We start from the raw sequence: 71,889 nt of genomic DNA, 5'->3' as shown, positions 1-71,889 counted from the left end.
TTAGCAGCCCCCACTGCAAACACCCCTCTCAAGGCCTAAACTCCTTCCTTCTTTCAGGATTCAGATGTCTGGGGCCTCTGGGTGCCAGAAGTACACCTCCCTGTTACTTTGTACTGCACCTGAGCAGAGCAAGTACCCAGTAAATACTGCTGCAAGAATGAAATACCAAAAAGTTGTGCATGGTTTTCTGATTTCTTGCTGCCTGTGGGCCTGGGGTCTAGAGAGCAACGGAGTTGGGTTTAACTTGGTTGAACTTCTGATGAAGACTTCCTTGATATGACGCAGTGACACGTGCAGATGCGGAAGAACCAGCCCAGCCCAGAAGTACTGGGAAGGGTATGAACCAAGGTGGTCCCAGGACTCAGAGGCCATGGCAAAGAGGATGTACAGTGACCCAACAGCAGGGAAGCAGATATAAAGACCTGGGCCACACCTACCTGCCCAGTGGCTCTCAATCTGTGGAGGATCTTAAGCAATGCTGGCACCGCAGAGATTATCCTTCAGCAATCTGAGTAGCAGACTCAGCAGTGGTCTGCGAGACATCTTGCTGGGAGAGTGAAGGAGGCCATGTGGTCTTCCTCTCGTGTTTTGTGAGCCAAGGTTCCCTCAGCCCATCTCCCTTTCTGTACCCCACTCCTCAGGCTGCCTTTCCCAGCAAGAGGGATACAGGCAGTGCCAGTCTGAGTCTGACCGGGCTCCACAGGTCTCAAGTGTGTCCTTGAGGTGACCCACTGCTAGGAAGAGGGGAACTTTGGGAGTCAGCTCCTGGGACAGGTGTCTAACCCAGTGATGAGTGTGGAAGAATTCTGTGTGGGGCACTTTCAGAACTCTGGTCAATTTCCTGTCCTTCTATTCACACATGGCTGTGGAAGTTATAGAAAGTTTTTCCCATGTAAAGTAACATCCTGAGAAGAAAGTCCAGTTGTCCCCAGCTCACAGCTGTCCCGGAGTCACACAGTGGTGGGGGAACTGATATTCACCCTGGCGCCTGGGCACTGTGCTTCTGCCCTTCCAACCTTCTGAGGTTGAGTTTGAAAATGGGAGCTGCTGTAAGGGATCCAGGCAGCCTCGCAGCTGAGCCTGACAGTGGGGTGGCTGGGTGGACCAGGAGGGCGGGGAAGTGAGCAGAAGGTGCTAGAATGGAAAAGGGGGTGAAGGCCAGCACAGGTTGGGGAAGACCCTGCAAACTACATTGGGGGTACTTCTTACATTTCCTGGCTCTTCATTTTATTGTTTACTTGCTTATTTATATGAAGTGAGGACTGATACACCGAATACAGAACAATGAAAACTAAGTTTCTTCTAATTCCTCTCTTACCCCTGTTGTTTTGATTCAAAATCAATTTCCATTCACCACAAGCAATCCAAACAATGCCAAGTGCAGAGCCTTAGCTTCCCTGTCCTTCTTGAAATTGGATGTGTCCTCAGACCCTTTCTGTGCCCATGACATAAATACACATGACTTGCACCTTTTTTTTTTTTTTCACTGCACACACATCATAGACATCTTCCTTGGGCTTAGCAGGCATCAGCAGCATGCAGGTTCTCCACTCTCTTGAACAGCTTGCACAGCAGTCTCCTACAGGCGGCAAGTAATTTAGACACTCTGCTGCTGATGGATACTCAAGTTAATTTCCCATTTTAGCTGTTACAAACAATATTGCACTTCTTTTTTGCCTAAATGTTCTCTCTGAAAGTCCTCTTCAAAACTATGAAAATGAAACTTAACAAGGAAAAGATGCATTTTTTTAAAATGACCAGTGAATCCTGCTTCCATATCCCCATCCCAGTGCCGAACTATCTTAAGGTCCTGGTGTTGTTAATGGCCTGAGCTTCATGCTCATACCAACATACTACATGCCTTCATGTCTGGAAGGGGAGAGGTTGGTTCTTTTGTTATTATGTGTAAGGCCTTGGAATTTGTCATTTTCCTCCTTACAAGAAAAAGGTGGACAAACTGAAAATCCATGATTTTCTTGACCTGTCAAAGAATGAGATCACAGAGCAAATAATCTCTCTGAAGCCTGGAGACACAGGTACATCCAGAGAATGAGGCAATTGAGACCTGGAGCAGAAGCTTCAAGATTATGAAGAACTGGTAGGAGCATTTAGGGAGTAATTTTGATAAACTGCTATGACTCAGGAGGCAGGTATAAGGGGTTTGGCAGTAAATGGGGTGCCCATACATTCATGGCTTTCTTCCAGAGACCATTTTATATTTTCAGGGTGGGGACAAACGTCCCCTCATGGGCCTGGCAAAGAGAGAATAGCCATTGTGAAACCTTCCATATCCTTCTCCCTAACAGGCCTATGTAAAGGGGGGATATCTCCCCCTAGGGGGAATATTTTGAAGCCTTTTCCAAGCTGAAAGAAGGGAATTCTACCCAATCCCAGACATTTCCAGCCTTTCTGTCTCACTTAAGAAAAACATAGACAGATAGAAAGACAGAAAAAAAGGGATAGTTAACCAGAAGAGGATTCCAAAATAAAAACCAGAAATGGTGAGCCAGAAGGAACTAACGTTTCAGAAGGCTTTACCCCACCCTGGCATCACAGGTCTACAAAAGATTGAGACTGATTAGAAGCTCAGAAGATAAGGGCACATTCTCCCACTTCCAACTAAACCTATCTCCACACTAAAAAGCCTCAGTAATAAGAACTGTGGATGAAAACTAAAAGAGCTATGAGGCAAAGACTCACTAAAGATCAGAAGAAAGGGGAGCCACAGAGAAACAGAGCGAGGGAAAATAAGCCCATTACAGTAATACAAAGCCTCTGGTGCTTATATAAGAAATAAGGAAATAGTCCGCCTCTTAGTCAGATTAACATAAACCCACACACTAAAAACCTATTTACTTCACTACCTGTTACCCTATACAATCTCTGACTTTCAGGCGAAAACTATTTGCTAAAGGCAAAAGGAGACAATGTCTGAGGAACAAAATATTGCCAGAACTAGTCACAGGTATTGGAATTATCACATTAAAGATTATAAAATGAGTGATTAATATCCTGAGAGTTCTAATGAAAAAAGTAGACAAAATGCATCTATCAGAAACGAATCATGAAGAAATTAAAAATCTGAGGAGAATAGATCTATAACTAGCAAAGAGACTGAGTCAGTAATTTTTAAAAAACCTCTCAATAACAAAAGGCTCAGGACAAGATGACTTAACTGGTGAATGCCATCAAATGTTCAAGGAAGATTTAACATCAATCACCCTGAAACTCTTACAAACCTTTGAAGAGATGGGAACAGTTTGTAACTCATTCCATGAGGCCAACACTGTCCTGATACCAAAGCCAGACAAAGACACTACAAGAAAACTACTATTTCTTATGAATATATGATACAAAAATTCTCAACAGAATAGTGGCAAACTGAACTCAACAGCACAGTAAAAGGATTACACACATCAAGACCAGGTGAGTTTTGTTCCTAAAGTACAAGGATGGTTCAATATATGAAAAACAAAATATGTAATACTATGCCATTAATAAGCTGAAGGAAAAGCGCATGTGATCATCTCAACTCAAGCAGAAAAAACATTTGATAACACCCAGAAGCCTTTCGGAGAAGGCAATGGCACCCCATTCCAGTACTCTTGCCTGGAAAATCCCATGGACGGAGGAGCCGGGTGGGCTGCAGTCCATGGGGTCGCTGGGCAGACAAAATGATTTTAAAAATAAAAAATTCTGAAGACCCACAAAAAAAAACTGCTAGAGCTAATAAATTAATTCAGCAAAGTTGAAGGATTAAAAAATCAACAAATATAAGTTGAAATTTTGGAAATTTTGAAAATACACTAAAAATGAACAATCCAAACAGGAAATTAATGAAACAATTTTTAGCATAAAAGTAAAATACTTTGGAATAAATATAACCAAGGAGGCAAAACAATCATACATTGAAATAATATTTCAATAATATTTCAGCAATAAAATATTGCTGAAAAAATTTTAAGACACAAATAAGTAGAAAGATAACTTATGTTCATGGACTGGAAGATTTATTAATTTAATTTTAGGAATTGAATTGAATCTGTCTTTATTATGAAAAGTATTGCTATTTGAACAATATAAAGTGTTCAAATATTTAAACACAAGCTGTTTTCTACTTATTTAGGTTCTCTTTAATTTATGTTTTATAGTTTTCATAGTAGAAGGCTTTCACTTTCTTGATTAATTTTGAAATATTTTATGTGATTTAAAAATTTTTATTGGAGTATAGTTGATGTACAATGCTGTATTAGTTTCAGGCATACAGCAAAGTGAATAAATTATACATATGCATAAATTCACTCTGTTTTAGATTCTTTTCCCATATAGGTTAATATGGAATATAGAGTAGAGTTCCCTGTGCTGGGCTATCTGTGTTATATAGAAGCTTCCCACTAGTTATTTATTTTACGCATGGTAGTATATATGTCAATGCTACTTTCTCCATTCATTATCCTCTCTCTTGCTCCTGCTGTGTCTACAAGTTCCTTCTGTACATCTGTGTCTCCATTTATTCCCTCTAAATAGGCTCACCAGTATCATTTTTCTAGATTCCATATATATGCATTAATATATGATATTTGCTTTTCTAACTTACTTCACTCTGTATAACAGACTGAAATTTGTTCATTTTATGGCTTGAGTAATATTCCATTTGGGGCTTCCTTGGTGGTTCAGTGGTAGAGATTCTGACTGCCAGTGGAGGAAACGCAGGTTCAATCCCTGGGTCAAGGAGATCCTCTGGAGAAACAGATGGCAACCCACTCTTGTATTTTTGCCTGGGAAATCCTCCGGACCGAGGAGCCTGGCAGGCTATAGTCCATGGGGCTGCAAGAGTCAGATGCTACTTTGTAACCAAACAACAAAAACAATATTCCATAATATGTATGTACCACAACTTCTTTATCCATTCATCAGTGGACATCTAGGTTGCTTCCATGACCTGGCTAATGGAAATAGTGCTGTAATGAACACTGGGGTCCATGTGTCTTTTTGAATTGTGGTTTTCTCAGGGTATATGCCCAGAAAGTGGGATTTCTGGGTCATATAATAGATTTATTCCTAGTTTTCTAAAGAATCTCTATACTATTCTCTATAGTGGCTATATCAATTTACATTCCCACCAACAGTGTAAGAGGGTTCCTTTTCCTTCACATCTTCTCCAGCATTTATTGTTTGTAGATTTTTTTTGATGAAGGCCACTCTGATTGGTGTGAGGTGAAACCTCATTGTCGTTTTGATTTGCATTTCTCTAATAATGAGCAACGTTGAACATCTTTTCATGAGTTTGTTAGCCATCTGTATATCTTCTTTGGAGTAATATCTGTTTAGGTCTTTTTCCTACTTTTTGATTGGGTTGTTCATTTATTTGATTTGAGCTACATGAGCTGGTTATGTATTTTGGAGATGAATCCTTTGTCAGTTGCTTCATTTGCAATTATTTTCTCCCATTCTGAGGGCTGTTGCTTTATCTTGGTTATAGTTTCATTTTCTGTGCAAAAGCCTTTAAGTTTAATTAGGCCCCATTTATTTATTTTGTTTTTATTTCTATTACTCTGGGAGGTGGGTTCAAAGAGGTTCTTGCTATGTATCTTCTGCAGTGGTCTGCCTATATTTTTCTCTAAGGGTTTTATAGTTTCTGGCCCTACATTTAAGTCTTTAATCCATTTTGAATTTGCTTTTGTGTATGGTGTTAGGAAGTGTTCTACTTTCATTCTTTTACATGTAGCTGTCCAGTTTTCCAGGCACCAATTATTGAAGAGGCTGTCTTTTTTCCTTTGTATATTCTTGCCTCTTATGTCAGGGGTAAGATCCCCATAAGTGCAAAAGCTTATCTCTCAAGTTTCTATCTTATTCTATTAGTCTATATTCTTTTTTAAAAAAAATTATTTATTTTTTATTAAGGATAATTGCTTTACAGAATTTTGCTGTTTTCTGTCAAACCTCAACATGAATTAGCCATAGGTATACATATATCCCCTTCCTTTTGAAACTCCCTCCCATTTCTCTCCCCATCCCACCCCTCTAGGTTGATACAGAGCCCCTGTTTGAGTTTCCTGAGACATACAGCAAATTCCCATTGGCTATCTATTTTACATATGGTAACTTAAGTTTCCACGTTTCTCTTTCCATATAGCTCACCCTCTCCCCACATCCATAAGTCTAATCCTTATGTCTGTTTTTTTCCATTTTTGCCCTGTAAATAAAATCTTCAGTACCATTTTTCTAGATTCCATATATATGTGTTAGAATACAATGTTTATCTTTCTCTTTCTGACCCACTTCACTCTGCATAAAATAGGCTCTGGGTTCATCCACCTCATCAAAACTGACTCAAATGCGTTCCTTTTTATGACTGAGTAATATTCCATTGTGTATATGTACCACAACTTCTTTATCCATTCATCTGTCAGTGGACATCTAGGTTGCTTAGCTATTGTAAATAGTGCTGCAATGAACAATGGATACATGTGTCTCTTTCAATTTTGGTTTCTTCAGGGTATATGCCTAGGAGTGGGATTGCTGGGTCATATGGTCGTTTTATTCCTAGTTTTTCAAGGAATCTCCATGCCATCTTCCATAGTGGCTGTATTAGTTTACATTCCCATCAACAGTGCAAGAGCATTCCTGTTTCTCAACACCTTCTCCAGCATTTATTGTTTGTAGACTTTTTGATGATGGCCATTCTGAGCAGTGTGAAGTCATTGTAGTTTTGATTTGCATTTCTCTACTAATGAGTGATGTTGAGCATCTTTTCATGTGTTTGTTAGCCATCTGTATGTCTTCTCTGGAGAAATGTCAGTTTAGGTCTTTTCCGCACTTTTTAATTGGGTTGTTTGTTTTTCTGGTATTGAGTTGTATGAGCTGCTTGTATATTTTAGAAATTAATCCTTTGTCAGTTGTTTCATTTGCTATTATTTTCTCCCATTCTGAGGGTTGTCTTTTCACCTTGCTTATACTTTGCTGTGCAAAAGCTTTTGAGTTTAATCAGGTCCCATTGTTTACTCTTGTTTTAATTTCTATTACTCCAGGAGGTGGGTCATAGAGCATTTTGCTTGATTTATATCAAGTGTTCTGCCTATTGGTCTATATTTCTGTTGTTGTACCACTACCATATTGTTTTTATGACTGTAGCTTGTAGTATAGTCTGAAGTTAGGTAGGTTAATTCCTCCAGGTCCATTTTTGTTTCTCAAGATTGCTTTGGTTATTCAGGGTCTTTGTTTTTCCATAGAAATTGTAAAATTTTTTGTTGTGGTTTTATGAAAAATGCTGTTGATTTAATATATATTGCATTGAATCTAAGGATTGCATTGGGTACTATTATTTTCACAATATTGATTGTTCCAATCCAAGAACATCATGTATGTCTCCATCTGTTTGTGTTGTCTTTGATTTCTTCACCAATATTTTATAGTTTTCTGCATACAGGTCTTTTGTCTCTTTAGGTAGATATATTCCTAGGTATTTTATTCTTTTTGTTGAAATGGTGAATGGGAATATTTCCTTAATTTCTTTTTTCTGATTTTTCATTGTTAGTGTATAGGAATGCAAGTGATTTCTGTGTATTAATTTTGTATCCTGTGACTTTATTCATTGATTAGCTCTAGTGATTTTCTCATGGCATTTTTAGGGTTTTCTATGTATAGTACCCTGTCATCTGCAAACAGAGTTTTAATTCTTCTATTATAATCTGTGTTCCTTTTATTTCTCTTTCTTCACTGATTGCTATGGTTATGAGTTCCAAAACTATACTGAGTAACAGTGGTGACAGTGAGCATCCTTATCTTGTTCCTGATTTAAAAGGAAATTCTTTCAGTTTTTCATCATTGAGAATAAGGTTTGCTGTGGGTTTTCCATATATGGCCTATATTATGTTGAGGTAGTTTCCTTCTATGCCCTTTTTCTGGAGAGTATTTTATCATAAAAAGGTGTTGAATTTTGTCAAAAGGTTTCTCTGAACTTATTGAGATGGTCATATTGTTTTTAAGTTTCAATTTGTTAATATGTATCATCACATTGATTGATTTGTGTATACTGAAGAATCCTTGCATCCCTAGGATGAACCTCACTTGATCATATTATATGTGTTCTGCTTGATAGGATTTTGTTGAGCATTTTTTCATCTATGTTCTTCAGTGATGTTGGCCTGTAATTTTCTTTGTGTGCATGTGTGTGTGTGTGATATCTTTGTATGGTTCTGTTATCAGGGTGATAGTGACCTCATGAGTTTGAGAGTTTTCCTTCATCTAAAATTTTTTGGAAGAGTTTGAGCAGGATAGATGTGAGCTCGTCTCTAAAAATATGATAGAAACCACCTGTGAAGCCATCTGGCCCTAGGCTTTTGGAAGACTTTTGATCACAGTTTTTATTTCAGTGCTTGTGATTGATTGGTTCATTTTTTCTATTTCTTTCTTGTTCAGTCTTGGAAGTTTATACTTTTCTAAAAATTTGTCCATTGCTTCAATGTTGTCCATTTTATTGGCATTTAGTTGCACATAATACTCTAATGATCTTTTGCATTTCTGCATCATCTACTATAACTTATTTTTCATTTATAATTTTAATGATTTGAGTTTTATCCTTTTTTTTTGATGAGTCTGGTTAATAGTTTCTCAAATTTGTTTATCTTCTCAAAGAATTAGTTTTTGGTTTTATTAATCTTTCCTATTGTTTTCTTTTTTATTTATTTCTGCTTTGATCTTTATATTTCTTTCCTTTTACTACCTTTGGGAATTTTGTTTTTCTTTTTCTAGTTGCTCTAGGTGTAAGGTTAGATTGTTTATTTGATATTTTTCTCATTTCTTAAGGTAGATTTCTATTGCTAGGAACTTCCCTCCAACACTGCTTCTGCTGTGTCCCATAGGTTTTGGGTATTTGTTTTTTCATTGTAATTTGTTCAAGATATTTTTTATTTCCTTTTTAATTTCTTCAGTGACCTCTTGGTATTTTAGAAGTGTATTGTTTAGCCTCCATTTGTTTGTGTTTTTAACAAAATTTCTCCTAGAACTGATATACAGTCACATAGCATTTGTGGTACAAAAAACTGCCTGATACCATTTCAATTTTCTTAAATTTACCAAGCCTTGACTTGTGACACCAAATGTGATCTGTCTTAGAGAATGTTCCATGTACACTTGAGATAAAGTGCATCCTACTTCTTTTGGGTGGAATGCCTTGTAGATATTGATTAGGTTCATCTGGTCCAATGTATCATTTAAGGCTTGCATTTCCTTATTTTCTCTCTGAATGATCTGTCCTTTGGTATGAGTGAGGTATTAAAGTTCCCACTATTCTTATGTTACTGTCAGTTTCCCCTTTTACAGTTGTTAGTATTTGCCTTATATTTTGATGTACTCTTTTGTCGGGTGCATGTATGTTTATAATTGTTATATCTACATCTTGGATTGGTCTTTGATCATTATGTAGTATCCTTCCCTGTGTTTCTCAATGGTATTTATTGTAAAGTCTATTTTATCTGATATGAGTATTGCTACTCATGCTTTCTTTGGATTTCCATTTGCATGGAATATCTTTTTTCCAGTCACTCATTTCGAGTCTGTATGTGTCCCTAGGTCTGAAGTGGGTGCCTTGTAAACAGCACATATATGAGTCTTATTTTAGTATCCATTCAGCCAGTCTGTGTCTTTTGGTTGGAATATTTTATCCATTTACATTTAAAGTAATTATTTATATGTATGATGTTTTTAGTTGCTCAGTCATGTATGATCATATAAACATTTACTTTATTGTTTGGGTTTTTAAAAAAAGTCTTTTCTTTATCTTGTGTTTCTGCTGTGTTTCCTGTCTAGAAAAGTTCCTTTAGCCTTTGTTGTAAACCTTGTTTTGTGGCATTGAATTCTCTTAACTTTTGCTTGTATGTAAAGGTTTGATTGCTCCTTCCAATCTGAATGAGATCCTTGTTGGGTAGAGTAATCTTGGGTGTAGTTTTTTTTTCCTTTCATCACTTTCAGTATATCCTATCACTTCTTTCTGGCCTGCAGAATTTCTGCTAAAAGCTCAGCTGTCAACCTTATGAGGATTCCCTTTTATGTTATTTGTTGCTTTTTCCTTGCTACTTTTAACATTTGTTCTTTGTGTTTAATTTTTGTTAGTTTGCTTAATATGTGTCTTCGTGTGTGTCTCTTTGGGTTTATCCTGTAAACCTCTCTGGGCTTCCTCAACTCTAGTGGCTTTACCATGTTATGGAAATTTTTCACTAAAATCTTAAGTATTTTCTCATATTCTTTCTGTTTCTCTTCTTCTGGGACCCTTATGATTTGAATATTGGTGCACTTAATGTTGTCCCAGGTGTCTCTGAGACTCATTACTTTTCATTCTTTTTTTCTTTATTCCGCTCTGCTTCTGTTATTTCCACCATTTTATCTTCCAACTGGCTTATCTATTCATCTGCCTCAGTTACTCTGCTATTGGTTCCCTCTAGAGTATTTTTAATTTCAGTTATTGTGTGGTTTATTGCTGATTGTATATTCTTTACTTCTTCTTTGTCCTTGTTAAATATCCTCTGAATTCGTGCCTTCATTCTATTTATCTGTGCCTCCATTTCATTTCTGAGATTTTACATCATCTTTACTATCATTACTCTGGATTCTTTTTCAGGTATACTGTCTCTGTCCTCTTTATTTGTTTGGTCTTGTGGGTTTTCACCATTTTCCTTCATCTGCTGCATGTTTCTCTTTCTCATTTTGTTTAATTTATTGTGTTTGTGGTCTCTTTTCTGCAGACTGCAAGGCCACAGTTCCCTTTACTTGTAGAGTCTACCGTAAGTGTGTGGGGTTGGCCTCGTGTCTTGTGAAGGCTTCCTGATGAAGGGGGACTGGTGTCTGTGTTCTGATGGGTAGAGCTGGATCTTGTCTCTCTTAGGGCAGTGCTATGTGCAGCGGTGTGTTTTGGGGTGTTTGTGAGTTTAGTATTGCTTTGGGAAGCTTGTCTAATGGGTGAGTTTGTGCTCCTGTTTTGCTAGTTATTTGGTGTGAGGCATCTAGCACTGTAGCTTGCTGGACTTTGAGTGGAGCCAGGTCTTGATGTTGAGATGGAGGCCTCTGAGAGAGCTCTTGCCAATGAATATTCCATGAAGTTGGGAGTGATCTAATGATCAAATCCTGGACTCAGGTCTTCCACCTCAGAGGTTCAGGTACAACACTTGGCTGGAGCACGAAGACTCCACAAGCCAAATAGTATGGAAGAGAAAGAGGAAGAAAGAAGAAGAAAAAAAATTGAACAAACATACAAACCAAAAAGGACAGATAAAACCCCAAGACAAATAGTAAAAGCAAAGCTAAACAAACAAAAACACACAGAGAAACCCACGAACATACGTTCACAAAAAGAAAAGAGAAAAAAAAAAAAGAATAAAAAGAAGAACCAAAGAAGAGGAGAGCAATCAAACCAATGAACAAACCCATAAATGAAAACAAACACTAGAAAGTTGAATAGCAAAAATACAAAATCTAAAACATGTGCAAGATGCAATGTAATGAAAAAGTACTTAATAAATAGGAAAAAATAAAATAAGTAAATTTATTTAGAATTAAAAGCACAAAAAAGTAAGTAAAATAATAAATATTAAAGGAATAATTATAAAAGATTTTTGATCACAGTTTCAATTTCCATGCTTGTGATGGATCTGTTAAGATTTTCTATTTCTTCCTGGTCTAGTTTTGGAAAGTTGTACTTTTCTAAGAATTTGTCCATTTCTTCCACGTTGTCCATTTTATTGGCATATAATTGTTGATAGTAGTCTCTTATGATCCTTTGTATTTCTGTGTTGTCTGTTGTGATCTCTCCATTTTCGTTTCTAATTTTGTTGATTTGATTTTTCTCCCTTTGTTTCTTGATGAGTCTGGCTAATGGTTTGTCAATTTTATTTATCCTTTCAAAGAACCAGCTTTTGGCTTTGTTGATTTTTGCTATGGTCTCTTTTGTTTCTTTTGCATTTATTTCTGCTCTAATTTTTAAGATTTCTTTCCTTCTACTAACCCTGGGGTTCTTCATTTCTTCCTTTTCTAGTTGCTTTAGGTGTAGAGTTAGGTTATTTATTTGACTTTTTTCTTGTTTCTTGAGGTGTGCCTGTATTGCTATGAACTTTCCCCTTAGGACTGCTTTTACCGTGTCCCACAGGTTTTGGGTTGTTGTGTTTTCATTTTCATTCGTTTCTATGCAAATTTTGATTTCTTTTTTGATTTCTTCTGTGATTTGTTGGTTATTCAGCAGCGTGTTGTTCAGCCTCCATATGTTATAAAAGAGAAACAATAGAATGAAACAAAAAAGAAAAATGACAAAAATACACATATAAAGAGTGATAGTAAGAGCATTTTCCTCAGCTGTCAGTACCCTCACCCAACTGTGAGCATCAGCCAATCTACTTACTCAGGAAGTCCTTCAATATTTCTATTAACAGGAAGGTCTCTGGACCTACTGTGGGCACTGTGGGTTCAGCTCAGACTCACTTTGGTTTTGCCTTATTCCAACTTATCGATCTAATCACATGGACCACAGCCTTGTCTAACTCAGTGAAACTATGAGCCATGCCCTGTTGGACCACCCAAGATGGATGGGTCATGGTGGAGAGTTCTAACAAAACGTGGTCCACTGGAGAAGGGAATGGCAAATCACTTCAGTATTCTTGCCTTGAGAACCCCATGAACAGTATGAAAAGGCAAAAAGATAAGACAGTGAAAGAGGAACTCCCGAGGTTGGTAGGTGCCCAATATGCTACTGGAGATCAGTGGAGAAATAACTCCAAAAAGAATGAAGAGGTGGAGCCAAAGCAAAAACAACACCCAGTTGTGGATGTGACTGGTGATAGAAGCAAGGTCTGATGCTGTAAAGAGCAATATTGCATAGGAACCTGAAATGTCAGGTCCATGAATCATGGCAAATTGGAATGGACAAACAGAAGATGGCAAGAGTGAAGGTCGATATTTTAGGAATCAGCGAACTAAAATGGACTGGAATGGGAGATGACCAATATACCTATTATTGTAGGCAAGAATCCCTTAGAAGAAGTGGAGTAGCCATCATAGTCAACAAAAGAGTCCGAAATGCAGTCCTTGGATGCAATCTCAAAAACGACAGAATGATCTCTGTTTCCAAGGCAAACCATTCAATATCACACTAATCCAAGTCTATGCCCCAATCAGTAATGCTGAAGAAACTGAAGTTTAACAGTTTTTTGAAGATCTACAAGACCTTCTAGAACTCAAAACAAAAAAAGATGTTCTTTTCATTATAGGGGGCTGTAATGCAAAAGTTGGAAGTCAAGAAACACCTGGAGTAACAGGCAAATTTGGCCTTGGAGTACAGAATGAAGCAGGGCAAAGGCTAATAGAGTTGCCAAGAGAATGCACTGGTCATAGCAAACACCCTCTTCCTGCAACACAAGAGAAGACTACACATGGACACCACCAGATAGATGGTCAAGATGGAAATCAGATTGATTATATTCTTTGCAGCCAAAGATGGAGAAGCTCTATACAGTCAACAAAAACAAGACCAGGAGCTGACTGTGGCTCAGATCATAAACTCCTTATTGCCAAATTCAGACTTAAATTGAACAAAGTAGTGAAAATCACTAGACCATTCAGATATGAGCTAAATCAAATCCCTAACGATTATACAGTGGAAGTGAGAAATAGATTTAAGGGACTAGATACGGTAGACAGAGTGCCTGATGAACTATGCATGGAGGTTCCTGACATTGTACAGGAGACAGGAAGCGGGACCATCCCCAAGAAAAGCAAATGCAAGAAAGCAAAATGGCTGTCTGAGGAGGCCTTACAAATAGCTGTGAAAAGAAGAGAAGCAAAAGACAAAGGAGAAAAGAAAAGATATACCCATTTGAATGCAGAGTTCCAAAGAACAGGAAAGAGAGACAAGGAAACCTTCCTCAGTGATTAGTGCAAAGAAATAGAAAAACAACAGAATGGGAAAGACTAGAGATCTTTTCAAGAAAATTAGAGATATCAAGGGAACATTTCATGCAAAGATGGGCACAATAAAGGACAGAAATGGTATGGACCTGACAGAAGCAGAAGATATTAAGAAGAGGTGGCAAGAATACACAGAAGAACTGTACAAAAAAGATCTTCATGACCCAGATAATCACGATGGTGTGACCACTCACCTAAAGCCAGACATCCTGGAATGTGAAGTCATGTGGACCTTAGGAAGCTTCACTAAGAACAAAGCTAGTGGAGGTGATGGAATTCCAGTTAAGCTATTTCAAGCCTAAAAGATGATGCTGTGAAAATGCTGCACTCAGTATGCCAGAAAATTTGGAAAACTCAGCCGTGGCCACAGGCCTGGAAAGGGTCAACCCACTCCAATATTCTTGCCTGGAGAAACTTGTGGACAGAGGAGCCTGGTGGGCTGCTGTCCATAGGGTCGCACAGAGTTGGACACGACTGAAGCAACTTAGCATGCATGCATGCCTTGGAGAAAGAAATGGCAGCCCACTCCATTGTTTTTGCCCAGAGAATCCCAGGGACAGAGGAGCCTGGTGGGCTGCCATCTATGGGGTCGCAGAGTTGGACACGACTGAAGTTGACTTAGCAGCAGAGATGAATAATACACTAGAAGGAATCAATAGCAGAATAACTGAGCCTGAAGAATGGATAAATGACGTGGAGGACAGAATGGTAGAAATCACTAACATAGAACAGAATATAGAAAACAGAATAAGAAGAAATAAAGACAGTCTAATAGACCTCTGGGTCAACTTTAAACATACCAACATTCACATTATAGGTGTCCCAGAAGGAGAAGAGAGAGAGAAAGGACCTGAGAAAATATTTGAAGAGATAATAGCTGAAAACTTCCCTAACATGGGAAAGGAAATAGTCAACCAAGTCCAGGAAGCACAGAGAATCCCAGGGAGGATAAACTCAAGTAGGAACACACCAAGACACATAGTAATCAAACTGACAAAAATTAAAGACAGATGAGAAAATATTATAAGCAACAAGGGAAAAATGACAAATAACATAAAAGGGAACTCCTATCAGGCTATCAACTGATTTCTCAACAGAAACTCTACAAGCCAGAAGGGAATGGCATGATATATTTAAAGTGATGAAAGGGAAGAACCTACAACCAAGAATACTCTACCCAGCAAGACTCTCCTTCAGGTTTGATGGAGAAATCAAAAGCTTTCCAGACAAACAAAAGTTAAGAGAATTCAGCACCACCAAACCAGCTTTAAAACAAATGCTAAAGGAATTTCTCTAGGCAGGAAACACAAGAGGAGGAAAAACCTATAGAAAATAAACCCAAAATAATTAAGAAAACACTAATAGAATCATACATTTTAATCATTACCTTAAACATAAATGGATTAAGTGCACCCACCAAAGACATAGATTGGCTGGGTGGACGAAAACATGTGCACGTATGCACTTCCAGTTACCACATCACTCTGCTTGACCTCCCAATTATATGTAATTATTTTATATTGTTAAGTTAATCATTCTATCCCATTGTGTCTTGCAATTGTAATTATCTTTCTTTTTTTGGTCTGGCTATTGATTGTGAAAATCGATAAACATTTTTTACTATCGTGATTATGTAATATTACTCACTTAATACCATTGTATCATGATTGGTCAACAGAAAAATAGTAGAACTCTATATTACCAAAGCTAGGAACTAATAGAAAAACCTGTAATCACTTTGCAAAATCCAGATGCATATCAAAATTATCTTGAAAATTTTTTGAAAAATATAAAAATTCAGATATTGGTTTTTTTCCTCCAGAGCTCCAAACATATTTATAATGAGCAGTCATGTTTATAAACAACTGGACTATATGATGATCTTTTACTTTTACTTAGTTTCACTTTTTAAATTTCATATTCAGTGCTCCCATTTCATTTAGTTTATGTTCTCCAATTTCTCCATCTCTTTTTTAATGTTCTTTCCCAAGCCTTTATCAAGTGTAGTAGAAAAGAAATAGATATAATAAAACTTATGAATTTTTGCCTAACTAAAAAATTATGACATTTTTATTTCATTTGTTTAACTTAGTATTAATAGAATGCTAGATTTCTAATTAAAAAATAGATATGCAATAAGCAACAAAGGTTTACTGTATAGCATAGGGAACTATAGTCAATATCTTATAGTAACCTCTGATGGAAAATAATTTAAAAAATAATATATGTGCACTTGTATAACCGAATCATGTTGCTGTGCGCCTGAAATATTGTAAGTCAACTATACTTCAATAAAATATATATATATATTTTTAAAAACTTATTTGCATGAAAGGAAACAGTCAACAGAGTGAATGTGCAACCTGCAAATGGGATAAAATATTTGAAACTTATGTATCTTATATTTATATATAAAGAACTGTACAACTCGATAGCAAAAACAATCTGCTTTTAAAATGGATACAGGAATGGAATAAACATTTTTCCAAAAGAAATATACAGATGACAAACAGGTATATGAGAAAGTGGTTGAAATATAATCATTGGGAGAATGCAAATCAAAACCCCAATATGATATTACCTTACATCCATGGTCATTTTTTAAAAAGAAGATAATGAGAACATTGGTGAAGATATGGAGAAATTGGAATTCTTGTACACTGTTGATGAGAATTTTAATGGTGCAGCCAATTTGGAAAGCAGTATGGAAGTTACACAAAAAACTAAAAATAGAATTATCAAATGATCCAATAAACTTCCTTATGGGTATTTATCTAAAAGAATTGAAAGCAAATATCTCTAACAGATATTTGCACAACCATATTCATTGGCTCAGTGTAAAGAATCTGCCTGCAATGCTGGAGCCACAGGAAATGCAGGCTTGATCCTTGGGTTGGGAAGATCCCCTGGAGGAGGGCATGGCAACCCGCTCCAGTATTCTTGCCTAGAGAACCCCATGGGAAAAGAAGCCTGGAGGGGTCGCAAAGAGTTGGACACAACTGAAGCAACTTAGCTCTCAAGCACTCAAATTCACTGCACAGCATTGTTCACCATAGCCAAGAGGTAGAAGCAACTCAATGTCATTTTACAGATAAATGAATGAAGAAAGTGTATTCATATATATATATATATATATATATATATATATCACTGATTCTGTTCACAGTGCCAATTGTCTCTCTGTTCACACTATTCACACTGATCACTGAAACCAGGGTAGGCAAGGCACGAGCTAAGAGGCTGGAAGGAGACTTGAGGAGCTGCAGGAACTGCAGACACATTTATTCTCTCCTAGCTGATGCAGCAGCCATGGCAGTAGCCATAGCATAACCCAGCACAATACAAACTCTTTCCTGGCTGGCACAGTGGCCATAACAGTACTTTCTCCAGGCTGATGCAGCAGCTGTAGCAGTAGACATGCTATATTCTCTCCTCTTGTGGCTAACCCAACAGACACAGCCTTGATGCAGCAGTAATCAGGGCCTTCATGGTGAAGCTCTTACAGACATACTGTAGGAAGTAACCCATGACCAAGCGAGCACCTCGTGATACACATGCGCAGTGGTATAAACGATCTCAGCTGTTACAGTCATTATTTAGAAAATGTGGGGAGAGAGAGAGCCTGAACATGACATCTTGGCCAATTCGCTCTCTCCCCACACTCCACCCCCCTTCAGGGTCTCTCGCCTCACATCCTACGTGCAGTCCATCTTCTGTGATATTGCCCTGGTGAGTAACACTGACCCTTGGATTTACATCTTGCAACAGCAGTACCTACAGCAACAAATAGTTACATCCCCAATACATAACAAAACCCAACGCTGGGTATCACCTGGAACTCATGTTGCAGTCCTTGCCCTCATGGGGCTAGAAGAGCCAATCACCACACGTGGAGTGCCTTTATCTTCCATGGCCAAGTCCAGTCCACTGTTTGTCCTTAGAAATCACAGGAAAGCCTCCACAGAGGCAGGTCCACCCATGAGGCTTTTTTATTAAGGATCCACAAAACCCCCTACAGGCACTGGGCCCATCCCTTCAAGGAGGGGATATTTGTGGCATTCACAGCCAACCCACAAAATTCCAAATGCTTTCACACTGTTCTAAATCTGCAAGAGTCCGAGGGTAGTAGCACATCACAGGACACAGCCTGTCTTCGTACAAATCAGCCCACGGTTGCATCTGCCTAATCCAGATGGGACCAACATCTATTCGGATTATTTGGACACCCCTGCCAGCTCAGGTCCCCCTCCAGGGTCTTCACACTTTCAAAATGACATCTCACATGCATCCCTCTACTTCTCTCAGTAAGGACCCGCAAAACCCCCATAGGTGCCAGGCCCACCCGTGTCCCAGAGTCACAGAAGCCAAGTTGCCAAGGTTTCCCCTTATCGTCACTTACCACCTCACTGTCAGAGATGTTGGGTTCTTCATGGCCACGGGGATCTTGATCTAATGCTGATATACTTTGCTCTAGTTCTTCCAAGTGTCTCTGCATACTGTGTACCAGTGTACCATTGTGTAGGGCACTATACATATTTGCCTTCAAGGCAGTCAGGAAAATCCATGGTGCCAGCAGCAGTCAGTGCCACCTTGTTCAGCAAAGCACCTGTAACATCTTTTCAATGCTCCCTGGCTAACCATCCACTGCCTCCCAGTCTTCCAGCAGAGTCCATGCTGAGAGGATTACAGCCACACGGTACCACACGCTATCTGGTGGCTTCCTCCATTCAGTAGAGCCTCAGGCTCCTCTACCTGATGGGTATCCTGCCAACTGCATTAATTGTATCACTGATCCTGTTCACAGTACCAATTGTCTTACTGTTCACACTGTTTGCACTGTTTGTTGAATTCGGGGTAGGCAAGGCACGAGCTAAGAGGCTAGAAGAAGACTTGAGGAGCCATAGGAACTGCAGACACATTTATTCTCTCCTGGCTGATGCAGCAGCTGTGGCAGCAGCCATAGCATAACCCAGCACAATGCAAACTCTCTCCTGGATGGCACAGTGGCCATAATAGTACTTTCTCCTGGCTGAAGCAGCAGCTGCAGCAGTAGACATGCTATATTCTCTCGTCTTGTGGCTGACCCAACAGACACAGCCATGATGCAGCAGTAATCAGGGCCTTCATGGTGGGGCTCCTACAGGCGAACCACACAAAGTAACCTGTGACTAAGCGAGCACCTCATGACATGTATGCACAGTGCTATAAGTGATATCAATGTTACAGTTACTATTTATGAAACATGGAGCAAGAGAGCCTGAACATGCCATCTTGGCTAATTTCCTCTCACCCCACAATGTGTATATTACATTATGGGCATCCCTGGTGGCTCAGATGGTGAAGAATCTGCCTGCAATCCAGGATACCTGAGTTTGATCCCTGGGTCAGGAAGATTCCCCAGAGAAGGGAATGGCTACCCACTCCAGTATTCTTGCCTGGAGAATTCCAATGGACAGAGGTGCCTGGCCATGGAGTTGCAAAGAGTTGGACACAACTGAGCTACTAACACACACACACACACATTCCATTATATATTAATATATACTAATTCAACCTTTAAAAAGAAGGAAATTTTGGATTAAGGGAGAAGTGTACAAGATTACAGTATAGAAGAACATAAGCTCATCTCTTCTTCTGAAAACATCAAAAATAAAACTACAGTTAAGTCCTCTATATACCAACCTTCAAGTTGTGAAGTTTCAAAGATGTGAACATGTTCAGAGAAAGGATGAAAAGAGACAAGAGGAAGAAGTAACTGAAAAACTGAAGAGATTCATGATGTAGGAAATAGCAAGGAGATTATGTAGGAGGCACTGTTAGCTTGTGAGACATAGGACCTGAACCGAGAACAGGACAGGAAGCTTGCAGTAGCCATTGAGAATGCAATCCAGTGCTACTGTGTCATCAATGACAAGAAAGAAAGCTTCTACCCAGACATCACTGGATCATTTTTTAAAGAGTGTAGATAGAACTTAATCCATCAAGGAACCAGAACTTGGCCATCAATGTCAAGCATGAGCAAAACTGTAGTTTGCTCTCTGTTTCCTATTGCTTAAGATCTTCATTTCTACCATCTCCTGCCCCCTTTTCCTCCTCCAGTCAGTAACTCTTGTTGCCTGTTCACTTGATGCCAGTCCCTGAATACCAGCTGTTGTAATGTACTACTGTACTTTTTAAGGTATTGTACTGTAAGATTAAAAGTGTTTTCTTTAATTTTTGTGTTTGTTTTTTATGTATTATTTGTGTGAAAAGTATTATAAACCTATTACAGCATTTATGTACTATATGGCTGTGTTAGTTGGGGGCTTATGCTAACTTTCTTAAACTTATGAACAAATTGGACTTATGAACACATTCTCAAAACAGAGCTCATTTGTATGTAGGGGACTTACTGTAACTACTGAACAATCACTGAAAGAAAACACTGAAACCTACCAGGAAAGATACTGTACATCCAGAGATAAAGAAGAAACCTCAGCAAGATGGTAGGAGGGGTACAGTCATGACAAAATCAAATCCCATACTCACTGAGTAGACAACACACAAACTGGGAAAAAATTACACCACAGACATTCTCCCGTAGGAGTGAGAGTTCTGAGCTGCCCCACATGAGAATCCCCAGCCTGGGGTCTGGAAAAAGAGGTGGAGCTCCCAGGAAACATGGCTAAAAAGGCCAGCAGGGCTTGACTGTAGGTATTCCACAAGACTGGAACATCAGAAACTCCACTCTTTGAGGTCATGTGTAAAGTCTGTGCACTATGACACAGAGTAAAGAGCAGTGACCTCACAAAAGAGAGGGCCAGACCTACCTGCTAGTACTGGAGGGGATCCTGCAGAGGTGGTGTGTGGCTCTGGCTTGCTGGTGACAAAGACAGTGGTGGTGCTAGCTCTGGGTAGTACTCACTGCTGTGAGCCTCCTGGAGGCTGCCATTTCCTTGCCAGGAAGGAAGGAAACAACAACAACTCTAGCTGTCCTAGAGTGCTAGAACAACTCAAGCCAAGCAGCTCACGGGGCATGAACGCTGCCTCACCCACCAACAAGTGGGCTGCTTTGTCTCCCTGAGCATACACCTGTCTGCTAAACACATGTCTTAACATGACTCTGCTCATCAGAAGGACAAGATCCACCTGCATCCACCAGTGGGCAGGCTCCAGTCATTCCCACCAGGAAGCCTGCACAAGCCTCTTAAACAGCCTCATCCGCCAGAGGGCAGACTTTGAAGCAAGAAAAACTATACAACTCAGCAGCCTGCAGAATAGAGACTGCAATCACAGAAAGGTAAACAAAATATGACAGCAGAGAAATATATTCCAGATGAAGGATCAAGATATAACCCCAGAAGAAAAACTAACTGAAAGGGAAATAGGCAATCCACTAGAAAAAGAGTTCAGAGTAATAATAGTGAAGATGATCCAAGATCTCAGAAAATGAATACGGGCATAGATCCAGAACATAAAAAATAGCTTAACAAAGATCTAGAAGAATTAAAGAACAAGCAAACAGAGATGGAATACAAAAGAATACAAAAACCGAAATAAAAAATACGTTAGAAGGAATCAATAGCAGAATAACTGAGGCAGAAAAACAGATAAGTGGCCTGGAAGATAAAATGGTGGAAATCACTACTGCAGAACATAATAAAGAAAAAAAGAACAAAAGGTAATGAAGACAGTCTAAGAGACCTCAGGGACAACAAATAAACAGCGACATTCATACTACAGGGGTCCCAGAAGAACAGAAAGAGATAGGACCTGAGAAAATATTTAGGAGATAATTGTTGAAAGCTTCCCTAACCTAGGAAAGGAAGCAGTAACCCAACTCCAGGAAGCACAGAGAGTCTCAGGTAGGATAAACACAGAAAGGAATGTACCAAGAGAATAATAATCAAATTAACAAAAAATAAAGATAAAGAAAAATATTGAAAGCAATAGCAAAAATAAAAAGAAAATATATAAGGGAATTCCCATAAGGTTTGCTGTTGATGTTCAGTCACTAAGTCACGTCCAGCTCTGTAACTCCATGAACAAAAGCACACCAGGCTCTTCTGTCCTCCACTATCTCCTTGAGTTTACTCAAATTCCTGTCCACTGAGTCAGTGAAGCTATCTAAACATCTTATCCCCTGTCATCCCCTTCTCCTATTGCCTTCAATCTTGCCTACATCAGGGGCTTTTCCATTGTGTAGGCTCTTCGCATCAGGTGGCCAAAGTATTGGAGCTTCAGCTTCAGCATCAGTCCTTTCAATAAATATTCAGGATTGATTTCCTTTAGGATTGACTGGTTTGATCTCCTTGCAGTCCAGGGGATTCTCAAGAATCTTCTCCAGCACCACAATTCAAAATCATCAATTCTTTGGTGCTAAGCCTCCTTTATGGTCTATTTCTCACATCCATACATGACTACTGGAAAAATCATAGCTTTGACTACATGGACATTCGTTGACAAACTGATGTCTCTGCTTTTTTAATATGCTGTCTAGTTTTGTCCTAGCTTTCTTTCCAAGGAGCAAGTGTCTTTTAATTTCATGACTGCAGTCACCATCCATAGTGATTTTGGGTCTCAAGAAAATATAATCTGTCACTGTTCCCACTTTTTCCCCTAGTATTCATCATGAAGTTATGGGACTGGATGCCATGATCTTAGTTTTTTAGTGTTAAGTTTCAAATCAGCTTTTTCATTCTCCTCTTTCACCCTCAACAAGAGTCTCTTTAGTTCCTCTTCACTTTCTGCATTAGAGTGATATCATCTGCATATCCGAAGTTGTTGATATTTCTCCAGGCAATCTTGATTCCAGCTTGTGATTCATCCAGCCCAGCATTTCACATGATATACTCTGCATAGAAGTTAAATAAGTAAGGTGACAAGATATAACCTTGTCATATTTCTCTCCCAATTTTGAGCCAGTCAGTTGTTCCACATCTGGTTCTAACTATTGCTTCTAGAACTATCAGGAAGGTAAGATAGTCTCTATTCCCATCTCTTTAATAATTTTCCACAGTTTGTTGTGATCCACATAGTCAAAGGCTTTAGTATAGTCAACAAAGCAGAAATAGATGTTTTTATGGAACTCCTTTGGTTCCTTCATGATCCAATGAATGTGAATGTTGGCAATTTGATTTCTTGTTCCTCTGCCTCTTTGAAACCCAGTTTGTACTTTTGGAAATTCTTGATTCTTGTACATCTGAAGCCTAGCTTGAAGAATTTTGAGTATAACCTTGCTAGCATGTGAAATGAGTGCAACTGCATAGTAGTTGAACATTCTTTGGCATTGCCCTTCTTCAGGATTGGAATGAAAGCTGACCTTTTCCAGTGCTGTAGCCACTGCTGAGTTTTCCAAATTTGCTGACATACTGAACATAGCACTTTAACAGCATCAACTATTAGGATTTTAAATAGCTCAAATGGAATTCTATTATCTCCACTGACTTTGTGCATAGTAATGTTTCCTAAGGCCCACTTGACTTCACACTCCAGGATATCCAGCTGTAGGAGAGTGACCACACCATCATAGTTAACCAGGTCATTAAAAACTTCTGTGTTTTTCTTGCCACCTCTTCTTAATCTCTTCTGTTCTGTTAGGTCCTTATGGTTTCTGTATTTTATTGTGCTCATCCTTGCATGAAATGTGCCCTTGATATCTCCAGTTCTCTTGAAGAGATCTCTAGTCTTCCCATTCTATTGTTTTTCTCTATTTCTTTGCATTGTTCATTGAAGAAGCCTTCTTATCCCTCCTTGCTATTCTCTGGAACTCTGCATTCAGTTGAGTATATCCTTCCCTTTCCCCCTTGCCTTTTGCTTCCCTTCTTTCCTCAGCCATTTGTAAAGCTTCCTCAGACAATCATTTTGACTTCTTGAATTTCTTTTCTTTAGGATGGTTTTGGTCCCTGCCTCCTGTACTATGTTATGAACTTGTATCCATAGCTCTTCAAGCACTCTGTCTACCAGATCTAATTTCTTGAATCTATTCATCACATCCACTTGATTTAGGTCACACCTGAATGGTCTAGTGGTTATCCTTTCTTTCTTCAATTTAAGACTGAATTTTTTTTTACTTTATTATTTTTAATTGAAGGATAATTGCTTTACAGTATTGTGTTGGTTTCTGCCAAACATCAACATGAATCAGCCATAGGTGTACAAATGTCCCCTCCGTCTTGAACCTCCCTCCCACCTCCCTCCCCATCCCACCCCTTTAGGTTGTTACAGAGCCCCAGTCTGAGTTTCCTGAGTCATACAGCAAATTCCCACCAGCTATCTATTTTACATATGGTAATGTGTGTTTCCATGTTATTCTCTCCATACATCCCACCCTGTCCTTCCTCCCGCTACCACGGCCATAAGTCTGTTCCCTATGTCTGTGTCTCCACTGCTGTTCTACAAATAATTTCATTAGAATCATCTTTCTAGATTCCATATATATGCATTAGTATAATATTTGTTTTTCTCTTTCTGACTTACTTCATTCTGTATAATAGGCTCTAGGTTCATCTACCTCATTAGAACTGACTCAAATATACAAGCAGCTCATACAAGTCAATACCATAAAAAAAAAAGCAACCCAATTAAAGGGTGGGAAAAAGACCTAAACAGACATTTCTGCAAAGAAGACATACAGATGGCTAACAAACACATGAAAGATTCTCAACATTGCTTATTATTACAGAAATGCAAATCAAAACTACAATGAGATATCACCTCACACTGGTCAGAATGACCATCATCAAAAGTCTACAAACATAAATACTCAGGAGAGTGTGGAGAGAAAGGAATACTCCTACACTGTTGGTGGGAATGTAAATTGCTGCAGGCACTGTAGAGAATAGTATGAAAGTTCTGTAAAAAAGTAAAAGTAAAACTATCTTATGATCCAGTAATCCTGCTCCTGGGCATATATCAGAGGAAAATCTAGATTCAAAAGGATAAATGCACTCAAATGTTCATAGCAGTGCTGTTTACAATAGAGAAGACACAGAAGCAACCTAAATGTCCATTGACAGATGGATGGATAAGATGAGCGTATATACACAGTGGAATGTTACTCAGCCATTAAAAAGAATGAAATAATTCCATTTTCAGTAACATGAATGGATCTAGAGGCTGTCATACTAAATGAAGTAAGTCAGGCAAAGAAACAAATATCATATAATATAAAAAATGGAACAATGGATTGGTTCAAAATTGGGAAAGGAGTACACCAAGGCTGTACACTGTCACTCTGTTTATTTAACTTATATGCAGAGTACATCATAAGAAATGCTGGGCTGGATGAAGCACAAGCTGGAATCAAGATTGCCGGGAACTATATCAGTAGCCTCAGATATGCAGATGACACCACCCTTATGGCAGAAAGTGAAAAGGAACTAAAGGGCCTCTTGATGAAGGTGAATGAGGAGAGTGAAAAACCTGGCTTAAAACTCAACATTCAGAAAACTTTAAGATCATGGCATCTCGTCCCATCACTTCATGGTAAATAGATGGGGAAACAACGGAAACAGTGAAAGACTTGATTTTCTTGGGCTCCAAAATCACTGCAGCTGTGAAATTAAAAGACTCTTGCTTCTTGGAAGAAAAGCTATGATAAACCTAGGCAGCGTATTAAAAAGCAGAGATGTTACATCGCTGACAAAGGTCCATACAGTCAAAGCTATGGTTTTTCCAGTAGTTGTGTATGGATGTGAGAGTTGGACTATAAATCTGATGAAACTGGCTGACCTGGAAAGATAGGGCTGGAAAGTTAACAATCCTGTTTGGGATTTAGCATCACAGCTCCCAGTGCTGCTGATCCATGGACCACCCTTTGTATAGCAAGGTGTTAAGCTGGTGTCCTGGAAGAGGGTCCATGTGCCATGCTTGCTGTTGCATTAGGAGGAGGTATAAGAAAGTCAGGATGCAGGATTGTGTGGCCAACTTCTTGTAGCCCTTGATAAGCCTCTTTTTTCCTCCAAAAAAGAGGCATGCTTAGCCTCACACTGGCTTGTGTGAAAACAGAGAAAGAACAAAACACATTTCTGTTAAGAGAGGTTCTTGTTGCCTGTGAGTTACAGTTTTTAAAAATGGCTGAAATGTACTTTTCACAATTGCCAAGATATGGAAACAACCTAAATTCTCATCAACAGATAAATGGATGAAGATGGTGATGATGATGATCACATATATACACACACACAAAATGGCATACTACTCAGCCATAAAAAAAAGAATGAAGGAATGCCATTAGCAGCAACATGGATGGGCCTAGAGATGATCATACTAAGTGAAGTAAGTCAGACAGACAAAGACAAATACCATACGAAATCACTTACGTGTGGAATCTGCAGTATAACACAAATGAACTAATCTGCGGTTCACAGATTCATAGATGTAGAGAACAGATTTGTGGTTGCCTGAAGGACAGAGCTTGGTGAGGGAAGGCTGGATTGGGAGTTTGGGATTAGTAGATGCAAAGTACTACATGTGGAATAGATAAACAACAAGGTCCTACTGTATAGCCCACGGAATTATATTCAATATCCTGTGATAAATCATAATGGAAAAGAATATGTAAAAGAATGTATATATATATATATATATATATATATATATATAATTGACTCACTTTGCTGTACAGCAGAAATCAATACAACATTGTAAATCAACTATACTTCAATAAAATTTTTTTAATTTAAAAAAAAAAAAAGAAAGCTGAGCACTGAAGAACTGATGCTTTTGAACTGTGGTGTTGGATAAGATTCTTGAGAATCCTTTGGACTGCAAGATCAAACCAGTCAGTCCTAAAGGAAATCAACTTGAAAATTCATTGGAAGGACTGATGCTGGAACTGAAGCTCCAATACTTTGGCCACCTGATGCAAAGAGCTGACTCATTGGAAAAGACCCTGATACTGGGAAAAATTGAAGGCAGATGGAGAAGGGGAGGATAGAGGACAAGATGATTAGATGGCATCACCAATTCAATGGACATGAGTTTGAGCAAACTCCAGGAGATGGTGAAGGACAGGGCAGCCTGGCATGCTGCAGTCCATGGAGTCAGAAAGAGTTAGACATGACTAAGCAACAGCAAAAACAAAACAAAAACAACAACAAAGCCACACACATAAAAAATGTGTCAGTACAAATGAACTGACTTACAAAATGGAAATAGACTTAGAGAACAAACTTATGGTTACCAGGGAGAAGGTTTGGGGGAGAGGTAGATTGGGAGTTTGGGATTTACATGTACACACTATTATTTTTAAAATAGAAATCCAACAAGGACCTACTTTATAGCACAGTGAACTCTTAGTATTCTATAATAATGTAAGTGGGAAAAAATTGGAAAAAGGATAAACACATGTGTGTGTATAACTGAATCACTTTGTTGCACACCTAAAACTAACACATTGTTAATTAATTATACTTCACTATAAAATTTAAAAAAAGTTTTACAGACTAAAGAAAAATTTTATTTTAAAAAAGAAAAATTTGTCAACCTTTGTCATCCATGGCTGAGTCATGTCAATGTATGACAAAAACCACAACAATATTGTAAAGTAACTATCCTCCAATTATAATAAATAAATTAATTTTTTAAAAAAGGAAGGAAATTTCGTCACACACAACAACATGGATGACCTTTGAGGACATTTTGCTAAGTGAAATAATCCAGTCACTAAAAGATAAATACTGTATGAATATATGAGGCCCCTAGAGTAGTTAAACTCATAGAAAGTAGAATAATGGTGGCCAGGAGCTGGGAGGAGGGGGAAATGAGGAGTTGTTGTTCAATGGGTATAGAGTTTTAGTTTTGCAAGTTGAAAAACTTCTAGAAATTAGTTGCACAATATGATATAGATAACACTAACTATATGCTTAAAAATGGTTGAGATGATAATTTTAATGGGGATTTTTGTTAACCACAACTTAACATTTTTTTTAAAGACCACATATTATATGATCCATACATGAAATGTCCAGAATAGGGAAATCCAAAGAGACAGAAAGTAGATTGGTTGTTCCTAGGACTGAGGAGTGGGGTGGGCATTTGGAGAAACACTAAAGACTATGGTGTTCTGGAGAGTGGGAAGGAAAGAAAATGTAGAATTAGACTATGGTGACAGTTGCACAATTCTAAGATGAATTATGTGGTTTGTCCATTATATCTCAATAAAGTTGTTTACAAGGTGTAGGGTGTAATAGTGAGATCAGGAAATGGGTGCCATTGGAATGAGGAGGAGATGGGAAGAGGACAGCTGTGAAGAGAGAGAGGAGCTAGGCATAATGTGGTAAGTGCCAGAGAGAGTGGAATATATTAAAAGCGATGTTCACAAATTTTGCTTTTCATGTGTGGTATAATCTAATGTTCACTTATAAAAACTTCAGTAAAATCTACATTATTTGCATGTGCTTTAGGAATTGCATCTGCATGTGTGTTTTGGATGTAACGACTGCTGACTGTGACCCCAAGGAGACCCAGTGATCTTTGTACCTCCCCCCGACTTAGTACAGCATTTGGCTTGTTGTAGGTACTCAATACTATTAGTTAATTTGAAGAATGAATAAGTGAATGAGTGAAAAAATGAAGTCTCTTAAATTCTCTATGTTGTTCAGAGTCTGCTTGGAGGACAGCAGGCTTCCTCTAGCAAGATTAGAACAGAGAATTTGTAGCCTCCCCTCTGCCATGGTACTTTCCTTGCCTGTTTTTCACAAATTATCTTCTGCTGATTTCCAACAAAGGACTGATGTTACCTTTCTCAGGAGCCCGGCATTCTACTGGGAAGGAATGCCTCTTCATCAAGCACCTACCTGTGCTAAACACCTTGCTAGATGTGTCATCTATTTCTCTCATTTAATACAGCAATAAACTACACCAAATGAAAATTACTAGGATCTCAATTTAGTGTAAGTGAGTTCCCCAAGGTCACACGTGAGTAAGTGGAATATCCAGACATGAACCCGGATCTCTCTGCTCCAGAGCTTTCCCCACCCCTTTAATTTAATGAAAACCTCACATCCTCCAAGGTTCAACGTATTAAAGTCTTTAACTGAAGAATTCTAGACCCTGCTGGGTGATGGTAGTGCAGGGAGACTCTTTGTGGCAGTCTTTCTCCTACATGAACCACATCCCATCATGAGTTTCACAGTGAAGACCAGCAGAAGTACTAAGAGCATTCTTTGAATCTGAAAAGTGGGTAGAAGAAAAGATCTGATGTTTGAAGAGGACAGGTCTAGTCAGGCTCTGGGGGAAGGAGCTGAGAGGCAGAGCATGAGGTCAGGTCTTAGCTATATCCTGACACACCCAACCTCCACCAGCATAAGCTCACTGCCAAGGAGAGGATGTGACTGACAATGGTGGTGGAAGCTGACCACACCCAGACAGGGCCAGTAATGAGGGAGAGTGCCTCATGGCACCTCCCTGGCCCTTGAACCTGGGATTTGGACTCCCTTGGTTGATGCACAGGAAGTCTCCTTTTCCCCCTCCCTTCAAAGCCCCCAGGCTCACTCCCACACCTTGAGAAACCCTACCCCTTCCACCCACATACACATGAGCCATTGTGAAAGAACATTCTGTCACATCCATGTTTATGCATGTAACAAACTTGCACTCATCTGCCCACCTGGAGACTCACACACAGAGATGGCTACTGTTTTAGGCATGGATTCATAACTGCAAATAACAAACATCAACTCAGACCATTGGAAGAAAAGTAAAAGTCTGATGGAGCTTGAACATGATGGCACCTGACAGACAATGCCTCGTTGGCAGAAGTCCCTGCTTGTGAGGGCAATGCCACTATAACATGCTTGGGTTAGGCTGGAACCTGAGAAGGAGGAGGAGGGCAGAGAGAGAAGCAGAAGGCTGAGGTAGAGGGCAGCACCAAGCAGACTTCTCCATGTCGTCCCCAAGAGAGAGGAGGTCTGGGTGTTTCTGTGAAGAATCTCAAGTCCCACTGTAATTCTCCACTAGATAGGAGAACACCACTCAAGCAAGTGGGGACAGTCCTCCAGTAGAACTTTCTCAACTGCTGCCCCCTCACACACACCCACGTGGACACACCCACTTCTCTGCTTTCAGATGACGTACTGCAAGCCACACTGAGACTCCATTTCCAATGGGAGTGCATGGGTTCAAAGAAAGATCGAGAGCAATGGATTAGAATCATAACCCCAAATTCCTAGCCATTTTCTTAAAGATTTGGAACATGTTTCTCCCTGGTGTCTCTCAGCTCTCAGGTTTGTTTTGCCTCAAGGGTTTACTCTGATAGCCCTTTTTCCAAGACCTTAACTTGCTCCTAGTCCCCACTACTCTTATTCCTGCTGGGGGCCCTCCTGAAGTTGGAAACCGTAGCAGAGCTCCATTCAGAGCAAACCTGCTCCCTGTGGATCATGTCCAGAGAAGATGCTGGGCAGTTCCTGAAAATAGTAAACACAGACCTACCATTTGGCCAGCAGTTTTACTCCTGGAGCTATACCCAAGGAAAATGAAAACATATCCTCACAGAAACTTGTACCCAAATGTTCACAGCAGCGTTAGTCAACATTGCCAAAGGATGGAAATGAGCCAACATCCATGAGCCGATGAGCACATCAGGAAACACGGTGTGTCCAAACACTGGAGAACCACCAGAAATAGAAAGGGACGGCGCTGAGGCAAGCTACAAAATAGACACATCCTGAAAACATTATCTAAGTGGAAGAAGCCGGTTAGTCACACAAGACAATACACTGCAGGATTCCATTTATGTGAAGTACTCAGAACTTTCATGCATTGGAGAAGGAAATGGCAACCCACTCCAGTGTTCTTGCCTGGAGAATCCTAGGGATGGGGGAGCCTGGTGGGCTGCCGTCTATGGGGTCGCACAGAGTTGGACACGACTGAAGCGACTTAGCAACAGCAGCAGCAGCAGAACTGGCTGCTGAAATCTAGAGAGATAGATAGACAAATCAATGCCAGGAACTGCGGAGAGAAGAAAGAAGTGGTTCATTTGGGGAAGTTGAAAATTAGAGGGTGATGACAATTGCACAACTTTGTGAATATACCAGAAATACTGACTTGTGCACTTTAAAAAGGCACATTATATGGATGTGGATTGTATCTCAGTGAAACTCAGTAAACTCAGTGCTACGTATGCACACATAGAATAATACATATAAATACATATACATGTGTGTGTCTCTGTTGGGATCATAGATATTACAAGGCCTTTGGTCTTCTCCCTACATAGATTTCCTTTACTCCATATATTTAATTTTAGTTAATAATATATTTCTCCAATAAATGAAATATTTATTTCACTTTTTGGAAAAATATATGGAAAATAAATATATGGAGTAAATAAATACTATGTGAAATAGACAATATCTTCAAAGCACAAATTTGTAATGTCAGTAACTGAGGAATATAACTAAATGAAATTACTCTACTAGTGCATTGAATCTCTTTGACACTCACCAAATCTGTTTTTGTAAATCTACAAACTTTTACTGGATGGAAGAAGCACAAGCTGGAATCAAGATTGCCGGAGAAATATCAATAACCTCAGATATGCAATGACACCACCCTTATGGCAGAAAGTGAAGAGGAACTAAAAAGCCTCTTGATGAAAGTGAAAGTGGAGAGTGAAAAAGTTGGCTTAAAGCTCAACATTCAGAAAACGAGGATCATGGCATCTGGTCCCATCACTTCATGGGAAATAGATGGGGAAACAGTGGAAACAGTGTCAGACTTTATTTTTGGGGGCTCCAAAATCACTGCAGATGGTGATTGCAGCCATGAAATTAAAAGACACTTACTCCTTGGAAGAAAAGTTATGACCAACCTAGATAACATATTCAAAAGCAGAGACACTACTTTGCCAACAAAGGTCCGTCTAGTCAAGGCTATGATTTTTCCTGTGGTCATGTATGGATGTGAGAGTTGGACTGTGAAGAAAGCTGAGTGCTGAAGAATTGATGCTTTTGAACTGTGCTGCTGGAGAAGACTCTTGAGAGTCCCTTGGACTGCAAGGACATCCAACCAGTCCATTCTAAAGGAGACCAGTCCTGGGTGTTCATTGGAAGGACTGATGCTGAGGCTGAAACTCCAGTACTTTGGCCACCTCATGAGAAGAACTGACTCATTGGAAAAGACCCTGATGCTGGGAGGGTTTGGGGGCAGTTAGGAGAAGTGGACAACAGAGGATGAGATGGTTGGATGGCATCACCGACTCGATGCACATGAGTTTGGGTGAACTCTGGGAGCTGGGGATGGACAGGGAGGCCTTGCATGCTGCGATTCATGGGGTCACAAAGAGTCGGATATGACTGAGCGACTGAACTGAACTGAAAGAGAACATATTTTAAATATATGCTATCAGTTGCCTACAAACTGAGGGAAGGAGAGTAAGTATTCAAGGGAAAGGGACAAATAACTTAAAATAATTTCTAATAATTTAAAATAAATAAGAGAAGGTTCTTACCATACTGGTGGCACTCTGTGTACCACAAGTTGAGAAGTAAGGATGACTCAGTTCCCTGTATCTAAACTGACCAAGAGCAACAAGATGAACCAGGGACAGAAAAAAACAGCTGAAAATTAAATTGCTGTGAGAGAAAAGACTTAAGATACAGAGGAAAAAGAGAACGACAACAAAAAGACTTTCCAAACTAATATAACAGAGAGGCAAGAAAATGGAAATTACAGAAGATGATACAATAAGAAGGTAGGATGAACATTTTACTGGACTAGCAGAAAGAAAGAGGGGGAGATGGGACAGAAGCAATATTCGAAGAAATAAAGGCAGAATTTACCAAAATTCATTAATAATGTGAATCATATTCAGGAAGTTTAATCAGTATGAAGCAGGATAAACAAAAAGAAAATCATATACACATCATAGAGAAACTTAAGAAAACCAAGCAGAGAACAGACATTAAAAGAAAGCAGAAAAAAATACATCGATGACCTTCAGGAATTAAAGTGACAGATTTCTCAACAGCAGTAGTGAACACGGGAAGACAGTAGAGTGTACTGAAAGAATATAAGTGTCAACTTGGAATTCTATGCCAGTTAAAAGCATTCTTTTAAGAATGGTAGTGAAATAAAGACATCATCAGATACACAAAAATAAAAATTCTCCTCTAGCAAGCATACACTATAGGAAATTCAGAAATTGCTATCTGACAGGAAAAAAATCACCCCAAGTAGAGATGCAGAAAGGAATGAAAGGCAGTGGGAAGGGCACGAGTGCGTCTACATGAATACGAACTACATAAAACAAGAATAGTATGGTCTGAGGCATTTAAAACACTGAAGAATTCACACCCGTGACAATGATAGATACTGTTGGCAGAAGAGTAAATGGAGTTTAAGTTCTAAGATCCTTCATTATCTAGGAGGAGAGTAATGTTATCAGTTAACATTATGTTTTGATGATTTTAAAAGGTATGTTATAATTTTCAGGGTAACAACTAAAAATAAGAATATATATAACAGAAGAAAGAACGTAATTTATTACATTAAATGCAAATGGATTAAATGTTCCAGTTAAAAGACACTAGATTTTTAAAAAGAGAAAACCACTGTATGCTGCTTATAAGAGATACACCTAAAACCTACCCCAGGGGTTTAAAAAGTTGAAAGTAAGATGGCAGAGGGTACACACACCTTGTATTCCTGTTCCAAACCTTGTCTTGTGTGGCATGCAGGAGTCAGAGGCACTTTGTTAAGACTGGACAGGAGGTCACTTTATGAAGCAGGATCAGGAGCCTCCCAGATCAGCATCAGAACTTTCTAGTGGGAGTCGATGATCATGGCCCTGGTTCCATGTCTGTGATCTGCCCCTGGCTGGGCTCTGCTGCCTCCTCCTTGGGCCTCCAGGGTTGCTGCTGCCTTTTCAGTGACCTGAATGCTAAGTCAGTGCCAGAACAAGGTTGCTTCTAGGCCTTGCCCTTCATTCCCCTCAGGAAAGCTGGAAAATTCCACAGTGTTTGATCTAGGGCTCAGGGAACTAAACACAGCCTCACATACTCAGAATCAGAATCCATTGATGTGAATGTCTTCGTTATTCTGTAAACATTTTTGGTGACTCCCTGTTCCATGCAAGCCCCTCATCTCCTATACTGTCCTGGGCAGCAGTCCTCATCACAGACATGCAGAATATTGAATGCAAAGAGCCTTATTAGAAGCTGTCCTAGGCTTCCTATGTGGAGAACACTGGGGTTGGTTTTGTAGAAGGAAAGAATGAATCCCTCTGGGGCAGCAGTAGCAGACCACCTTTGGGCAGTGAAAGGAAAGAGCTCTGCTACTCCTTTGCCTTCTTCTGACACACAACACTCCATGCCAGTCATCCAATGTGTGGGATTTTCTAACCAACCACCAATTCTCTGTAGCTCCAGCTGAGTGTCTACAATTTAATTCAATTCTGATATCATCTACCTGCAGTTAGTGAGGACTCTATGCAGGTCAAGGGCTCAGTCCCATAAGACTTTCTGCTGCTTCAGACCTCAGTCGTAAGTCTGGCTGTTACCTGTGACTCTGACCAAACATTTGTAAATCAAAGGTTTCTAAGACCTTCTCCTCAAGTTCAACCATTTGCTAGAGTGTCTTCAAGAACTCAGGAAAACAATACTTACTAGAAACCAGTTTATTATAAAAGGAGACAGCTCAGGAGCAGCCAGGTGGGGGGTGCACACGATGCAGATGGGAAGGAGGAGGGTGGTCCCTTGGCCTCTCTGGGCGCAGAGCCCCAGATGGTTCACCAAACCAGAAACTCTGAACCTCATCCTTCAGTGATTTGTTTTTTGGAAACTTCATGCAGTTCAGGTCAGTCGCTCAGTCGTGCCTGACTCTGCGACCCCATGAATCGCAGCACACCAGGCCTCCCTATCCATCACCAACTCGCAGGGCTCACTCAGACCCACATCCATCGAGTCAATGATGCCATCCAGCCATCTCATCCTCTGTCGTCCCCTTCTCCTCTTGCCCCCAATCCCTCCCAGCATCAGAGTCTTTTCCAATGAGTCAACTCTTCTCATGAGGTGGCCAAAGTACTGGAGTTTCAGCTTTAGCATCATTCCTTCCAAAGAAATCCCAGGGCTGATCTCCTTTAGAATGGACTGGTTGGATCTCCTTGCAGTCCAAGGGACTCTCAAGAGTCTTCTCCAGCACCACAGTTCAAAAGCATCAATTCTTTGGCACTCAGCCTTCTTCACAGTCCAACTCTCACATCCATACATGACCACAGGAAAAACCATAGCCTTCTTACATAGGCATAATTGATAATGTCTCTGGTCATTGATGATTAATTCAACTTCCGGCCCCTTTCTCCTCCCCGGAGGTCACACAGGTGTTGAACAAATCAATGCACACACTCAACACCATCTTTTCCCATGCACCTCCCAACTGTTTGTGACTGATATGCTGTCCCTGTTTGAAAATGCAGCAAGTGCAAAGTAGGGGGCTGGGACTCCAGGCCAGGGCTGTGTAGCTCTACCAGGTTCTTCTGAGGGACTTTGAGGTCGGGGCCAAGGGTTGAGATGCCTGGTGGTCAGGGTCCAAGGATAGCCCCAGCTATTCTCTGCCAGTCCTGGAGACACCCAGCCCAGCTCAGGGTGGAGCCACATGTGCTGGGAAAGCCCACGAAACAGGCATCTATTCCAAGTCGAAAGCCCCCTGAGCTGTGTTTATTAGCAAGAACTCAGACTTAAGCAGGGTCCAGAGAAAGGAGGCATCCCTTCCAGCTGCCACCCTGTCCCTCACCAGTCCCTGCCCATGTGGCAGACCCAGACAAGTGCTAGCGTGAATGTCTAGGGGCCCAGGAGTACAGTCAGGTGACTTTGGTACTTCCTGACACCTACCCCTGCTGGAACTGCCTGATTAGAGGGCCTGTGGTCACCTGTGGGGTCTGGGCAGAGCAGGCTGGAAATGAGCCCCCAACCCGCAGGCCATCTGATCACCTCTGCTTTGCCGCTGGGTGACTTTGCCCAACACCTCAGGCTGCTGGTATTTTTTTTTTTTTTGCCAAAAGCGCCTTCAGTTTCTTAACATGTTTAGAAAAGTTTCTAATCACAGTTAGACTAGGGAAGTAAAGTCATTATGGCTCTTTTCCTCCTCTGCTCAACAGCTGGAAGGCCTGTGCACTCACTGAAAAGCATGCACAATTTGGAAAAGGCAATGTTCTTGCTGGGAGCTGCAGAATGAACAGACCATACTGTGGGCAAAAGAAAACACCCCCCAGCTGGCTGTCAACTCTCCTTACAGAAAGAGGAAGCTGGTCCGGGGCCATTGCTCGTAAGGACAAATTTTCTGCCAGAGCCATAAGAGAGCGCCTTCAGCCTGGAGCTTCAGCTTGAATTCCCAGACTCTCAGGAGGCATTTGCCTCTGTGAGTCAGAAAAGGAACTCTCCAAGAGACAGCAGACACTGGAAACAGAGGCCCCTCCACACAGGCTTTTCAACCTGGGTCAGTTACCAACTCCAGGCCCTACTGGGGTCTTAGGAGAAGACTGTTACATCAGGTAAAGGTAAGGAATAGTTTGCATGTGTGCTAAGTTGCTTCAGTTGTGTCCAACTCTGCAACCCTATGGACTGATTTTACAGGCAAGAAGACTGGAGAGGCTTGTCATGCCCTTTTCTAGGGGATCTTCCCAACCCAGGGATTGAACCCGTGTCTCTTCTGTCTCCTGCACTGGTAGGCTGGTTCTTTACCACTAGCGCCACCTGGGAAGCCCAAGTAATTATGTAGCTAACACATATGGAACATTTCCTTTAGATCCATTGTCTATCTTAATTCTCACAATTGCCCTATAAGGGGAGTGTTACTATTATCCCTGTTTCACAGGGAACTGAAATACAGAGAGGGTTAGCAACTTGCTCCAGGTTGCACAGTAATTATGTGTCTGAGCTGCACTTATCAGGCAGCCTCTCACTTCAGGGCTTAGGACTTCAGGCACACTGGAGTCTGCTGGGGCTTTGTGGCAGGTGGAGGGAGGGGCAGACAGTGACCAGAACCACTTGAGGGGATCAGGGCTGATTTTAGGTGTGTGATCCTGCCTGGTTGAAGCTGGGTGATCAGCATTTGTAAGGCTCGTGTCTGTGCCCCTCGAGTGGAAGCCTACAGTCAGTGGGTAGGGAGGAAATGGGTGTGCAGGGGGGAAGCAAGGGGAGCAGGAATCCACTGGAATTTCTGGGACCAGCTGGAACCCAAAGCTCCAATGTGTATGATTGGCATCCTGTGGGCAAAACTGGTGCCCTTCTCTGGGGGAGAACCCTCTGGCCCAAAGTTAGTGAGGGTCTGGCAGGAGCTGCTGCCCACAGCCTGGTGAGCCAGAGGGGACGCCAGCATTTGTGAGAACTTGCACCCTTCTGTGAGTGTGAAAAGGGCATGGCATTGCTTTGCTTCCACACCCCAAATTGCACACTGTCTCTGGTGACTGTCAAAACACAGATGGCTCCTGTGGTCCATTCACCCTTTGAAGGCCTTGCTGCATGGGACCATGGCCAGTGGGCATGGTTTTACCTCCATGTCTGTGTCTCTTTACCCTAACCTGGGCCTCCTAAACTTGGGTCTCCCCAAGCCCATCTGGGTCACCCCATCTCCCTCGGCCAAAGCCAGAACTTGAGCCTTGCTCCCCAGAGAGCTGAAACCCCTCCCCATCTTTTCTCACTGATCTCCTCTCTCCCCAGGCATTACCACCATAGAGCCACAATCCAGAGGCTCTATGCATCTCAACTCCTGGAAATCCTAGACAGAAGAAGCCAGCCTCTGCCCCAAGTGGTTGCCCCTCTCCACCTGCAGGGCCAGTCTTGGCACCTGGGAGGATGTTCCAGGGTGGCTGAGTCTGCCCCAGCAGCAGCTCCTGAGATGAGAGCTCAGTTCAGGAGGAAAAGCAAGCCCTGTGCTTCTGAAGGACACACTGGCTGGGGCGTGGGAGCCCACATGCAGGCTGGAGGCCCATGGTGGAGGCTGCAGTGGCATGGGGTCAAGATCATCTGTGTGGGGCAGATGCAGCTGATCAGGCCACGTCCACCTCAGCCTCTTCCCCACCTTGACTGGTGTGGCAAAAGGGACCGATGTACCAGCCTCAGAGGCTGTGGGTGGGGGCAGACAAAGGTGAGCAAGAGCAGCCAGCCTGGTTCTCGTGGGATGCCCACTCCTGAGGTGAGGATGGGGAGCTGTGGAGGACACAGCTGAGTAATATATGGATTGGACCCTGCTCCTTGTTCCTGAGATGGAGCTCCTAAATCCCTTGGAATTTCCTGAGTGATAGGAGAGATTTGTCTTCTAATGAAGTGAATCTGAGTGGGCTCCAAGACTGTGCTGCTTATACCAGAAAAACCAAGCCATGATTAAAAGCTTGGAAGTTTTGGCCCTATCCTCTATTCTCCCGAGGAGAGAGGGACTGGAAATGGAATTAATATTCAGTCACACCTCCATAAAAATCCCAGAAGTATGGGATTCAGCTTGCATTCCTTGAGTTCTGCCAGCCTTCTGGCAAATCATCCAACCCAAGGAAGGAGTTGTGGGCACGTCAATTTGTAGGCAGTGTGTCAGCACCATGGGGACAGTCTGGTCTTGCAACTGTCCTCTGAAGAGGGAGGGGCAGTTCAGTGAGACTGAGCCCCTGCCTAGTGGAATGGAATGATGGGTAGATAGTGTCAGAACTTTATTTTTTGGGGCTCCAAAATCACTGCAGATGATGACTACAGCCTTGAAATTAAAAGATGCTTACTCCTTGGAAGAAAAGTTATGACCAACCTAGACAGCATATTAAAAAACAAAGACATTACTTTTCCAACAAAGATCCATCTAGTCAAGGCTATAGTTTTTCCAATAGTCATGTATGGATGTGAGAGTTGGACTATAAAGACAGCTGAGAGCTGAAGAATTGATGCTTTTGAATTGTGGTGTTGGAGAAGACTCTTGAAGTCCCTTGGACAGCAAGGAGATTCAACCAGTCCATCCTTAAGGAAATCAGTCCTGAATATTCATTGGAAGGACCGATGTTGAAGCTGAAACTCTAATATGTTGGCCACCTGATATGAAGAACTGACTCATTTGAAAAGACCCTGATGCTTGGAAAGATTGAAGGTGGGAGGAGAAGGGGACGACAGGATGAGATGGTTGGATGGCATCACTGACTCAATGGACATGAGTTTGAGTAAACTCTGGCAGTTGGTGATGGACAGGGAGGCCTGGTGTGCTGCAGTCCATGGGATTGCAAAGAGTCGGACATGACTGAGTGACTGAACTGAACTGAACTGAACTGAGTGTCTGGACTGAATTAAACTGGGACACCACCTGGTTTTGCAGAGACTTGCTTGGTATGTGAACACTTACATGCATGGTTCAAAAATATTTTGACTGTGTGAGTAAAGTTAACACTGGAGCAGTTTTCCTAGACCACACTCTGGAATGTGCCCTTGGCCACCTGATAAGAAACCCAAGAAACTCAACAACTACAGTAAGTATTTGTTCACATCTGGTTCCAGGGACACTCTCCACACCTGGGAGCAGTTGCTGTGGTGAGGGAAGGGTGGGAGGAGTGTAGGGGAAGAATGTAACCAGGGTAAGAGGCTGCCCACTGATGAAAGCCACTTGAGCTTCTGATGGGCAGGCTCCTGGGCCATCCTGCCCCCAAAGAAGTCTGGGGTCTGGCTGTTGAGGGACCAAGGAAACATCCTCACTGGACCTTCCCTGGGCTGTTCCTGTGCAGGACTTACAGTAGTCCTGAGGATGGAGCCCCTGCTGTCACCTCGTGGCCAGACAGTGGCTGCCTGTGGGTCCGCCCATGGCCTCCATGCTGTGTGGTGTATGCCTGCCTCACCAGGCAAAGCTGTGTGGACTGTGCTGATCAGCCAGTCTCCCGGGATGACTGCCTGGGCACAGTGTCAGGGCAGTGACTGGTCAAGCACCCAGGGGCCCTATTTCATGTCTGTTCCCTCATACACTCATTCAGGCCCCCCTCCACCTACAGGTCCCTGGTGAGAAACCTGATCCCACAGAGGCTGGAATCTTCCTGAGGCCACAAGAGACTTGGGGTTGAAGCACACACTGACCCCAGCCCTGACATCCCTTCTGTTCTATCTGGCAGCCTTTCCAGTGGTGAGGGGAGAGGACCTGCCCTGGGCCTTTTTTCTGGCAGCACATGCATGCTGAGGCCCTGCCATGCCCCTTGACTTGACTGCATCCCCAGGGAAGCCCCCTCTTCATGAGCTGAGCCCAGTAGGTTCACAATACAACCCTCATCCTCTATTCATGCAGTAGAAAGTCAGTCTTACCTGGGATGAAATATTAAGCCTATCACTCCTACAACAGAGGGGATGATTTTTACTTCTGAGCCTCTGTTTCCTCATCTGTGAAATGGGCTACTGACGCAGGTCAAGTGCAGCTTGGTATGGGTCTGGGCGCTGGGGAGAGTGGCTGGTAGAAGGCCAATAGGGCTGGCCCTAATCCTGTCTGTGTGGACATGGACAGGTCCCCAGGGCCATGAGCCAGGGACCATCACACACCCACACAGACAGGAACAGCATGACCCTCCATGTTATTTCTTCACCTGAATCTAAAGGTTCTTGTGAACACAGTGTCAACTGTTGCTAAATTGCTGGCATTTTTGAAAATTATGTTTTCTGAGTGAGAGAATTGATTCACAAAGGCCCAAAAGCATGCTGGGCAGAACCTTCTAGATTCCGTCTCAGTTTCCTGCTTTGTACAGGAGGATGAGTCACCAGGACTTTCAAGTGCACACCTCTGTGGTGAATGGGGTGGGTGGGTCCTCATTCAGTCTTTTTGTTCTGCTTGAGCTCCCGTCTTATGTACAGGCAGGAATGAGTCACGCACACACATGCACACACACACGCACACACACACGCACACACTGCCCCTCTGTAAAGCTATCTCACACAAGTGCATAGCCATGGTGGCTGGCAGCCAGGCACAGCCTGAATTATGAGCAGATTTTCCCTGTGTGCCCTGTTGCTAAGAGCAGCCTTGGCCTGGATCCCAGGTGTAGGGACCCAAGTGTGACCTACTGCTGGCCCTGGGCCATGGGGATGGGGAGGGGGAGGGTGTTGAGGGGCCCACCATGTGGTAAGGGTGTGAGGAGAGAGCATTGCTGTGGACTAGCCCTGGCTCGGCTACCTGCCCCACCCATCCCCTGCCCATGGACCCCAGGCTGGCCTCCAGGGCAGGTGGGCTGCTCAGCTCAAGATTAGCTTCCTGGCCTGGCCCATAAGGACTGGGTTCTGCCACAGAGAGCAGTAGAATGCAGGCCCTTTGCTCCCCAGCAGCACGGTCTTCCTCAAAGGAGGACCCAGTCTCACTCTGTCCACCTATTGTGCCAGGAGTCACTCCTATGCACCTGATGCTTCCCTCAGGGCCAGGATTGCTCCCAGGACAGGAGACAGAGTTTATAACCTGGGCAGACCCACTGTGGGAGGTAAGGCTGCAGCTCAGAGGACCTGGGCTTCTCATCCTGACTTATTCTTCCTCCAGTTGAACCTGGGAGCCCTCTTGGTCCCCCTGGAGGAGGCAGAAAGCCCTGTCATGGGGACAAGGCCAATCAGCCTGCAAATGTGGCCACAGCCCTGCTGCACCCCTGAATCAACACAGGCTGAGCCTTCTCCACCCTGAATTGGGTGCTTCTCTCAGACCCCAGAATCCTAGCCAGGACCGTATTCAGAGCACGCAGCCCCTGGTCTTCTGAGCCTGAAATAAAAGCCACTTGTTTCCTAGTGGGTATGAGGTGGGCAACTTCATCATGTCTCATGGCCTCTTTCTCTCATGCATCTCATGCATCATCTCCTCCCCCCAGCCCTCTCTCCCCATCAGGCCTGGGAACAACCCCCGCCCCAATCCCCCGCATCTGCTGCACACAAAAGCCCATTCTGGACTCTCTCTTTGAGACCAGGCAGCAGTGGCATCTCCCTGGAGACTGGCGCCTTCTGGTCCAACTCCTCCATGCCCTCCTCTGCCCAGTCCAGTCTGACTGCTGGCCCAACTCAGTCCCAAGTAAGCTCCCAGGCCACAGGAGCCCTGCCTGTGGTCCTCAGTCCAGCTGCTATGGGTCCTCTCCTGTGAAGCTTGGAATCTGATGTGTCTCCTGGTCCCTCCAGGGGCCCTGCTGGCCCCAGATCAGGGTCATTTCCTTTGCTGACGTTACTCTGCACTTGCCTTCAGCCCTGTGCTTGGTCCCCTCTCCAGTGCTTCCAGGCCTCTAGCTCAGCCCCCTCCCCACAATGTTACTCAGGAGCTGCTCCAAAAACTTACTCCCTCTTCTCAAGCCACAGCCTGCACTACATGCCAGGGTACATGGTCACAGACGCATGTGGCACCACTTCTTTGAGGATCATGACACATACTGGTAGTAACATAATTCTGTAATACATGCAGACACAGTAACACAGGAGCTGGACATACTGGAGTGGCTGGTTCACCCGGCTTTGCATAGTGACTCAGGCCTCAACAATAGGAGGCAGTAAGCACCCCAAAATGTAGGGGTATAATGCAATCTTTTATTATTACCTTTCCCAGTTCTGGGGGCTGACAGGAACCAGCTAGAGGTTCTTGGTGAGGAAGAAGGAGTGGGGAGGCCAGGCCCAGTGAACTGAGCTGCTCAGGGGAGGGCCTGCCTTGCACACTAAAGATCCCACTTCTCACTGGTGTCGTTTATTACCAAAGCAAAAATAAGATGAATCAAAACATACAAGTGTATTTAAACGGAAGAGCCTGGCCCCAGAGGTAACCACTCCTAACAGGTGGGTATCAGAGCTGACTCTGTCTGTCTTCCCTTCTTTTATCAATACCCACTCTTTTTGCCAGGTCCTGGGAGGGGATTCCCAGCTGAGTGGAATGCACTTACCTCACCCAAGGCTCAAGGCTTATGCTGACACCTCCACATACATCCACAGCAGCCCTTGGAGGCAGATGTAATGATGGTCCCATTTTACAGATGAGGAAGCAGAGGCACAGAACAGTCAAGTAACCTGCCTCAACGGCTTCCCTGGTGGTGCAGTGGTAAAGAATCTGCCTGCAAAGGCAGGAGATGTGAGTTTGATCCTTTGGTTGGGAAGATCCCCTGGAAAAGGAAATGGCAACCCATTTCAGCAAATTTGGAAAACTCAGCAGTGGCCACAGGACCATAAAAGGTCAGTTTTCATATCAATCCCAAAGAAAGGCAATGCCAAAGAATGTTCAAACTACTGCACAGTTCAGTTCAATTCAGTCGCTCAGTCGTGTCCGACTCTGAGACTTCATGAAACGCAGCACGCCAGGCCTCCCTGTCCATCACCAACTACTGGAGTTCACTGAGACTCACGTCCATCAAGTCAGTGATGCCATCCAGCCATCTCATCCTCTGTCATCCCCTTCTCCTCCTGCCCCCAATCCCTCCCAGCATCAGAGTCTTTTCCAATGAGTCAACTCTTCGCATGAGGTGGCCAAAGTACTGGAGTTTCAGCTTTAGCATCATTCCTTCCAAAGAAATCCCAGGGCTGATCTCCTTCAGAATGGACTGGTTGGATCTCCTTCCACTCCAGGGGACTCTCAAGAGTCTTCTCCAACACCACAGTTCAAAAGCATCAATTCTTTGGCACTCAGCCTTCTTCACAGTCCAACTCTCACATCCATACACGACCACAGGAAAAACCATAGCCTTGACTAGACGGACCTTTGTTGGCAAAGTAATGTCTCTGCTTTTGAATATGCTATCTAGGTTGGTCATAACTTTTCTTCCAAAGAGTAAGCGTCTTTTAATTTCATGGCTGCAGGCACCATCTGCAGTGATTTTGGAGCCCAGAAAAATAAAGTCAGACACTGTTTCCACTGTTTCCCCATCTATTTCCCATGAAGTGATGGGACCGGATGCCATGATCCTAGTTTTCTGAATGTTGAGCTTTAAGCCAACTTTTTCACTCTCCCCTTTCACTTTCATCAAGAGGCTTTTTAGTTCCTCTTCACTTTCTGCCATAAGGGTGGTGTCATTGCATATCTGAGGTTATTGATATTTCTCCCGGCAATCTTGATTCCAGCTTGTGCTTCTTCCAGCCCAGCGTTTCTCATGATGTACTCTGCATATAAGTTAAATAAGCAGGGTGACAATATACAGCCTTGACATACTCCTTTCCCTATTTGGAACCAGTCTGTTGTTCCATGTCCAGTTCTAACTGTTGCTTCCTGACCTGCATACAGATTTCTCAAGATGCAGGTCAGGTGGTCTGGTATTCCCATCTCTTTCAGAATTTTCCACAGTTTACTGTGATCCACACAGTTAAAGGCTTTGGCATAGTCAATAAAACAGAAATAGATGTTTTCTGGAACTCTCTTGCTTTTTCCATGATCCAGCGGATGTTGGCAATTTGATCTCTGGTTCCTCTGCCTTTTCTAAAACCAGCTTGAACATCAGGAAGTTCACGGTTCACGTATTGCTGAAGCCTGCTTGGAGAATTTTGAGCATTACTTTACTAGCATGTGAGAGGAGTGCAATTGTGCAGTAGTTTGAGCATTCTTTGGCATTGCCTTTCTTTGGGATTGGAATGAAAACTGATCTTTTCCAGTCCTGTGTCCACTGCTGAGTTTTCCAAATTTTCTGGCATACTGAGTGCAGCACTTTCACAGCATCATCTTTCAGGATTTTAAGTAGCTCAACTGGAATTCCATCACCTCCACTAGCTTTGTTCGTAGCTATGCTTTCTAAGGCCCACTTGACTTCACATGGCACTCATCTCACCCATGAACAAAGTAATGCTCAGAATTCTCCAAGCTAGGCTTCAACAGTACATGAACCAAGAACTTCCAGATGTTCAAGTTGGATTCAGAAAAGGCAGAGGAACCAGAGATCAAATTGCCATCTGTTGAGTCATAGAAAAAGCAAGAGAGTTTCAGAAAAACATCTGCTTCTGCTTCATTGACTATGCTAAAGCCTTTGACTGTGTGGATCACAACACACTAGAAATTCTTCAAGAGATAGGAATACCAGACCACCTTACCTGCCTCCTGAGAAATCTGTATGCAGGTCAAGAAGCAACAGTTAGAACTGGACATGGAACAAAGGACTTGTTCCAAATTGGGAAAGGAGTACATCAAGGCTGTATATTGTCACTCTGCTTATTTAACTTTTATGCAGAGTATATCATGAGAAATGCTGGGCTGGATGAAGCACAAGCTGGAATCAAGATTGTTGGGAGAAATATCAATAAATTCAGATGTGCAGATGACACCACCCTTATGGCAGAAAGTGAAAAGGAACTAAAGAGCCTCCTGAAAGTGAAAGAGGAGAAAAAGCTGGATTAAAACTCAACATTCAAAAAACTAAGGTCATGGCATCCCGTCTTGTCACTTCATGGCAAATAGATGGGGAAACAGTGACAGACTTTATTTTCTTGAGCTCCAAAATCACTGTGGATGGTGACTACAGCTGTGAAATGCTTGCTTTTTGGAAGAAAAGCTATGACAAGCCTAGATAGCATATTAAAAGGCAGAGACATTACTTTGCCGACAAAGGTCCATATAGTCAAATTTATGGTTTTTCCAGTAGTCATGTATGGATGTGAGAGCTGCACCATAAAGAAAGCTGAGAGCCTAAGAATTGATGCTTTTGAACTGTGGTGTTGGAGAAGACTCTTGAGAGCCCCTTGGACTGCAAGGAGATCCAACCAGTCAATCCTAAAGGAAATAAGTCCTGAATATTCATTGGAAGGACTGATGCTGAAGTTGAAGCTCCAATACTTTGTCCACCTGATGTGAAGAGCTGACTCATTGGAGAAGACCCTGGTGCTGGGAAAGATTGACAATAGGAAGAGAAGGGGACGACATAGGATGAGATATGTGGATGGTATCATCAACTTAATGGACATGAGTTTGAGAAAGCTCTGAGTATTGGTGATGGACAGGGAGGCCTGGCATGCTGCAGTCCATGGGGTTGCAAAGAGTCAGACATAACTGAGCGACTGAACTGAACTGAACCCACTTCAGTATTCTTACCTGGGAAATGGACAGAGAAGCCTGGTGGGTTACAGTCTATGGGGTCACAAAAGAGTCAGACATGACTTAGCACCTCAACATCACCAATAGCAACAACCTGCCTCCAGCCTCACAGCCAGTCTTGGCTGAACCCAAAACCACGCCCCCAGCAGGTCTCCAGGCTGCCTCTGACACAGCACTCAGGGTAGCCGGTGCCCTTGGGGGGCCCGATACCTGAGGAACGCCGCCACAGAGCATCACCAATCAGGATTTGCCTCAGAATCCTGGAGTCATGGCTCTGTGTCACAGGCAGACCTTGGCTACCAGGCATACCTTCTGATGATCCTTCTCACACGCCCACCCTCACTCTGTCCACTGTCAGTGGTAGTCCTCTCCCTGCTAAAATCAGCTGTGACCGTGAATTGAGGAAAGTAATGCCCAGAGGTGGCACAGGTATCCCACAGCAGTGGTGCACACCAGCCCTGCTCCAGAAATGCAGGGGTTGGATGAGGGGAGGTGGTCCAAGACAATGACAAGACAGTCCATCCTAGCACGTGAGGGATGATCGAAGTGCCAGACACAAAGAAGAGAAGGGGCAGGGTTACGGGAGGAGGGGTTGTGGGCCAGGGCATCCATCCTGCTTCTGAGGCTCCTGCATGTCCAGGTCCAACACATCCCTATCTGCCTTTCATCCCAGCTCAACTGCTCGAAGGCTTTCCTCAGCCTTGACCAGCCCCATGAGCCCCTCTCCACCCAGGGTCAAGTTGTCTTGTGACCCTTAGTAATTTCCCTGAGGATTTGGGGGGTGTCGAGAGGGGGGTCCCTGAGACACATCCACCCTGCTCCCGGCTTCAGGGCTCCACCAGCAAAGACAGAAAGAGAAGGCTGCTGTTGTTCCCAAATAAAGACTCTGTGTGCTCCTCCTTCCCACTTTTCCCCTTTGTGTTTCTTTTTCTTCTCCCTCACTTTGTAATAAACCATCCACAGTGTCAGCCAAAGACTGCACGGACATATTTCTTTGCTGTTCACAAGTCGTGACTTCAGGGAGCTGCACAGAGGCTCGCTGAGGGTGTTGAAGGCTTGGGGGAGAGATGGGGGAGGGCAGCAAGTTGGTCATACTCTTGCCAAATTCTCTAGCTGTCCGGGTTCAGAATGCCCCAACTTCACCTGCACTGCATTCAGCCCTGTCCTAGCTCCTGGTGGTGGGGAGTTGGAGGCAGACAGCATCCTGCCAGAGGTGCCCTGAGCCCTGGTCTGCACCTAAGTTATTTCCCCAGAGATTTACCTCCCAGCTTTGCAGAAAGCATGGTGCAGTCCTGCAGTAGGGCCCGGGCCGGCTCTTCCTGAGACACCAGTGACATTCTGCATGAGATATGACACAGCTGGTCCCCTCCCTGAAGGGCTCTCCTGAAGGAAGGCCCCTGAGCCAAGCACCAAGCCCTGTCCCTTCTCTCTGAAGAGCAGCCTCCTCCCCAGGAAGGGACACACACGAGCTCCCGGAGGCCCCGGGGCGGTGTGGACTGTTTGTAGGGCAAAGAGAAGCCACTGAGTGGGGCACAGAAGGACTCAGCTTCTGAGGCCACTTTGGGGGCCTCAGTAGGGAAAATGGTTGGAGCAGGGCTGAAGGAGTTGGGGTAGCTGGGAGGGGTAGGACTGAGGTGCATTCGGGAGTGCAGCCCACAGAAGTGCTGGTAAAGTGAGTTGCTGGGGTTTGGGAAAGGGAGGAAACTGAGTTTTTGCTGATTAAGTAGAGGAGTAAAAGTGTTACTCAGTGACACAGGAGGAGCCCTAGGGAAGGTGCCATTTGGGTGGTATGGGGAACAAGGATTCAGTTTTGAATGTGTGAAGTTTGGGGTCCAGTCCCAAGGGACTCAGAGGGTCAGACAGCGGGGTTCCTGCCCTCTTGAAGCTCACACCTGGGGGAGACAGGGGATCACAGAGCAGGGATGGTGTGTGTAGGGTCTAATCAGAGCAGGTCTGATGGGAGACCTGAGTTGCGGGGTCCTGCGAGTGCTCACCTGTGTCCACGCCCTAACCCAGGGAACAGCAGGATGGCACAGACATCCTCCCAATCTCAGGGTGCTTGAGGTCCTGTCCTTGCCGACGCAAGCCCTTGCACAACCCGGCTTCAGGTGTGTGCCCCATCCACTTACCTTCTCACAGTGCTTACTCCTGTTGGGGTACCTCATATCTGGCTGTGTGCTCGCTGCTTCCAGAGTGTCCCGGCCTTACGTACTCCCAGCTGCCCTGGGTCACAGCAAGCCCCTTCTCCACACGAAGGCTCACCTTTCAGCAGGAAACAGGCCCTTCGGCTATGGTCCACCAGAGCCTGGGTGTCCCTGCCCAGAGATAACTGCACTTCCCCCAGCAGGACGGGGCCTCCTGGGTGCAGAGGTATTGAAGCCCCAGGCCCATGGCACAGGTCCCCACTCCCAAGGCCCCCTGGAAAATGCTGATCTCAGTAAGGGAGTGTGGGGAGGATTCGTTGCTCCTAGAATTGGCAGTCTTGTCTTTCATGTGGCCCCAATCTGCCACCTGAGGGGTGCTCAGTGCCTGAAGGGCCTCAGAAGCCTTATTTAGACAGAGCAGGTCCTCCGTGGCAAAGGGAAGGCTGGTGCTCAGGAGGAGGAAGGTGCCATGATAGAGAAGTACCCGAAGCCTGTTCTTCCATGAGGCTTTCACATCCAGTAGCTGCATGGGCCCCTCAATCCCAGGACAGTTGGGAGCACAGAGGCTGGAGCAGCTGCACTCGATGCTCGGCCAGCCCCTGCTTGGATCCAGTGCCCAGGGCACCTGACTACTGGATGGGCAGAGCAGTCCACAGCACCAGCTTCCTGGAGGAGTCCTCAGGCACTGTCCTCACACCGAGCCTCCCCCGTCACCTCCCACCCCTCTCCTACCTGCTCCTTGAGGTACAGATGCTTGGGCTCCTTTGCATGCACCCCCTCTTTAAGGCCCTCTTTTCCTGGACCTTTCTGTGACCAGCTTCTGCTCCAGCATCCAGAGAGGTCTTTCTGAGCTTCTTTTCCTCCCCAACCCCTGCACCTTTTACCTCAACGGTCCTTAGTCCAATATGTAATTTTCTATGTGTTGATTTGTTTGCAAGGATCCTCTCATTGTGGCACAGCAGACTATTTCCAATGACTGAATCATGCATGCACACACCAGGTACTCAATAAATATTTCTGGAATGCACTCATTTTACTAGGTTGATCTGAAGTGACTATGAACTGTAGACACGAGTACAGGGAGACCTAGTTCCCCCTGTGAGATGTCTGCAGCCTGGCTGGGGCTTTCAGCAGCCACACAAAGGTGCCGCATGGGAACTGGGGCAGAATCCCTACCGCTTCCATCCAGCCACATTCACCCCCTCACAGCCACCTTGGAAGGGGTGGGTCAGTCTTCCACACGGGTCAATAAAAAATCCACTGACTTCAGGGCTAAGGGGGTTGAGCCATCACGACTAGAAGTCAAGGCAGTGAGGACAACAGCCTTGCAAGCTGGGGCTACCATCACCCCCATTTCAGGGATGAGAACACTGAGGCACACGGGCTTGGGTGAGCTGCTCAAGCACACACTGGCTGCAGAGCCAGGCTCTTGGATCCCAGGGCTTCCACTTTCACTTTCCCTGCCTTCTCAAACAGGGAAGAAGGAAGTTAGCTGGTGCTGATCTGGGGTGGGGTCCACTCTCAGCCATTGCTTCAGAAAAGTGGCCCATGATGGGGAGCCCTGAGTTCTCGGCTCTGGGCTTGAATCTTGCCTCCATTTTCACTAGGTGTGTGAACCGGGGAAGAAACAGGGACACCTGAATCTCAGTGGGGCTGTCCTGCCTGGCTCTTACTCTCTGTGTCTCTGTGCCCCTTCCAAGCAGTTGTCCCAGAACAGCTCTCAGCCTTGGAAACAGGCTCAAAAGGGCCACTTTCTCTGAGACCAAACCCTCATGGGAATCCTTATGGAATGTTCTTCACAGCTCTGCTGCCCTCAGGGCCATGCCAGGCCAATGTCCAGCAGGGAGCTCTGTGGACACCCTAGCCCAGCTCCCCTGCCCGGAAGCACCTCCTGCCTGAATCTCTAGCCCCTTTCAAAGTTCCTTCTGGGAAGTTTCCCAGAAACCTCAGCTCCATGGTTCACTCCTGCTTTGCTTGGCCACACGGACCCTGGCTGTACCCCAGGCTCCACTCTGGGAGCATCTGTCCCTGACCATCAGATTCCAGCTATTCTCAATGCTACTGGGGACCACACTCCACCTGTCTCCCTTTGTACCATCACCCAGGAGCTTTATCTCTGAGAAGCTGGATTTCCTCACCTGGTAATATAGAAGTGCAGATGAATCTCCTCTTCGGCATGCCTTTCCATCTACTCTGTGTGAACATCTTCTGTTCATTGCCAAGGAGTTGCGCCCACCTTCCCCTGAAGGTTGCTTCCATTGTCTCCCAGGTACCTCCTCAGTGCAAAGGCACCCAGGAAGTGAGTGTGCCTGGGCACGCCTCTGCCTTTCATGGGGGATAGATGTGAAGAAAGGGATGAGGGGAGTTACAGGGGTCTTAGAGAGACAGGGGGACAGCAAGTTGGGGCAAGAAGCTCTCTGATGGGAGTGGAGTGGTGTGGATTAGGATGCCGTGGTGCCCCAGGCAACAGACAAGATGCATCCTGTCTCTGGGATGATGCTTGTTCTCTTCAAGCAGAGGTGGTGAGATCAGGTGTGTGAGCTGCCTGGAATGGAGGAGCCCCTTGTCCTGCAGCTGTGGCCCCTGTGCTTGGGGAAAGGCAGGAAGGAATGGGAATGGTGAGGACAGGACAAATCCTTTGCTCAGCCTCCAGGCTCCCATATCCTCCTTTATGCAAAACAGTTCTCCTGGAACCGTGGAAGCGCAAGGACCCTTCCAGGGGCTTCGCTGAGTTCCTCACAGGTGTGTCAGGCTCTGCCCGGCTCTGCACGCTCGGCCAGGTGTTCTCCATCTGTGCTCATTGGGAAGTTCTGACATCAAGGTCCACCCTGGCCTTAAGCACTCAGCAGGGTGCACCTGCTTCCTTCTCCTGATGGCCCTTGAGGGAAGCTGGAGCGGGCTCCCCTGGGCCTTCTCCAAGGGGAAGAGAGGCTTTACTGTCCCCACCACATTGGCCCTCCCATGCACCAACTTTAGAATCTTAATTCAGTCTGGGCCCCCTGCAGAGCATTTGACATGGTCCCTTGACCCCAGGAAAATCTGATTTGCAGAGTTGGGTGTGAGAGGGGCAAGGTGTTGGGGGCAGGAGAGCCTCTGTCCCCAGCACTGCCTTCCAGGCTAGCCAAGAGAGAACACTGGAGCCACATCTGCCTGTGGCTCACCCCTAACAGTTGTGCCTCCCTGGCTATCTGAGCTGGCCCTTTGCAGATGTGTACTTATGTTAAGGACCATTTGGTTTCGATTCCGGCCAAAGCATGGAGTCATTTGTTGTCACCCACTCTCCAGCCTTCAGGAGCTCTCTTAAATTCTGTTTCCAGTATACTCATAATTTGCCCCACATTTGGTGGCAACAGTGCAGGCAGGCCAGCTTCCTACCAAGGCTCACTGAAGCTTCCTGAAGGTTTATTCTCTCCTCATCCTCAGTTCCCTAGAGCAGGCACATTATGGGAGACTCAGGCAATTCTGGACTTTACACCCTGGGAGCTGATGGAGGCCCAGGGGCCTAAAGGCAGAGGCAAGGGCAGGCCAGAGGCTAGGAGAAAATTGCAAGCGGGGCTGCAGCACATTCAGGGAGGGCATTCAGGCACCAGGATCAGCCTCTCCAAATGCATAGTTTCTCTTGAATCTTAAGCACACCTGCTGAGGCTGCCTCTCCTGGCATCCGCCTGTTCCCTGGGTCAGCACCCCTCCACCTGCCTGTGAATCTGTGACCTACTCCATATTTCTCCTAACACCCCTGTCCTGTCAGACTAGCTGGAGGGAGCAGTTTGTGTCCTTTGTGATCCAGACCCTGGCTGGGGCACAGGCCCATCTCTACGTGCACCTGGGGACGGAGGAATAAACAGAGTGAGGCAGGGCACACCAAGGGATGCACAGGCTGATCCCCAACTGTCTGCCCAAGCCCGTTCTCGTCCCTTACCACAGTGCCTCGGCATCTAGTGCAATGTTTTCTCTTTGACCACTCAGTTCACTCCCCAAATTGCTGAACCTGCAGTGTGTGATAGTCTTGAAATTGGAATCAGAGAATTTAAACATGGTGAGCTTGGCTAATTAGAAACCTGCTGTGCACATCCCTCTGCAAACCTAATTGTCCTACCTTTAAAAAACAAAACAAAACAGCACTATTTTCAGAGCTGTTTTAGATTCACAGCAAAATTGAGAGCAAGGTACAGAGACCTCCCACACACCCCACCCCTACACGGGTTCAGTTCAGTCGCTCAGTCGTGTCTGACTCCTTGCGACCCCAGGGATGGCAGCACACCAGGCTTCCCTATCCATCACCAATTCCCGGAGCTTACACGTGTAGCCTTCCTCTTTAGCAACATCCACCACTACAGTGGCACAATTATCATGACTGATGTATTTACACTGACACATCATTATCATCTGAAGTTCAGAGTTCACATTAATCAGGGTTCACTCTTGGTGTTTTACATTCTATGGGTTTTGACTAATGTATAACGACATACACCGGCCACTAGAGCATCACACAGAGTATTTTCACCATCCTAAAAATCCTCTGTGCTCCACCTATTCATCCCTCCTTTGTTCTAAACCCCTGGCAACCACTGATCCTTAAACTTTTTGTCTTTTAATAACAAAGGAGCGAGCATACCCTTTAACTCCATAATGCAGTCAAGTACTCCTAAAACTTGTTCTCCAGTGAAAAACTCAGATATGGACGTGAGTCTGAGCAAACTCCAGGAGACAGTGGACAGGGAGGCCCAGCATGCTGCAGCCCATGAGGTCACAAAGAGTTGGACAAGACCGAGCAACTGAACAGCAACAAATGACTATATTTGACTTATTTCCCCTTGGACTGCTGTGGGATTAAATGGCACAAACTATGGCAGGGACCTATTCCGAGACTGAGGCATGGTAAAAGTTTGGTAAATGGAACCGCCACCGTGGTAATTTGCTAGCCTGGGGTCTGCCCCTCTGATAAGCTATGAAGCTGGCACAGGCCCCACTTCCTGGGCCTCTGAATGTCCCAGGACAAGCAACAGCAGTGTCACTTGGGAACTTGTTAAAATAAATATCCAGGCCCCACCCTAGATCTGCCATCCAGAGACTCTAAGGGGGGTCTGGCAGCCTATGTTGTAACACATCCACCAGGAGGTTCTGATGCTTAAGTCTGAGAACCTGCCCTCCAAGGACAAAGGTCCGATAACTGTAGACTCTGTGGCCAGGGAGATGTGTATGTTCACTAGACCTCTGGGGGCTTTAGCACCTTAAGGCAACAAAGAAGAGGGAATTAACATTTGCTGAGCACCTCTGAGGGCTTCACTGGTAAGCTCAGATGGTAAAAAATCTGCCTGCAATGCATGAGACCTGCCTGGATTCAATTCCTGGGTTGGGAAGATCCCCTGGAGAAGAAAATGGCAACCCACTGCAATATTCTTGCCTGGAGAATGCCATGGACAGAGGAGCCTGGAGGGCTACAGTCCGTGGGGTCGCAAAGAGTCAGACACAACTGAGCAACTAACACTTTTTTTCTGAGGTTTAACTTCTCCTCTAAACTCCACAGCAACCCCATAAGGCAGGTCTTCCTCTTCTCTAAGAAAAGGGCTTAGAAGGGGAGACCAAGATTATGCAATTCCTTTGCTCCCACCACCAGGGGCCTCAGGGACATCTTCTCACAAGGTCCATGGATTCCAGGAAACAAGCAACCAAAACTTTCAGATGATCTCAAGGCTGCCCCCTCTGCTCCCACACCCCACAAATTCTAGCCATTTACCTCTAGACTTTCTGCCCTGCTCTGACTGCTCTGAGGATCTGCGAGAAGCAGAGAGAGATGGGTGTGGGGGAAAGCACAGTCTGACAGGCAACACTGGACAGGTACTGCCGACCAGGAACAGTATTCAAGGGGACAAGAAATTGGGTGACGGGGCAGGCATGGGCAGGGGCATGCAAAGCCAGTCTAAGCAGGCGCTACGCCTCCATGAGACACATCCCAGAGGTGGTGGGCTTGGAGTGGGACTGCAGTATGACACCCACGAGCCTTTGGCACTTGTCTTTCTTTGGGATCTTCCAGCATAAAACTCGGAGAAGGCAATGGCACCCCACTCCAATACTCTTGCCTGGAAAATCTCATGGATGGAGGAGCCTGGTGGGCTGCAGTCCATGGGGTCGCTAAGAGTCGGACACAACCGAGCGACTTCACTTTCACTTTTCACTTTCATGCATTGGAGAAGGAAATGGCAACCCACTCCAGTGTTCTTGCCTAGAGAATCCCAGGGAAGGAGGAGCCTGGTGGGCTGCTGTCTATGGGGTCGCACAGAGTCGGATACGACTGAAGTGACTTAGCAGCAGCCGCAGCATAAAACTATCTTTAAAAAAAATTATTTTTTACAACTGTAAATCCAGGCTGGATGGTGATTCTCAGGTCTTTTCTTTTGATTTGAAAAGAAAATAAACACATTTGTGTTTGTGCATAGAAATCTTGTGGCCATCGTGGCTAATGGGAGCATGTCTCCTGGGCGGGCCTCATCTCCTTAAAACCCACAAAGAAAACATTCAGGACTTCCCCTTGCTGCTTAGCAGAAGACAGCTCTCCTCTACCCGCGCGAGACGATTCTCCATTTGCCTCCAACCTGCCGGAGCATATATCTAGAACGGAGGGGAGCCAGAGTGGGTCCTGGACCCAGAATTTGGGTCTAGGGACTCCAGTCCACACTGGGGGCCTGATCGCCTACGTGTTGCTGACCGTCTCTGGGATTCAGTTTCTTCAACTGGCAACTGAGAATGCTGGGCAAACGCCCTGAAATTTCTCGAGGTCTTCGACGGAAAATGTCGCCCTCCCCACGGAAGGGCAGGGACTCCCCAGGTGAGTCGCAGGTCGCTGGCGCGCGTGCCGCGTAGAATGCGAATGCACGCCTCTGTGTGGTGTTTGTGCAGAAGTGCGGAGCGCGTTCTTTCTTATTAAACACTCCCAGGCTCCGGGTCTGCCCAGGAACTCAGCTGGCACCGGGCGCGGGGGCTGGGTGCTCCCTGGGGCGCCGAGCCTTGTCGGCGGACAGCTCCGGCGTGTGTCTGTGGGTCTCGGCCGCTGCAGTGGCCCTGGGGTGCTAGAGCGGCCGGACGCGGGAAGGCGGGGCTTCTGGGCGACCGGGCGGGACGTGGGCTGGACGGGGCGGGGCGCGCGGCGGCGTTAGGGGAGCCTGGCTCCGCCGCTGGCTCTCGGTGCTGCGAGCGGGCCACCATGCTCAGCGTCGTGCACTTCCTCCGGAGCTTATTTAAGGTGAGACGCGGCACCCCCCTGGCCACTGCGGGCGCTGGGCGGCTTATGGCTACGCGCTGGGAGCAGAGCTGGTGCACGCCGCTGCGCCCCGAGCTTACCGCTGGGCACCGGGTGGTTAGGGGCACCCAGGGCGCTCCTTGCCGCCCCCAACTTTCTAAAGTGCCGGTCGAGAGAGCGTGTCCGCCCCGATACGGGAAAGGAGAGGTGCCCATCAAAGGTAGGTTGGACGGCAGGCCAGGGTCAGCATTGGTGAGGTACACGCCCAGTGCCCGGCCTCCATGGCACCTGCTCACCCTCAGCACTCAGGGCACAAGTAAGCCTAGGCTCCTCCGAGCAGGACCACCGGTTCTGGGAAGGACGGTTTGTGCCTGATCCAGTCGTGCCCAGGAAGTCGTTGATATTTTTATTACCCAGGCTGAGGGGACCCGAGGTACCCAGGGAGCATACCAGCTGGGTTGGGGCATCATTTTGAGAAGGGGATGTCTAAGCGTAGGTAGGAGAACAGGAACCTGGGGAGTTTTAGATTTCTGTGTGAAGTGCCCCTCTGCCCAGGCGAGAATCTCCAGACCACTCATTAGTCAAGTTTCTCTGGGGCACCCTTACCTTCCATGCCCTGATGGGGACCCTATGGTGAGTAGTTGGCTGCAGATTGCCTAGCTCCACCTCCACAGGTGAGAAACCTGCTCCGTGGTGGGAGGCAGGATGGGGTTGGCTCTGCCTGAAACCAACTGCATAAAAAAGAAGAGGCAAAGAATTAGCCCCTCAGTAGGCAGCCAAACACTGGGGCCTGCCAGAGCATGGAACTGGCCGTGGTGGGAGGAGTTGCTCTACTTGGCTCTGAGACCACTTTCTCCTAGAGTGCAGACTGAAGGGTCCAGGTAGAGTTCTCTGGCTCTAAGAGCCCTGGGGAAAGTGGCGGGAAGCCAGATGATCTAGAGCTGCACCTGCAGGAACCCTGCCCTCAGCCAGTCTGGAAGAGCAGGCTGAGAATCAGTTCACACCACAGGAATAATTAATGCATACAACTCAGGAGGGGAGAGGGATGGAGGCTTTCAGCAACTTGTATTAGTGAGTGATGTTCTTTGGTGTTCTTTGAAGAACAGGGGATTGTGGCAGGTGTCAGGGCTGTAGCTCTGAACACGCAGACCCCCCTCATCCTCCTTTGCATTCTGATTCTGTTACTGACAAGCTGTACAGACTTGGTGCAATCACTTAACCATGCTGGTCTTTGTTTTCCTGTTTGAAAAGTGTGGACAACAATTCCACACCTTTCTAGGTGGGTATGAGGATCTAATTACAAACCATACATGTGTTTTAGAGTACTGAGCCAAGGACCTTGGTCCTTTTCCACCCATGGCAGTGGTCACAGGCCACCCAGGTGAGGGGAAGTTTGCTGGGCAGAATCAGGAGCACAGGAAAGAGGCAAGCGTGACTGGGGAGGAGGTCACTGGACCTCCCAGGGCCTTGCCTGCCGGCTGAGTGGGAGCCTCCTAGGAAGGGGGTCCTTTGACTAAATATTCTCATGGGACACACTCTCCTCGCATTCCTAGCCTGTCCCCAGCACCCGCTGCCTACCCTAGGGTCCCCAGAGCCTTAACACATGTCAGACCTCTCTCTGTGCATACCATGGGAATGAGTAGATGTGCCTCTCAAAGGATGTCCCTTTCTGCTGCCCTGCAGAGCCACCCTTGGGAGGAGCCTTGAATGCCACGGTAGGTAGTCCACTTCTGGCTGTGCAGGTATATCTTGCAGAGCCACCATATAAAGACCATTCACACATGCTTTTCCTTTAGACACTGGTCATAAGGAATGCCCCACTGGGCCACAGGAGTGGGAAGTACAGGGAACCACCTCCTGACCTCTTGTGAGCCTGGGCCTGTACTACCACTTGGTGATAAGTAACTGACTTGGTTACTTGCCTGATCAAGAATGCTGCTCCATCCTAGGGAACTCAGATCACTGGAGTCCCACAGTCAGACTCTGATAATAGAGACACAGTCTCTACCAAGGTCCAGGAGCAAGAACAATCCATCAAACCCCAGTCCCCAGCTGAGACTTCTGTTGGGATTTGTTCTGCTCCAGGCACTGTGGGAACCAAGGGTGTCGCAGTCTTGTGACAGAGCCTCTCACAGTGCAAGAAGAGCAGAGAACCTGCTCACGACCTTTGGGATCACCCAGCAGATGAGCTGGAGCAGCACACCTAAGGAAAAATAGGTTGCTTCAAAAATCCAGACCCCTGCCCAGCACTGTGCATCTTTCTTGAGGGTCAGGTGCCAAAGTCCAGCAGCATGTCTTTCACCTTCAAAAGGCTTTCCAAAATGTTCCAGACAACTGAATACCTCTGCTGCCTGCCTGGATGTTTCACTGAAGTAGAAGTTCTCTCTGTTTTCATACTATGCATGTTGCTCAGTCATATCCGACCCTTTGCAACCCTATGGAAAATAGCCCACCAGGTTCCTCTGTTCATGAAATTTTCAAGGCAATGATTGATACTGGAGTGGGTTGCCATTTCCTTCTCCAGAGGATTTTCCCGACCCAGGGACTGAACCCCTGTCTCTTCAGTCTCCTGCATTGGCAGGCAGATTTTTTTCTTTTATCACTGTGCCACCTGGGAAGCCTCTCTGTTTTCATTTTTAAATTAATTTTTATTGGAGAATACTTTACAATGTTGTGTTAGTTTCTGTTGTACAGCAAAATAAATCAGCTATATGTATACATATATCCTCTCTTTTTTGGATTTCCTTCCCATTTAGGTCACCACAGAGAACTGAATAAAGTTCCTGGAGCTATACAGTATGTTCTCATTAGCTATCTATTTTATACATAGTATCAATAGTAAATATATAAATATACATAGATATATGTACGCATGTATGTATCAGTTCCAATCTCCCAATCCCTCCCACCCCTCTTCCACTCTTTGTGTCCATATGCTTGTTCTCTATGTCTGTGTCTCTCTTTCTGCTTTGCAAATAAGATTGTCTGTACCATTTTTCTTGATTCCACATAAGTGCATTAATGTATGATATTTGTCTCTCTCTTTCTGACTTCAGTCTGTATGACAGTCTCACGGAATCTCTGCCCCACACTCCAGTCCCCATCAGGGTACCTTGCTAATTGCTGTTCTCCAAGCCCTGTCAGTATGGTGGTACCACAGATCAGCATGAGGTCTTTAGAAGTAGGAAGGTCAAAGTCTCTGCTCACTAAATTATGGCACAGAATCAGCAGAGCCCTGAAGCAGGGCGATGAAGCTATGCTGTGCCTCTCACAGGGAAAGCGACTGATTTGTGCTGATCCCCACGTCAACAGTTGAGATAAGAAACATATATGCACACAGGTACACTTTTTGCCAAATCCATGGACAAGGACTGTAATGCATTTGTTCCATTTAGGGAGATTGCTTGTGGGTCAGAACAGGAGAGTCCAAACAGTCAAATGTAAAATGGCCCATCGGCGTTTCCAAGGCCCCATGTCTTCTGAGCAAGCTGAGCTGGGATGTTGAACAGGGCTGCAGTAGGGGTTTCCTGTCCTCCACTACGATTTCTCAGTCGCCAGAGCTGAAGTGTTGCTTTTGATCCCCTGTTTTGGAGGGGTAGGGGTGTTCAGAAGCCTCGGTTAGCCTTTCTTCCCACAGTGTGTCCACATCATGAGTGAAGGAATGGAGGTGGAGTTTCCACCAGGGACTGAGCGTGTCTTTGCCAACTTAACACTGTGGAGCTGGGGAAATCTCTGGAGGACAGACTCAGGATTCCAATGGGCTACTGTGAGGTGGACGCATGGGGAGGCTCCATTTATGACCTGGCATGCCTTCCACTTCTCATAGGCCACGAGTTCATGTTAGAACGGAGCCAGTGCTCACTAACTTCTGACATGCCCAGGTGTTTCTCTGTATGGAGCCTTCAGAAGATTCATAGTACTGTTTGCTTAGGATGTTATTGCAGGTGACTGGCCTCCTCCTCATTGAAGGAATTCTGTCTGTTGTCTCAAACCCGGGAGTTAGGCAAGGGACAGTGAAGTTTAATCAGTAAATATTTATTGAATATCTACTGTCTTCCAGACACTGTTTTAGGCACAGTAAGAACTTGGTTTTTGTTTTTTTTTTTTTGCATTTTTTTCTAAAATATTGTGAATGTGCTCAGTCGTTCAGTCATGTTTGACTCTTTACAACCCCATGGACTGTGTCCCACCAGGCTCCTCTCACTTTGGGATTTTCCAGGCAAAAATACTGGAGTGAGTTGCCTTTTCCTACTCCAGGGGATCTTCCCAATGCAGGGATCAAATCTGCATTTCCTGCATCTCCTGCATTGGCAGGTGGATTCTTTACCACCTTACCATCTGGGAAGCCCTTTCAGTATTACACAAGTCCGGCAGGACCCCGCTGGTGTTGCCCATCTACTTCAGTCCTGGTACCCCCAAAGAGCTGTGACATCAGAACATTCATTTTGGCTTCTGGCACTGTAACACTGCTTCTCATCCTCTGTCATCCAATCTGCCACTGCCCCGTCTGCCACCACCAAAGACTGCGTTTCTCATCAGCATCACCAGCTGATAAAGAATAGCATCTGTGGCAGTCTTCCAAGATGCTGACATTCTCCTTGCCAAAGTAGGTCTCTGTGCCTCTGTGTCTTTTGGCTTTATAGGGGACACAGTTAGGGGGTTGTGAGCAGATTGCTCTTGGTAAATCCACCCCAACACTCTGTCCCTTAAGGTATTTTGACTCCTTCAAGGAATTTCTGCCTTGTCCATTTCAGTTCATGAGCCAATATCAAACTGAAATTTTATTCAAGCAGCAGGTCACCTGCTGGAGCATGCCTTGGGCCCTGGAGCTAGCTTGTTCCCTCCAGAACAAGTGCCTGCACCCAAGTTAACATTATTCCTGACCCACAGTGCTGTTCTTCCCTCCCTGGCCAGATGCTCTTACAATCCATTCCCATCTGTTTCCCCAGATTTTTGCCAGTGCCTGTTGGCAAAGTGATAATTTTCTGAAACATGAACCTTTTCCTCCATAGTTTGAGTTGGTAACTGGTTCCCATGGCCATGCTGAGATAAGACTCTCTTTTTTGTTCCAGAGGCAGGGAAGGGGGCAGGGGTGGACATGAGGGGAACAGTTCTCACTTCACAGGGGAAAGTGATCATAGGTTCTTGCAGCAGTCAGAGAGAGGATCAGGGGCTGAGTAGGTTTGTGACTCTCCTAATAGATGGTCGTTGCTAAGGCCAGGGGTCTCAGGCTTTTCTGGATGATGCTCTGACTTTTATTCAAGGAACAAGGAAGCAGTCATTCAGCTCACCAATCCACACACTGAGAGAATCAGACTGATCTTGGTTCAGGGATATCTCAGGCCTGGGGCTGCAAAAGAGAGGAAATACTTTATGTTCAGTCACAGAGTCCTGGGAGCTCAGGGATTTGAGTTTGTTGTCTTCCATCTTTAATCTGGCTGGGGCAGTTAGAAATGACACAGTCACCCCACAGTGCTTGAGATCTTCATGGCTTTCCCTGTCACTTTTCCCCCGAAAGCCCCTAGTAGACACAGCTGATTGAATTAGGGGTTCGCCATGCATGCAGTGAGGTGCTGGAGTTTCGTAACTTAATGCCCAATATATTTTCACTGCCGTTGGCCTAAAATTGATGGATTAACCAATCCTAGCACTTCTCCCCCTGCTCCTTTCTTTAAGGGTCTGTTATCTATAATCACCTTAGTAACAGTTTCTTTATTAGTGAAGGCTCTTGGTTGCAAGACAAAAATGAACTCCAGTTAAGTGGAAAAAGAAAAGGAACTATCCTGTCAAGGTGTGGATAACTTCCAGGATCCAGCTTGGGTAGGATCAGGAAGGTGGGGCACAGTCAGTCCTGCTCAGCAGGCCAACTGCTGAGGATGCCTCTGGCGGGGCTGTGTCCAGACACTCAGCTCTGCCTCTCCTCTCTGAGAGTGTCTCCACCTCTCTCTTGCAGGCAGTTAGGTCTGTTCTCAAGAGCCACTGGAGCTGAGCCCAGGCTGCCCTCTGGAGGGTGGGAACAGAGGGGGTCTGCCCTTTCTGTTTCCAAGATGGGTGGGTCCCAGTTTCTCAACTGTCCTAAGAGCCCCTCTGACCCCAGTTAGGACTGCTGTTCAGATGCTGGGCAGGGAAGCAGTAAATGCCCCCACGAAGTTAAGGAAAAGTCCCACCAGGTCTCAGCCTACCAACCTTGGTGGTGAGGGGTGTGTACCCCAGTTCCTACAGGCATTTGCTAGGGAGTCACCCACATGTTTCAGCTATTCTGGGTAAAGGTTACACTAGGCACCTGAAGCCACGGACACTCTGCCCCCGGAGAGGTCACGAGGAGGCTGTCCCCTGAGTCCTAAAGAGGCCAGTCCATTGGGATGACAGAGAGGGACATGGGCATCTCTGGGAATCAGCTGCCCGCCAAGAGACCCTCAGTACCAACCCAGGGCTGCTGCTTTCCCAGCACCCAGGACTCTGCGATCCTCGGCCATGGTGCTGCTCAGGGACCTGGTGCTTCTTCTCTGCCCTGGAGCCGTCTCTCCCACATGGCCCTTCACAAGCCTCAGATGTGGCCGGACGCCAGAGGCCCCCTGTGCTTTTGTTCTGGAGCCTCCATCCACTCCCTCTGCCAACTCAGGGAACATCCCTGACCTCAACAGCTCCTCTCCATCCAGCTGTTCAAAATGTACTTCCCAAACACCTCCAAATTCTGAGTCCTGCTGTCTCCCTCTGAGCTGAAGGCTCTGAGAAGGCAGGGCTGGGGTTTGGAGCATAGTGTCCTGGGAAATGCTAGCCAAACCTGAGAATGAGTTCACCTGCAGAAGCAAAACCTTGGCCAGGTCAGTGAGTGTCTCGAGGGATCCCCTTGTCCAGGGGACCTTAGTTGGCTGACCACGGTTCTAGAGACATGTATTCCCACAACTTTCACTGCAAGCTTGGGCCAAGCTCAGCTCAGCTCTCTGGACTCTGGAGGCTTAGTCTCCGCACGTCTGGGTGCCTATCCTCCCCTTGGCCACCAGCCAGTCACAGCAGTCCTTTCCGGGCCAGCCTGAGACTCCAGCCACTCTCTCTAACATCAGGGAGGTACTTTTGGTACTGTCGGGGCTTCCTGGCCCCAGATGTTTTGTTGGCTTCTCCTCCTGGATAGAACCAGGCAGTGTCCCAGTGTCCCGAGAAGCGCTCTGTCTTTCGGGAGTCCTTTCATGGTTTCCTCGCCTCTGAAATAGGCAATCTCCTCCTCGCCATTTGTAATACTGTGATGTTCATTGGCTGCTCCGAGGCCCTCCTGGGTAACCAATGTGAGCCGTCTTAGAGATGGGGGTGGCACTGCCTGTGAGGCCTTGCTGCCACTCATCTGTTGATCCATGTGCCACACTCAAGGCCTAGGGCCCTGCCAAGGGTGCCGCCACACCACACCAGCTGCCATACCTTATCACCTCCTCCAGGAAGTCTTCCTTGATGCTTCCTTATCTCCCTTTTGGACCCTTCTCTGTGTTGTCTTTGCAACCCAGCTTCCTTCAGTCATAGGAGCACACTGAATTATAATTGTCTCTCACTTCTCCATGCACATGTTCATTTAAACATAATTTTACTAAGGATCAACTTACTGTATATTTCTATTTTGTACTGTCCTTAGAAGATTCCATGACTACACATTATTTCCTTGTTTTCTCTAAGTTCCCAGCTTTTCTGTTTATTCTCATATATGACATGCCACAGACAATGATACAAAAACAAGCCATTTCATGCCCCATGTACAACAAGTACTTAGTAATTAATGTATATACTAATTCAAAACTCACCCCACTTGATATTGAGAGGTAGATTCATGAGTGTTCATTTTATTATTATTTCATAGCATATATAAATATATTTCTGCTTTTGTGTATCATATATTGCCTGTGTGCATGCCAAACTGCTCAGTCGTGTCCGACTCTTTGTGACCCCATAGACTGTAGCCTGCCAGGCTCCTCTGTCCATGCAATTTTCCAGGCAAGAAAACTGGAGTGGGTTGCCATTTCCTACCCCAGAGGATCTTCCCTGACCCAGGGATTGAATCTGTATCTCTTGAGTCTCCTGCATTGGTAGGAGGATTCTTTACCACTCTGCTGCCTAGGAAGCCTGTATCACATATCGCATAATTTAAAAATCGACCATTTAGTAAACCAATCAGAACAAACAGGAAATAGGAAAAAAATAGAGAAATTCTCTTCTTGTTCTCAATGCACTGCTGTCCATGAAGGATCCAGCATGGGGTTGGGGAGGAGAATGAGAGAAGGACCCCTTCCTCAGTTATCACCCATGGGCTGCAGCTCGGCCCTGGATCTCCTGCCTGTCTAGACACCTGAGCACTGCAGGTAGGAGAGTGACATCCAGGACTGGATGGAGCCGTGCTCAGTGGCATCTGATTAAGTAAATGACAAGAAAATTATCTGAAGCACGAGTGAGAGGTGAATGGACTGCTCCCTTCATGGCTCAGGCTGATGCAGCCAGGGCCCTGCATGCCTGACATCTGAGGCTGCAGCTTTCAGCAAGGCTGCACATCAGAATCACCAGCCACACAAACTGAGTGGATCAGAATCCAGACCCGGGGCCCAGGCCCCAGTTCCCGAGCTTGCAGATGACGCCAGGGCATGGCTAAGCTCAGAAGCACTGTTCTACAGACCCTGGCGCTGCCTGCTCTCCACTAGGACAGGGCCATTCTCAGGGATTCTCTGGACTGAAGAGAAGCTGAGCCGAGATCGCAGGTTTCCCTGCGACCTTCACACTATCCTGATGTCCCTGAGAGGGGCACATGCTTCCCTGTTGACTGGATGTGGAGCATGGCTGAATCCCAGCGGTTTTCTGCTGTGGATCACTTCCCCCCCAGGCAGCCCCAGTGCTGTGGGTGTTCGCCGTGTACAGTGTGTACCAAACGGGCAATGTGTCTCTCCTGGCAGCTTTTTGCCATGAGGTGAAGATTTCCTGAGCCTAAGAAGTGACCTTGGAGCAGGGCCTGGGCTGGGAAGATGTACGGTGTGGTGCTGCCCCTCCTCCGAGGCCCCTGGCATTGGTGGTGGGGGCTCTCCCACCAGCTCTCCCACCAGCTCTCCCATGGGGCTCAGGTACCTTCATTTGAAACTCCTCCACTTCTAGGGATGTTGTGAAAGTTAAATGATAATAAAAACATGGAAAAACCTGCAGTCACCCAGCATAGATTAAGCTCTCAACAGTTCTTACTCACCTCCTGTGCTTCTCCTTGCCCATCTCTGTTTCTCTCCTCCTCAAAACAAATCTTTTCCCTTGAAACCAGTGGAGCCGAATGGAAGCCCATCTCCTGATACACGGCCACATGGGGGGTGTGCTGCTCAGGCTGACGCTACACCAGCCTGCAGCTCCTGACACAGGTACAAGTTGCATTTTCACAGAAGAGCTTGGACCCTATGCCCAGAATAGTTGGTGAAGCCAGTCCTTGGAGAAGCCCAAGTCCTGGAAGGGGTGTGAATATTGAGCCTTGTGAGAAAGTGGGAAGCAACTGAATGGAGGTCCATCCCTGCCTTAGAATACACTTAGTGAGAGAGGAGGGAGCTGCTGGGACACGCCCCAACCAGATGGATTTCCAGAGAGTTCTGAGAGTGGCCAGAGTGCTGCATGGTTGCATTTATCTAAAATTCCAGACAATACTCATGAGTCTCTAGTGACAGAAAGCAGAGTGTGGGACAGGTGGGGGCCGAAGAGTGGGATGGCACAGGGACCTCAGCTGCTGGGGACATGAGACATCTGTTGTCTTCTCTGGTGATAGTTTCATGGTGTATACCATGTCAGAAACCCTCAAGTCCTACCTCTGATGTGGGCAGTTTACCTCGATAGAGTCAGGGTCTCTCCCTGGCGAAACAGGACTGAAATCTCTTAGCTAGAATCTCAAAGCACTCCTCCCTGCTTAAAAATGATCCCCCTTCTCTTTTCACCCCCTTCCTGAGGTGCCATGGGCACAGAGACTACAGTGGTTTAGGGGAAGCGATGGCCAGGGAGATGGAGGCCTTGTCTTGGATAGCGTTGGGGGATTCTGGTTTTGTCAGTGGAGGTGTCCTTAGATCAAGGGTGCATTGTCTGGGTGTGTCATTTCTGGCTGGCCCTGTAAAAGCTGTAGGGCCTGGGGCGCTTGGTCATCTAGTGCCTCCACCCTGAGAGTCAGGCATTGGGCTCCTGGGAGTGTGGAGTACCTCCCTGCAGCTGTGTGAGGTGATGTTGGTTAGGACTTGCTGCTGGAGTTGGCTTGTAGGTGGGTTTGGAGAGGTTTAAGGCAGCAGGGATGCTATAAGGAAGCAGAAAGAATTCTGCAGTTGAGTAATTCAGTAAATCTCACCCAGGAGGAAGTATGATTGGTCTGAGACTAAACCTGGGATTGATGAAGCAGCAGCCATTGCCCAGAATAGCCAGCTGTTTGCTCTCTGTGACCTGGAGTGTGTGTTCTGTCTGTGCCCAGGTATGAACACGGAGGGGCTTTGTCACAGCCCTGGAGTGCCTTGCCTGATGCTGAAGCTTCATGACGTTGTTCATATTCCGCAGAAGGACACTGGGTTCCACCGTGACTCCAGGAGCGCTCCTGCATGTCATAGGCACTGTTGTCCTTCTTGCTTACTGGAAGTGAGCTGGGTGGATATCAACCCCTGAGAGCTTTATCACAGATGCTTGCCAAGGCCCTTCCTGGCCCCAGTGACCCAACTCTCCTGAGGGTGACCAGAAGGCATTTGGGAAAAGCCTTGGGGTGATTCTGTGCTGCTGTGGATCATGGCATGGAGCCCGGCTTGTCTTCTTGACTTGCTGAGCCCAGTGGAACAGGTGCTCTGAGCCCCTTAGCCCCACCCAACCAGCTCCAGCCTCCAGAAGCAAGTCCGCCCCTCCCACCAAAGAAGCGGGCCTTCCCAGCACTGCTCTGTGCTGCTCCGTGCTGAACAGGGGCAGCTAGCGAAACTGCCTCTGTCCCAAAGCATCTGCTCCTCACTTGGTGTCTGAATTCCTCAACTGGGAAAAGCCAGAAGGAGATACGAGAGACCTTGTAAGACAGGAGGTTTCCATCATCACAGTAGACTTGGGGGCACCCCATCCTAACTGTGAGCAGGGTGTGGCTCAGTCACCCAAATTCCATTTCCCTATAAAACGACGGTAACAATCTGTCAGATCACGAGTCGGTAAGCTCACATTTGTAAAACACGTGGCCTGTGTACCTTGAGTCTAGAAGACTCAGGCCCCTCAGAGGACTAGACCCCAAGGTGGGAGCATGTTTGGTATTCGGTGCCCTTCTGAGGCTGCCTCAGTCTCTCCTTTCTCTGTGAGTTCTGGAGTTTTTATGAAATGTCAGGAGAGGATTCACCAGGGAAAACATTGGCTTAGAAAAGACACAGCCTCCACCCTAAGGGTGATGAGTAAGACACGGAGGATGGCAGGACAGGTGGAGGGCAGCTCGGAAAGGACAGCCCGTGTGGCCCCACCCCTGTGCCCGCAGCCTGCTGCCCAGCTCCCCCTCCCCTCCTGATCGTCCCAGGGACCATGCAGCCCTCCCCCTCCTCACGGGCCCTCCCCTGGCCTCAGTCTCAGGAACGGGGCAGGACCTGAGCCTCTGGATAGGGCCACGTGTGGCTGGTCACTTCTGGCTGAAGCTGACTGGTCAAGTAGAGACCACAGTTGTGGGAAAGGCCATGTGGAGCAGGGACTCTTCAGTGCAGTGGGGAAGGAGGCTGGACCTAGACATGGAGGGTCAGCTGGGAGGAGCATTGAGGGCTCAGTGTCCGGGCAGGAGAAGGGCTGAATTTGTAGTTTGATGGAGTTTGCGTGAGACAGGAGCTCTCTCCAGGGCAAATGTGCTGCCCTTACCACCACCCTGTCTCAGGACCACCCTCTGAAGCAGCTGCTGGAAAGGCAGGCTTAGATCCAATCTGAAGGGCCCCAGGCTCTGGCCCACTGTTCTGATTTGATCCCAGAAGTGCACTTCGTTCATTCCAGCCACAGCATTTGCCGAGTCCTTTTTCACCCCAGGCCCTGTGCTGGGGAGACTAAGCCATGAGTGAAACAGAGTCCGGCCATCCAAGCACCCCCAGTAGGTGGTTCTAAATTCTCCTGAGCACCAGGTCAGTAACTGAAACCTGGGTATGAGGCAATGGGTGGGTTAGAGTCAGACACTGCCCGTGGGGGATGTGCCGCAGTGAGGCTGCAGGAGGGCCTGGAGGGGTTGGGGTGCTTGGGGGATTGGGCACCGGGAGGGAGTGCACTGAGCCCTGAAGGGGAGGTGCAGTGCCCACGGGGCCCGGCCAGGGACGCTGCTCGCAGGACAGTGGGCCTTGCCTCGAAGAGGCTGAGCAGGCCCTGGACACCTCTGGTCCTCCACCCCAGCCAATGCCAGGTCGGAAAGTTTTTGCCAAGGCACAGGGGTGAGAAGGGAAAGGCAGGCCTGCCCAGTGAGCAGGTACCGCCTGCCTCTGTGCGCCACAGCCCAGGCACCAGCCCGCCACAAGGCAGGGGAGGAGAGGGCTACTGCGAGGCCTCGCCTGCTGCCTGCACCTCTGCCTCCTAGTCCATAGCCCTCGTGTTTGTTTCTTTCTGAAACAGGTCCAGTGCGGACCTGGTGGAGGGGCCCCTGAAGAGGGTGCTGGGATCTGGGGAAGCTCTGGCTTGTCGCAGGGGCCTTGGGGAAGACGCCCTGTATTCCCCCGTGCCATAGAGGAACAGGGATGGGCAGGGAGATGGGTGTGTGCAAGCTTTCTGTGCCCTGTTTGCAGAGTCTTCTCCTTTGCTGTTCACAGAGGTGCCTCTGACCAGGGCCCCATGTCCAAGCAATAAGGCGAGGGTACAGCAGCCACACTGCTCATGGGGTCACTCCAAGGGACTGGCCGGGCCAGCTTCTTGCCAAGGACCCTGAGGGAGGCTTACCTCAACCTCTCTCTTGAGATATACAGCAGCAAGCCACCTTTCCTGGAACTTAAGACACACTTCTCAGAAAGCAGCTTGATTCTTCTAAAATCAAGATGCATTTATAATTGATGTGTACATTTAAGAATGATTTCCTCTTCCTCTCAAAAGCTGTCATGAACTTTGTGGCATCTGTGCAGGGAGGAAACAGAACAGTTGTAACTCCCCCTCGTGATTGGGACACCCAATGCATGCATCTCCTGAGGTCCCAGTCCCAGCCCAACCGGGAGGCAGATGACTTCCTGAAGAAACCTCCACTCCCAGGGCATCCTCAGAGTGACTTGCCAGGATGGAGGGACCTTTCCCAGGGAGGATGGAGGGGGTCCCCCAACTTTCCCAGAGAGGCTCCCACCAGCCCCAGGGCCTGCACCACATCTTCCTAGCAGTGAGTGTGATCACCATGATTTTCTGCCTGATAGACAGAGCAGCGGCCACCTTCTGGCTGTGTCCGCTGTGTCCCTCTTTGTGCAGGCAGTCACCTCTCAAGATACCTCAAGGGAGCAGGCATTTCTGGTGACCCATGTGTGTCTGCCAGAGACCTGCTGATACAGCCAGTCATCACATTCAAGGGCTGTTTCTCCGGGAGCTGGTTCTACTCTCCTCCAATGAGGCTGGTTCTGAGACCCACCCCCAGCTTGTCTGTGGCCCCCAACCAGCACTAAATGGCTCCTGATTGGATTCCCAACTCCAGATCCTCCAAATTGGCCACGTTCTTCTCTCCCTCTGGTTCTGCTGCACGTATGTCTACCTAACATAGCAGAACATACAGTACAGCACACGGTCAGCGGGCAGGGGAGAGACTGTAGGGGTGGCAAAGCCTCTGGAGGGGTGCAGCAGGCAGGCAAGTGTCCCTCCTAACAGAGGCCTCATTTGTAGATGAGTCAACTCGGGCTCTTGAGGGTGATAAGCAGAGGAGTGAAGGTAGAAGAAAACCCTACATTGATGCCCCTGTTTTTCTGCCACGCTGGGCAGCCTCCAGCAATCTGGGCTTTCCAGTGAGACCCTTTGTGATGATGTTCTGGGCGACCAGGCCTCTGCCATACATGTGCTTCTGTGTCCAATGGAGAAACCCCCTCCTTGCATAGGCATGGTGTGCCCCAGACCCACCATGAGTCTCGGAGCAACCTAGGACCCCCAGGTGCAGGCCCGCCTGGGGCTGCCACACCCACATCCCACCGTGAGAGGTTCTCTCAGTCCCTCTGAGTAGGTCTGTCTCTGAAACTGGAGCGACAACCTGCTGAAGCCCCCGTGCAGGGCCGCAGAGAGGGCAGGAGGAAGTGAGGGTCTCCAGCTTTGTGCAGTTTGTAGCCACTCTGGACATGCAGGTGTGTTTGCACACGGAGAAGGCTGGGTACTGACTGAAGCTGGGATGGAACTATCTCCCTGCTTTTCTTCTGTCTGGTGGCCTTGGGTGAGGCAGGGGAGGGGGAGGCATCACAAGAGAAATGCAGATCAAAAAGGACATGAGTTAGGACTCATCTATAGATGGTGACAGGCATCACCAGGCCGTCCCTGGTGGGCAGGCTGAGCTGGTCTCTGTCTCTTCACTTCAGTGTTGGAGGAGAGCCTGTGAAGACCCCTGGGCCAGCCCTGGGTGGCGATATTAAACCGTGTGGTGTTGTTTCTTGGGCAGTTATGTCTTCTCAGGGAAAGGAAGGCTACGCTCTTCCCCAGAAGAGACACAGCTAGGAACCGTGGGCGGGAATGTACATCAGCTGGGACCTAGGAGCAGCAGTTCTTTGTCTTGGGGAGACTTGCTCTGCGGCGGGTGAAGAAGGCCAGTCCCACACCCCTGCTAGGAAGGAACTGCTTCCAGGGCTTGGGTGGGTGGCCTCACTGCCTCTGGTCAAAAGAATGGGGCAGGGCAGGCGGGGGCCTGCAGGGAAGCCACTGGGCAGCAGGTCAGAGACTGGCTCAGGGTGCTCACATGAAGAGACACAGTCGCATCACCACCATGAACACACATGAACACACATGAACACACAGCCACTGTAGCCTCTCGACTACCGCCATTACCGGATCCTCTGTGACCCGGAGAACACACCCTCCCTCTCAGGACCTGTGGACGTGGCCCGCAAAATAATAGGGACATTCAGACTTGTTCTGCCCATCTCTGGGGACCCAGGAAAGCTCACGTGAGACACCACTAGGTACCAGAGACGGAGTCAGAAAGACCTTCCAAAACTCAAACACCACCACTTAGCAGCCTGGACAAGGAGCTATTTTGAGCTTCAGTAAGGAAATCTGCAGAAAAAAATAGGAACACCAGCCACATTTTAGGATGAAATAGTGTATATAAGGTACATGGAGAGCATCTCGTGCGTATCTGCCATCACATGTTACTTTTATAATGTTGTTGTTGTTTAGCCGCTCAATTGTCTCTGACTCTTTCTGTGACCCCATGGACTGTAGCCCTGCCAGGTTTCTCTGTCCATGGTATTTCCCAGGCAAGAACACTGGAGTGGGTTGCCATTTCCTTCTCTGGGGGATCTTCCTGACCCAGGGGTTGAATATGTGTCTCCTGTGTTGGTAGGTGGGTTCTTTACCACTGAGCCACCTGGGAAGCCCTGTTTTTATAACAGGAAAGACAAACATAACAGGAGAGACAATTTTCGTTCGGGGTGTACTGTGCAGCTGCCCTCTGGCAGGCTCAGTGCTAGGGCCTGGAGTCCTAGAGGGGCTGACGTGCTCCCCCTGGGGGAGCCTGGAGTCTGGTAGGAGAGACAGGTAGGCCCATGACAGCAACAAGGGCAACAACAGCTTCACCTCCACAGCTAGGGATTTGACAGGGAGTGGTGGTGCTGGAGACCCCAGGAGAGGAAGCACTCAGCCCTGCCTGGGAAAGAGGGAGACTCCTGAAGAGTCAGGTGGGTAGGAAGCACTAGTGTGAGGCCCCATGCACCTGTATGGATTCCTGATACCTAGGGAAAACTGAAGAGTGAGCAGGGGAGCCTCTGAAGGAGGCGGGACAGCATGCCTGAAGGCAAAGAATCAGTGCTGGGACATCTTAGGAGTAAGGAGGGGCTGGGAGAAGTGAGGATGCAGAGCAGGGCCAGGGTGGGCTGAGCCCGGGTGTTCGTGTGGGCAGTGGAGAGCCCAGGGGGTGATACCAGTTGTGGATGTGCCGAGACCTGAGGCAAGGGCTGGGGGGCACAGGAGCCCACCCCTTCTCAGGGCAGGATGTCCTTGTCCTGCTCAGAGGCCAGGAGCAGGACAGAAGAGGGCTTAGTGGGAAAAGGGCAGAGCCATCACAGCCAACAGGACAATATTAGAAGATTCGTTGCTCTCCTGAGCCCAGAGCAAGCTCCTCTCCCCTATGGATCCTGCGCCTGCCACCTGTACAGGCCAAGAAGTTTCTCAGGTTTCAGAGAAGAAGCTGTCTCTTTCTGGAAGCTTGACACACTCAGGTCAGGAAACTTCCATCATGGTTCACCTGGCAAGAGCCCACATGTCTGGTTCCTTGGATTTCCTGGCTTGGCATTTTCCAGTAGACACCTCTGTAAGGAATCACAAGGGACTCCCTGGCTCCCCCACAACCATCCTAAGGCCCAGGCTGGGGTCTTCTGGAGGGAATCCCACACAGTAGCCCACACTCTGATGCTAACAGGCATATGGCTGATAATGAGCCTGTAATGGCAGAAAATTCAGAACAGATGGAAGAGGGAAGAGAGTTGAGCTACCCCATTACTCATG

The 71,889-nt window shown here is 46.0% G+C and overlaps 2 protein-coding genes and 1 long non-coding RNA gene across 4 annotated transcripts in view; 2 read left to right on the top strand and 1 right to left on the bottom strand.

The window, feature by feature from the left end:
- Positions 1-984, top strand: part of AMER3 (APC membrane recruitment protein 3) — a 10,312-nt gene extending 9,328 nt beyond the window's left edge. The window contains exon 2 of the mRNA XM_086372294.1: positions 1-984. This exon is cut by the window's left edge and continues 4,179 nt beyond it. The gene's annotated coding sequence lies outside the window, so the exon portion shown is untranslated.
- Positions 985-18,855: 17,871 nt separating this feature from the next.
- On the bottom strand, positions 18,856-20,971 carry LOC147378802 (uncharacterized). Its single transcript, XR_015153461.1, has 2 exons — positions 20,760-20,971; positions 18,856-19,087 (listed from the first exon to the last, which is right to left on the bottom strand). It is a non-coding gene; the product is annotated as an uncharacterized LOC147378802 (long non-coding RNA).
- Positions 20,972-54,978: 34,007 nt separating this feature from the next.
- Positions 54,979-71,889, top strand: part of ARHGEF4 (Rho guanine nucleotide exchange factor 4) — a 331,792-nt gene continuing 314,881 nt past the window's right edge. Inside the window, exon 1 of one of the 2 annotated variants that reach the window (XM_086372203.1) lies at positions 54,979-55,269. In XM_086372203.1, coding sequence (XP_086228329.1) covers positions 55,231-55,269 — 39 coding nt within the window. In that variant the 5' untranslated portion in view covers positions 54,979-55,230. Of the gene's footprint in view, positions 55,487-71,889 lie in introns of both variants that reach the window. The other variant, XM_086372239.1, reaches the window with a different exon arrangement.

Source organism: Bos grunniens, chromosome 2, assembly GCF_055505025.1.
Source record: "Bos grunniens cultivar Pamir isolate PY7600 chromosome 2, Bosgru_T2T1.0, whole genome shotgun sequence".
Lineage (NCBI taxonomy): Eukaryota > Metazoa > Chordata > Mammalia > Artiodactyla > Bovidae > Bos > Bos grunniens.
Note: the sequence above shows the minus strand (reverse complement) of the source record. Positions and strands in the feature narration are given on the sequence as shown.